The sequence below is a fragment of the Papaver somniferum genome, chromosome 7 (genome assembly GCF_003573695.1).
Source record: "Papaver somniferum cultivar HN1 chromosome 7, ASM357369v1, whole genome shotgun sequence".
NCBI lineage: Eukaryota > Viridiplantae > Streptophyta > Magnoliopsida > Ranunculales > Papaveraceae > Papaver > Papaver somniferum.
Genome location: NC_039364.1, coordinates 241,257,911 through 241,329,999, shown reverse-complemented (window position 1 = coordinate 241,329,999; position 72,089 = coordinate 241,257,911). Strand labels below are relative to the sequence as shown.

General features: G+C 37.7%; 1 protein-coding gene and 1 long non-coding RNA gene across 6 annotated transcripts; one reads left to right on the top strand and one right to left on the bottom strand.

Moving 5' to 3' along the window:
• Window positions 1-29,057: 29,057 nt before the first annotated feature.
• LOC113299991 lies at window positions 29,058-35,480 on the top strand. 5 transcript variants are annotated; one of them, XR_003335349.1, is made up of 9 exons: window positions 29,058-29,310; window positions 30,024-30,221; window positions 30,895-31,105; window positions 31,197-31,254; window positions 31,514-32,978; window positions 33,547-33,795; window positions 33,884-33,982; window positions 34,085-34,872; window positions 34,994-35,480. It is a non-coding gene; the product is annotated as an uncharacterized LOC113299991 (long non-coding RNA). The 5 variants fall into 5 exon arrangements; XR_003335351.1 differs by having other exon boundaries at window positions 33,537-33,795; XR_003335346.1 differs by having other exon boundaries at window positions 33,528-33,795.
• Window positions 35,481-45,494: 10,014 nt separating this feature from the next.
• On the bottom strand, window positions 45,495-46,539 carry LOC113296262 (F-box/LRR-repeat protein At4g14096-like). Its single transcript, XM_026544575.1, has 3 exons — window positions 46,441-46,539; window positions 46,174-46,326; window positions 45,495-46,064 (listed from the first exon to the last, which is right to left on the bottom strand). Exons 1-3 carry the CDS (start codon window positions 46,537-46,539, stop codon window positions 45,738-45,740), a joined length of 579 nt encoding a protein of 192 aa, XP_026400360.1. The 3' UTR covers window positions 45,495-45,737.
• Window positions 46,540-72,089: the final 25,550 nt, after the last annotated feature.

The following is a 72,089-nucleotide window of genomic DNA, read 5'->3' as shown; positions in this document are numbered from 1 at the left end:
GCATTGCAAATTGTTGGTCAGGATCCTTAGAGTTGGAAGAATAACTAAGAATGACACTTATTTAGGTACACCTTTATTTTTTAACAGAGCTAAAAAAAATTCATTATCAGAGTATGTTAGATAAGGTTTACAGTAGGATACAGGTCAGAAGGCTAAATTTTTATTTCAAGCAGGTAGAACTACCCTTATTAGCTCTGTTACTACTGCCACGCCTATGTATCAAATGATGTGTTTTCTTATCACTAAAAAAACTTTAGAAAATATTTATGCTCTTCAAATAGATTTTTGGTGGCAAAAAAATAAGTGCAATCGAGGTATATATCTCAAGGCATGGAGTTCGATGTGTATTAGTAAAGCTAATGGTAGCCTAGGTATTAAAAACCCACACAAATTTATTTTAGCATTATTAACCAGATTGTCTTGGCGTCTCTTAGAAAATCCAGATAAGTTGTGGTGCACTATACTTAAACATAAGTACTTTCCTAAGAATGATCCTTTGTTTATAAATAAAAAAAGTTAAATCTTGGGTTGGACTAGTATATGTAAAGGCCTAGATATAATTATGGAAAATCATTGTTGGTGTTAGAGCATTGCTCGGTCGAACTCGCATGCGTTGATATCTCAAGCATGTTTGTCAATGTTAGTGATCAAAACTACAAGTCTTGATTTCTATCCTATTTATAGATGTCTCAGACTAGGACATAGATTGTGCAGTTGAGCTTAGACTTCACGACGTTCATCATTTGAAGACGAAGAACTACTAAGGGGAGCTTGTGGAACTTCATCGACAAAAGGTATGTGGAGATTAAAACTCATCTATCACTTGGAAAGTCTATTTCTACTATATCTCCTATATTGAGACATAAGTCGTATTACGATATAGTTTTCTATATACACATTTGAGATTTCGAGCTGAGTTTATCTCGCTTACATATTTATCGAAATATGTGTTGCCAAGCTTTCGCTTCGACTAAGTTCATCTTATATTATGAGAAAATTTCCGAGTAACATCTTACATGGTTTGTGTGATACAATAATTTTTTGTAGTGTTGGAATGTTTAGTTATGATTATTTCAATATCTTGAAAATTGCTTTGATGCTAATAGTGTGTGAAAACGGCTATTGTCATCCTCTAAGAAAGTTTTAATGATTGAAATAAAGATTTTAGAATCATGTAACCATGTTTTGATATAAACATAGTGTGTTATCACATTTGTGTGTAAGTCCAAAACCGGGAACCTGAAGTATGCGTACCCATACGCGTACTGGCGGTTGTTGGATTTCTAGGCAAGTACGCGTACCCGTACGCATACTGGCGGAAGTCTCACGTCCGTGAATTTCTGCTGGAGTTTGTAATGTAAATTGGTATGCGCACCCGTACTCGTACTGGCGTAACCAAACTCGGACCGGCTACTCAAGTATGCGTACCCATTTGGATACTTGAGTTGGTTACTTTCCAAAATCGGTTGTACATGAACTTAAACATTTTTAAAATAAGGAGTGCAATATTTGAAAACCGTGGCTATAATGTTCATGTATTTATTCGAGTGAATCAAACCGATTTTTCTTCAATTGTGTTCTTTTATACTTCTATGAGAATATAGCAATTGAACGGCTCTTTAACTAGTTTCATTTGAGTCATTTGAACTAGTCATGGTTAAGATGAATAAGGTTGATATGAGAGTAACCATATGGCTAACTTCGGTTAAATATTGTTGAGCCAACATGGTATACACGTTTGGGTACAGTTACATAAACCTAAATGAGGGTACATTTCATTTGTGTGTAACAAACTAAGTTCTATTTAACGGTTGAAAGATATTAACTTGGTAGAATGAGGTTTTGTTAGAGCACTGCTCGGTCGAACTCGCATGCGTTGCTATCTCAAGCATGTTTGTCAATGTTAGTGATCAAAACTATAAGTCTTGATTTCTAGCCTATTTATAGATGTCTCGGACTAGGACATAGATAGTGTAGTTGAGCTTAGTTTTCACAGAGTTCATCATTTTAAGACGAAGAACTACTAAGGGGAGCTTTTGGAACTTCTTTGGAAAAAGGTATGTGGAGACTTGAACTCATCTATCACTTGGAAAGTCTATTTCTACTATCTCCTATATTGAGACATAAGTCGTGTTACGATATAGTTTTCTCTATGCACATTTGAGATTTCGAGCTGAGTATATATTTCTTACATATTTCTTGAAATATGTGTGTGTAAGCTTTCGCTTCGACCAATTTCATCTTATATCATGAGAAAATTCCCGAGAAACATCTTACATGGTTTGTGTGATACAATCATTTGATGTAGGCTTGGAATGTTTCGATAATGATTATTTCAATATCTTGAAAATTTCTTTGATGCTAATAGTGTGTGAAAACGGCCATTGTCATTGTATAAGAATGTTTCAATGATTCAAATAAAGAGTTTAGAATCTTGTAACCATCTTTGGATATAATCATAGTGTGCTCGCACATTAGTGTATAAGTCCAAAAACCGGGAACCTAAATTATGCATACTTGTGTGTATACAAAAAGGTTGTAGGAGACTGGGAAAGTATGCGTACCAGTACACATACTGGCGGAAGTTCGCGTCCGTAAATTTCTGCTGAGTTTGAAAACCAAAAACCAAACTCATTCGGTTACCTAAAGTGGGCTTACCCGTATGCATACTGGCGGAAAATTCACGTTCGTGAATTTCTGCGGAGTTTGAAAAATAAAAAAAACTCAAATGGTTACTTAAGTGCACATACCCGTACGCATACTTAAGAGTGTTACTTTTCTAAAATCGGTTATACGTGAACCTAAACATTTATCAATAAGGAATGCAATCTTTGCAAACTGTGGCTATAATGTTCATATATTGATTCAGTGAACAACTCTTTAACCAGTTTCGTTTGAGTCATTTGAACTAGTTATGGTTAAGATAAATAAGGTTGATATGAGAGTAATCATATGGCTAACCTCGGTTAACTATTTGTGAACCAACACGGTGTACATGTTTGGGTACGGTTACATAAACCTAAATCAGGGTACATTTCATTTGTGTGTAACAAGTTAAGTTCGATAGATATCTAACGATTGAAAGATATTATCTTGTTTAAATCAGGTTTTTCATCTAACGGAGAATATTGAATGCTTTGTTACCAAGCTAACTTGGATTGCAAACCCTGATTTGAAAACCATATAAAGGAGAACTCTAGCAACTGGGAAACCTAATCCCACACCTCCTGTGTGTTACTAGTTGCATAACTAGAGTCGATTCTCCTTTAACCTTAGGTTTCTTCTCGAGACCCTGTAGGTTAACGACTTGAAGAATCCATTGGGATTGTGAAGCCATACCTAACTATTATCTTTTTAGTTGCGTGATCTGATCTTGATATTTCTATCGTGTTAAGTACAATTGAAATAATTGACTCGAGATTTTATATCTCCGATAGGCAAAATATAATAGTAATCACAAACACCTTCGTCTCATCATTTGTGATTCCACAATATCTTCTTTCGCTAGTCGATTAAGATTATTGTGAGGTGATTGATAATTCTAGGTTGTTCTTCGGGAATATAAGTCCGGGTTATCAATTGGTTCTTGTTCACCTTGATTTATCAAAAGACGGAACAAAAACTCTTGGGTATTTATGTGGGAGACAAATTTATTCAATCCTATAGACTTTTCTTTGTGAGACAGATTTGTCTATCAAGTCTTCGACTTTGGGTCGTAGCAACTCTTGGTTGTGGGTGAGATCAACTAAGGGAATCAAGTGTGTAGTATCCTGCTGGGATCAGAGACGTAAGGAGCGCAACTGTACCTTGAATCAGTGTGAGATTGATTAGGGTTCAAGTAAAGTCCAGTCCAAAGTTAATTGGTACTAGGCTAGAGTCCGTAGCAGCTTAATACAGTGTGGTGTTCAATCTGGACTAGGTCCCGCGGTTTTTCTGCATTTCCGGTTTCCTCGTTAACAAAATTCTGGTGTCTGTGTTATTTCTTTTCCGCATTATATTTTGTTATATAATTGAAATACCACAGGTTGTGCGTTAAGATCAATCAATTAGAATATCCAACATTGGGTTGTTGATTTACATTGATTGGCACTTGAACATTGGTCTTTGGTACCGTTCAAGTTACTCCTCTTATATTCAATCAGGCTCGCAGATTTATATTTGCTGATTGCGGATTGAATTAAGAGTTAGAGATATTAAACTCTTTGATATACTTTACTCTAGATTGAGTCTGTCTGTCTAGTTGATTCTCTAGAAAGTGTATTGGAGTAAGTCCTCTCAGATTTCCAAAAGAATTGTTGGGTTTGGTTGTTAGACCCCCGCATTTTCAATTGGTATCAGAGAAGACAAACAATTTAAAGACCTCATAAATCTGTGTTTGTAGCGATATGATGAAGGACAATATTGTCTCATAAAATGCTTCACCAGAAATGGATAAACTCAACATCGAGTGTGTGCTAGAAACCATCAAAAAGGTTGAGAATCCTGATTTAACGAAACTCATCAAGTTCTTGTGTCTCGATAAATTCTGATGGATAAGGGAAATTGATGAATCTTATTGCGAAGGTTATATCAAAAAACCTAAACCTCGAGATTGCTCTGATGAGGTTGTTGATCTTCAGAAAAAGTTAGACAAACAAATCCAGATCAATTCTGATCTTGCTGCAGAAATTGCAAAGCTTAAGGATTTGAAGTCTGTAAAGTCTTTTTCAAAGATTTTAAATGAAAACTCTAATTCTTCTTTGATGAATTGCCGAATGTTAGGTGATAAGCAAGGTCTAGGCTCTGTGAAACCTGACAATGCTTATAACTCTTCGAATAAGGTTTATGATGTTGGTACATGTGTTGTTTTGTGGTTCTCACAATCACTTTGAACATGTGTGTTTGTCCTTCAAGAGAAGACTAAAGGTCGCTAGTGATTTTCATAAGAAATCTATTCAACTTTTGTCATCTCTAAAAGGACATTCAATACTAACAAGAAATCATAAAGTTGTTATTAGTGCTAGTATGGTAGCTTTTGCTCTAAAGTCAACATCACACTTTCAATGGTTCCTTGATAGTGGGTGTAGCAGGAACATGACTGGAGATCTCTCATGGTTTATCAACTAAAGCGATTTTGATGGTGGACAAATTGTTTTTCACTGCAGCACAACTTGATTGTGTTGTTTTGGTGCATCTTGTCTCATGTGCCTGATTAAAAGAGACAAGATTGTGCACACCTCAGGCTTTAAAAAGAAAAAAAAAACTTCTTGTTTTGTTTTTTTATATTTTCTGTATGATTTGGAATTCTCTCATATCTAATTGGTATCAGGACGAATTTCTCGGTCTTATCAGTGAAAGAGGGTTATTCTCGACAATTCTACCCTATCTAGGGTTGTGAATTGTGCGTGCGTGAACCTGTGCTACTTAATGTTCTATAACCCTACATTCCTTTTTCCTTCTCTGAAACTCTTTTCATCTTAAGACTGCTTGTTGAGTTTAAGTTGTGATTTCCTCTCACAAACCCATACACGTATGGAGACTCCAAGCATCATGTGTTCTGATGGAAAAGATGTTAATATAATTGTTAAGCCATCAATATTAAAGGAAAAAGAAAAATCTTTGTTGCCTCCTACTTTGAAAATAAAAAGAAGGAACGTGAGGAAGCCAAGAGTTGTTCCTTCAAATTCTCAGAAGTTTTCTGATGTTCTTGAAGAGTTGAAGGAAACAAGGAAGGAGATTCAGCTAATAAAGGCTTGTGTTATGATAACTCTCGAAGTTCAGAAGGCCCTGGTTCGACATCATCAGCCTAGAAGGTTTGATGGAATTGACTCCTTTCTTCACGAACCTTATGCTCCCAGGGTTGTCGACGACAAGGAGTCCGGGGATGATAAAGAATTCTTCAGAGGTCTAAATTTCTATTAAATCTTATTTTAGAGAATTTAATTCTTGTGTTTTTAGAAGAATAACTAGGGTACTATGGAATAGCCATTATTGTGAGTACACATAGCTATGTCCAACGATTTTCATCTTCAATATTTTTAGATTTATTTATTTAAATTCTAAGCTTTTTGGAAGATGATTTTCGCAATTTTAATCTTTATGATTTTATATATTTCAAATTGTTACGGGATATGTTGTTTATGTCCGTGAACCTGTGACTGTCCCATACTTGTACAAAAGTTATCTCTATTATGTCGGTATGAATGTATTGATAGAAGATAGAATGAACTTTTGACATTACAAAAGTTAAAGCCTTTTATGTCATTGTTTTGATGGAAAAAAAGGATAAAGCTTTTGTTTACAAGGATTAAGTCTATTATATGTCATTGTGCAAATAGTGATGGAAAATAGAATGAATCCTTGTTTATTCCGCAGTATTGGTCGATCTCCGATCCACATTTTTGTGCATATACTGTGTTGCTCCATAAGGTTTCCTATGTTTGAGCATGACCAACTAAATTGGTCATTTTCTTTTGGTTAATTTAGTTGTTGCTCCGTAAGTTCCTTATGTTTGAGCATAATCAACTGAATTGATCATTCTCTTGTGGTTAATTTAGTTATTGATCCATAAGTTCTCTTATGTCGAGAATGACCAATTGAATTTATCACGTTGTGGTTAATTTGGTTATGTATTCCAATTAAATTATCCGTGCTTGTGATTAATTTGGTTGTATTTTTCGATTGCTTTAATCACGGGTTCTCTTGTACAAATTCATGTTTTTCATGTGATTTGAGTTATCCAAAAGAAATCCTTATTTTCTTGTAAAAGCAAGGTCGCCTTTGTTGTTCTTTCGGGAATGACATTTTTTGGGGGAGAGATCATTTTGAACTATGCGTGATTGCCAAATCTTTTTGAGGAGTGCGACTGTGGAATATTAGGGGTTATCTTGTATCTTTATAAACTCCTTGATGAATGCATTTAGCTCCGGCTTTATGATGGCATCTAAATAAGTTGATATGGTATTGTCTTTTGGTTATGAAGTATCTATGTGAAAATTTCATGAGGATCCCACTAGTTTTTGTACCTTTGCCAATTTATATTGACAAAAAGGGGGAGAATTAATGTGTAGTTTCATACTACAAATACATATGGTTTATGGATCATTATGTAAGGTGGAGTGGTTTTCATGTCGAGATGAAGTATTGACTAAGGGGGGGTGATACATATCACCATAGTATTGTTGTCAAAGGTGTGTACAATTGAACTTTGATGTTGTGTAATAATACTATGAGACTGTATAACAATGATTGAGAGCATTTTGTTTTCTCATTGTTATCTCTACGGATATTCAATAACTATGATGCTGAATTTACAACCTTTAGGATCATGGAGTACTTGGAAGTGACGAAGATTCCGAGTCGCGTTGAAGATGCCAATGAGATCAAGCATTTGGATGAGAAGCTACAATTTTTATCTATTTTATAATCCATAAGTATTGATAGTTTTGTCACTAAAATTGACAAAGGGGGAGATTGTTAGAGCACTGCTCGGTCAAACTCGCATGCGTTGATATCTCAAGCATGTTTGTCAATGTTAGTGATCAAAACTATAAGTCATGATTTCTTGTCTATTTATAAATGTCTCGGACTAGGACATAGATAGTGTAGTTGAGCTTAGTTTTCACGGAGTTCATCATTTGAAGACGAAGAACTACTAAGGGGAGCTTGTGGAACTTCTTCGACAAAAGGTATTGTTTGAGGGTGAAAATGATTTCTGCTGATTTTGGCAATTTCGGGTGTGTGGGTGAGAAACGAGTTTAAACCCTAAACAATGTACTGCAAGGGAGTACTTTAGATTCGACAGATCAATCTATACAAATCCGGCCTAAACCAAGAAATAACCGTTCCAGACTAGCTTCGGTCACAAAGTGAAGGAGAAGGGTTGGTTTTGGGGATGGAAGCGAAGAGAGTGTTGAGATCAGAATAGTTGATTTTGGAAGAGTAGTTGTTTCACGACTTGTATCAGAAAGTGGGAAGCTAATAGATGGAAAGCTAGTAAATATTTTATGAGTGTTGTATGCTCCTGAGCTGAACTTGTTGTTCGGTGGAAATAGGTAAGACTTATTTATACAAGTCGAAATGAAACGTACTCTGGTCTCGTAAGGAATGGAAACGGATGAGTAAATGGGAGGAGGTGGTAACTGGTAACGCATGGAATTGATGTTTCATAATGAAGAAAAGCGGTTCACCATTACTCATTGTATTTACTAACCGCCTCATCCTTATGACACTGTCCTGTAGCGGGCGTAGTATACGCCGAACGCTGTAAACCTCCAAACCAATACCCAATGAGCATCCCCCAGTTTGTGACATGTGTTGATGTCTCGAGTGTTTTCGTGGAAAACATATAGCATGTTCTTGTTGTTTGGCAAGTTGAGCTTGGGAGAATTGCCGGCTCGGTGGTGACCTTCGACGGTCGAGATTTTGCATCTTGAGAGGAAAGGTAGCCGTCGATTATTGCAACCCTACGTTTGGTAGCCAGTGGCATGAAAGCACGGCCGGCATGGATTTAATATGGCATAGTTTAGGCGCGGCCAAAGTTAGGGTTTTGGCATTGTTTGGGCGCGACCAAAACTATGGCTTGGTGTCGGGCCAAAAGTTTCCATGTGTTGGTTGGTAACCTTGGACGGCTAAGATATGCATCTTAGGTGGAAAGGTGGCCATTGATTGTCGCAAGCTTTCGTTTTGGCAGCTGTAAAGGGAAGGCCAGCATGGTATGGTTTAGGCGCGGCAAGGTGGCTGGCATGCCATTGGAACATGTGGCATGGCCGACATGCCTTGGCGCGGCTTAGGCGTGGCCAAAACTATAGTTTTGGCCTTGGGCCAAAGGTTACCATGTGTTGGTTGGTGACCTTGGACGGCTAAGATTTGCATCTTAGATGGAAAGATGGTCGTTGATCGTCGCAAGCTTTTGTTTTGGCATCCGCAAAGGGAAGGCCGGCATGGTATGACGCGGCAAGGTGGCTGGCATGCCATTGGCACATGTCTTGTGGCCGGCATTCCTTGGCGCGGTTTAGGTATGGCCAAAATTAGGGTTTTGGCATTGGGCCAAAGGTTACCATGCGTTGGTTGGTGACCTTGGACGGCTAAGATTTGCATCTAATATGGAAGGGTCGTCGTTGATTTTCGCAGGCCTTCGTTTTAGCAGCCGTAAAGGGAAGGCCGGCATGGCATGGCATAGGCGCGGCAAGGTGGAGGCATGCCATTGGCACATGTGGCATGGTCGGCATTCCTTGGCGCGGTTTAGGCGCGGAAAAACTAGAGTTTTGGCGTTGGGCCAAAGGTTACCTTGTGTTAGTTGGTGACCTTGGACGGCTAAGATTTGCATCTTAGATGGAAAGATGGCTGTTGATTGTCGCACGCCTTCGTTTTAGCAGCCTTGAAGGGAGGGCCGGCATGTGATGTTAGGCGCGACATGCCATTGGCACATGTGGCATGGTCGACATGTCTTGGCGCGGTTTAGGCGCGGCCAAACTCGGGTTTTGAGCCAAAGGTTACCATGCATTGGTTGGTGACCTTGGACGGCTAAGATTTGCATCTAATATGGAAGGGTGGTCGTTGATTGTCGCACGCCTTCGTTTTAGCAGCTGTGAAGGGAAGGTCGTCATGACATGGCTTAGGCGCAGCAAGGTGGCTGGCGCGGCATGCCATTGGCACATGTGGCATGGTCGGCATGCCTTTGGCACAATGGTGCGGCTGGCATAGTTGGCATGCCTTGGCACGGAGACGTGGATGGCATTGCATGCCATTGGCACAGTGGTGCGGCTGGCATGGTTGGCATGCCTTGGTACGGAGACGTGGCTGGCATGCCATTGGTACAGTGGTGCCGCTGGCATGGTATTCCATTGGCACAGTGGTGCCGCTGGCATGGTTGGCATGCCTTGGCGCGGAGACGTGGCTGACATGGAATGACATTGGCACAGTGGCGCGGCTGGCATGGTTGGCATTCCTTGGCGTGGAGACGTGGCTGGAATAGCATGCCATCGGCACATTGGTGCGGCTAGCATGGTTGGCATGCCTTGGCGCGGAGACATGGCTGACATGGAATGCCATTGGCACAGTGGTGCGGATGGCATGCCTTGGCGCGGAGACGTGGCTGACATGGCATTCCATTGGCACAGTGGTGCGGCTGGCATGGTTGGCATGCCTTGGTGCGGAGACGTGGCTGGCATGACATGCCATTGGCACAGTGGTGCGGCTGGAACGGTTGGCATGCCTTGGCGCGGAGACGTGGCTGGCATGGCATGCCATTGGCAGAGTGGTGCGGCTGGCATGGTTGGCATGCCTTGGCGCGGAGACGTGGCTGGCATGGCATGCCATTGGCATAGTGGTGCGGCTGGCATGGTTGGCATGCCTTGGCGCGGTAGCATGAGAATTAGGGTTTGGCATAGATGATGTCAATCAATGTTAAGCGTTGTGCCGTGGAACATGACCCATGTTAAAAAAAAGGTACCTCGGTAATTATTACGTAGGCATGCTGATTGATTCAATAAATGTGTTAATGGTCATAGTGACGTCATGTCAGATGTACAGTTTTACGATTTTAACCCTAAGCTAAAAACTACCATCAACATTATGTCCCCTGCTTAGCTCGGAACAGGAACATTGTTGAGAGGTAAGCATAAGATGGTGACAGGCAAGGAAAAAAATTGAAACGACAAGTCGTGAAAAGATGGCTGGGAAGGTCCGACTAACCTTTTTCGAGAGGTAAGGAGAGTTCATGATCCTCGTGTTTGGCGGCCTTGCATAGATTCTATTTGTGGTGTAGACCGTGAAGTGGTGAGATGAAAATCGTCGGCTTAGTCTGGCCATGCCTCATCTTGGCTGAGTTAGGGAATGCTGAGATGCTGGCTTGGAGAGTTCTTGGTGTTGGTGCAGCTTGGAAGGGGAGCCGCAGGCATTGTGTTGGCTTGGACTTGGTACGACGCGAGTGTGGGAATGGGCTTGGTTGATGGCTTTGCGTGGCAATCATGGCATGGACGGTGGGGCAAGGAATGACGCGGTTTGGCGAGGCAAAGCATGCGCAGATGGCTTGGCATGGTGAGGCCAAGGCATGGCGCGGTTCTGGCAAGGCAAGCATGGCGCGGACGGCTTGGCATGGTGGGGCCAAGGCATGGGGCGGACGGTTTTGCATGGTGGTGCCAAGGAAAGGCGCGGTTCTGGCGAGGCAACGCATGCGCGGACGACTTGACAGGTGGTGATTTGTCTTTGCGGGACCGATTGCCTCTTTTCCTTACTTGACTCAAATAGGAAGTCCTTTCCGTATTCAAGCTCCCAAGTGTTACGCCTATAAAAGGGGTCTGCCTCTCCTTTTATTTCACACCTTTGTTTTTTTTTATTTTTTGTGTGTTCTGGCCGTGTGGTAGTAGTAAAGTGGACGAGCGAATCCTTTGTATGTTTTCCAGCACTTCCTCTTTCACTTGTTTTTCTTGTTTTCTTGTGTTAGTGCAAACCCTAGCCGTAGGCGTACCTTTTCATGAACTTGTAGAGATATCGTTCTTCTGTGTTGGTATGAATCCCAGCTGTAGATATGCTTTGCACGAACTTGTAGTAACATTTAGGCGTGAATACCGTAACAATGTTGGCCGCCTCAATTACTGTGCAAAGTAGGTATGCATGAGCTAGTAACTGCCATTCCATTCCCGTGAAAACATAGCTTCTAGGGTTTCCTCCATTTTCCTGGTGAGGCCGTGTGTATGGTTCCCATGGTGGGGCGCGCCTCCTCGGCCGGGCGCAAACTTCCCGCTGCAGGGTACGGCCTTGGCATGAGGTGGTGATGCAGGGTCTGTCAGTCCCCATTTCTTTGCCAATGCGCATTATGACTTTGCAACAAATTGGCTTGCATCCATGATGGATGTCCTGTGTCTGATAAAATAATTTCTATGCACTTTCCGTAATAATTTCTCTTCGTATTGTTCCATTGTAGTTATTTTGAAGGTGAAAGTAGCGTGAGAGAATTTTCGTTAGGATGTCACTTGAAAAAAGTTTTGTCGTACCGAAAGATGTTGGCAATTCCAAGCCAAACATAAACGGTGATTTCTTTACAACATCCACCACAATTAGGAGAAATCATCCCAAGTATGTGTCGATTCTTCTGACTGGTCCGGAAAGTGAAGGAGAGGCCCGGCCAGTTCGGCCAAGAGGTGTAATAAGGTTTTGTCTTCAGAGGAAAGAGTATTCTGCTTCTCCTATTGACTTCAAAATCTGTGTGAGTCCGTTGTGTCCCTTTAATAAATGGATGCGATTCATGATGAGCCAGGACTGTGTAAAAGTCAGTTTGACCAAGGCGCAGATTATTGATATTGTCGCGGCTTCCGTAGTGCTTCAAATTAGGAAAGATATTTCAGGCTTGGTTGCTTTTATTTCCAGATAGTGTCCGGACACTCACATGGCCATATGCAGGTGGGGGTGAAATGACTATCTCCTTAGAGAGCGTGGCCATCTTGATGAACCTTCCCGTAATAGGAAACCTCGATGTCAAGCTGTCTGCAGATGAAGAAGAAATGTGCACCGCTCTGGTTGCGAAATCAAAAGGATTTGTTTGGAAAGAAAACGAAAAGAGGTGCTTCTATGGATGGTGGGTGTCTCAATGGTTTCCTGATGAGTTGGAGCCAAATCAGAAGAATAGTACGCTTCATGTCGCGACGTTCTTGGCTCTTTGGTTATCCAAAGATATTTTCGATGACGGCTCTGGTAAGAAGGATATAAGACAGGAACTTGTCAAGTTTGCCATAAAATTGGAAAAAGGTGTCGTTATCCCTATTGGCGGCTTGTTTTTTGGTACTCTGTACACACACTTGGATCATGTGGTCGCGGACATGTGCGCTTCAAATGGTTACATGGAAGTGGATTCGTATATTCATGCCGCCTTTCTCCAAGCGTGGCTGTGGGGGACTTTCCGGCACAGTGGTGCGGATGGCATGGTTGGCATGCCTTGGCGCGGAGACGTGGCTGGCATGGCATGCCATTGGCACAGTGGTGCGGCTGGCATGGTTGGCATGCCATTAGCACAGTGGTGTGGCTGGCATGGTTGTCATGCCTTGGCGCGGAGACGTGGCTGGCCTGGCATGCCATTGGAACAGTGGTGCGGCTGGCACGGTTGGCATGCCTTGGCGCAGAGACGTGGCTGGCATGGCATGCCATTGGCACAGTGGTGTGAATGGCATGGTTGGCATACCTTGGCGCGGTAACACGAATTAGGGTTTGGCATAGATGATGTCAATCAATGTTAAGGGTTCTGCCGTGGAACATGACCCATGTAAAAAAAAAAGGTACCGCGGTAATTCTTACGTAGGCATGCTGATTGATTCAATAAATGTGCTAATGGTCATAGTGACGTCATGCCAGATGTACAATTTTACGATTTTAACCCTAAGCTAAAACCACCATCAACAGGTCTGTGGAGACTTGAACTCATCTATCACTTGGAAAGTATATTTCTACAATCTCCTATATTGAGACATAAGTCGTGTTACGATATAGTTTTCTCTATGCACATTTGAGATTTCGAGCTGAATATATGTCGCTTACATATTTCTCGAAATATGTGTTTGTAAGCTTTCGCTTCGAACAAGTTCATCTTATATCATGAGAAAGTTGTCGAGTAACATCTTACATGGTTTGTGTGATACAATCATTTGATGTAGGCTTAGAATGTTTCGATAATGATTATTTCAATATCTTTAAAATTGCTTTGATGCGAATAGTATGTGAAAACGGCTATTGTCATTATAGAAGAATGTTTCAATGATTGAAATAAAGAGTTTAGAATCTTGTAACCATCTTTGGATATATGCATAGTGTGTTCGCACATTAGTGTATAAGTCTAAAGACCGGGAACCTAAAGTATGCATACTTGTGAGTATACAAAAAGGTTGTAGGAGACTGGGTAAGTATGCATACCCGTACGCATATTGGCGGAAGTTCACGTCCGTGAATTTCTGCTGAGTTTGAAAACCAAAAACCAAACTCATCCGGTTACCTAAAGTGCGCGTACCCGTACGCGTACTAGTGGAAAGTTCACGTCCGTGAATTTTTGCTGAGCTTGTCGAATAAAACAAACTCAAATCCGGTTACTTAAGTACGCATACCCGTTTGCATACTTAAGTGTGTTACTATTCTAAAATCGGTTATACGTGAACCTAAAAATTTATCAATAAGGAATGCAATCTTTGCAAACCGTGGCTATAATGTTCATGTATTGATTCGAGTGAATCAAACCGATTTTGCTTCAATTGTGTTCTTGTATAATTCTATGGGAATATAGCAATTGAACAACTCTTTAACTAGTTTCATTTGAGTCATTTGAACTAGTTATGGTTAAGATGAACAAGGTTGATATGAGAGTAATCATATGGCTACCTCCGTTAACTATTTGTGAACCAACATGGTGTACACGTTTGGGTACGGTTACATAAACCTAAATCAGGGTACATTTCATTTGTGTGTAACAACCTAAGTTCGATCTAACGGTTGAAAGATATTAGCTTGGTTAAATCAGGTTTTTCATCTAACGGTGAATATTGAATGCTTTGTTACCAAGGTAACATGGATTGCAAACCATGATTTGAAAACTATATAAAGGAGAACTCTAGCAACTGGGAAACCTAATCCCCACACCTCCTGTGTGTTACTAGTTGTATAACTAGAGTCGATTCTCCTTTAACCTTAGGTTTCTTCTAGAGACACTGTAGGTTAACGACTTGAAAACTTCATTGGGATTGCGAATCCAGACCCAACTATGATCTTTGTAGTTGCGTGATCTGATCTTGTTGCTTCTATCGTGCTGAGTACGATTGGAATAATTGACTCGAGATTTTATATCTCCGATAGGCAAGATAGAAAAGTAATCACAAACACCTTCGTCTCATCGTTTGTGATTCCACAATATCTTCTTTCGCTAGTCGATTAAGATTATTGTGAGGTGATTGATAATTCTAAGTTGTTCTTAGGGAATATAAGTCTGGGTTATCAATTGGTTCCTGGTCACCTTGATTTATCAAAAGACAGAAAAAAAACTCTTGGGTATTTCTGTGGGAGAAAGATTTATTCAATCATATAGACCTTTCTGTGTGAGACAGATTTGTCTATCAAGTCTTCGACTTTGGGTCGTAGCAACTCTTGGTTGTGGGTGAGATCAACTAAGGGAATCAAGTGCGTAGTATCCTGCTGGGATCAGAGACGTAAGGAGCGCAATTGTACCTTGAATCAGTGTGAGATTGATTAGGGTTCAACTAACTTCTAGTCTGAAGTTAATTGGAAGTAGGCTAGAGTCTGTAGGGACTTAATACAATATGGTGTTCAATCTGGACTAGGTCCCGGGATTTTTCTGCATTTTCGGTTTCCTCGTTAACAAAATTCTGGTGTCTGTCTTATTTCTTTTCCGCATTATATTTTGTTATATAATTGAAATATCACAGCTTGTGCATTAAGATCAATCAATTAGAATATCCAACCTTGGGTTGTTGATTTACATTGATTGACACTTGAACATTGGTCTTTGGTACCGTTCAAGTTACTCCTCTTATATTCAATCAGGCTCGCAAATTTCTATTTGCTGATTGCAGATTGAATTAAGAGTTAGAGATATTAAACTCTTTGATATACTTTACTCTAGATTGAGTCTGTATGTCTAGTTGATTCTCTAAAAAGTGTATTGGAGTAAGTCCTCTCAGATTGCCAAACGAATTGTTAGGTGTGGTTCTTAGACCCCCGCATTTCCAGTTGATATCAGAGCAGGCAAACACATTAAAGACCTCATAAGTCTGTGTTTGTAGCGCTCTGATGATGGACAATATTGTGTCTAAAAACGTTTCACCAGAAATGGATAAACTCAACATCGAGTGTGTTCTAGAAACTATCGAAAAGGTTGAGAATCCTGATATAAAAAAACTCATTAAGTTCTTCTGTCTCGATAAATTTCGATGGATAAAGGAAATTCATGAATCTCATTGCGAAGGTCATATCAAAAAACCTAAACTTCGAGATTGCTCTGATGAGGTTGTTGATCTTCAGAAAAAGTTAGACAAACAAATACAGACCAATTCTGATCTTTCTGCAGAAATTGCAAAGCTTAAGGATTTGAAGTCTGTAAAGTCGTTTTCGAAGATTTTAGTGACAACTTTAATTCTTCTTTTATGAATTGTCGAATGTCGGGTGATAAGCAAGGTCTAGGATTTGTGAAACCTGACAATGCTTAGAACTCTTCGAACAAGGTTTATGATGTTGGTACATGTTTGTTTTGTGGTTCTCACAATTCCTTCCAACATGTGTGTTTGTCCTTTAAGAGAAGACTAAAGGTCGCTAGTGATTTTCATAAGAAAGCTATACAACTTTTTTCATCTCTTAAAGGACATTCAATACTAACAAGAAAGCCTAAAGTGGTTAGTAGTGCTAGTATGGGAGCTTTCGCTCTGAAGTCAACATCACCCATTTAATGGTTCCTTGGTAATGGGTGTAGCAGGCACATCAATGGAGATCTCTCATGGTTTATAAACTCAAGTGATTTTGATGGTGGACAAATTTTTGTTCATTGCAGCACAACTTGATTGTGTTGTTTTAGTGCATCTTGTCTCATGTGCCTGATTAAAAGAGACAAGATTGTGCACACCTCAGGCTTTAAAAAGAAAAAAAAAACTTCTTGTTTTGTTTTCTTAGATTTGTTGTATGATTTGTAATTCTCTCATATGTAATTGATATTGGGAGGAACTTCTCGGTCTTATCAATGAAAGAGGGTTATTCTCGACAATTTTACTCTATCTAGGGTTCTGAATTGTGCGTGCGTCAACATGTGCTGCTTAAGGTTCTGTAACCCTACATTCCTTTTTCTTTCTCTGAAACTCTTTTCATATTAAGACTGCCTGTTGAGTTTAAGTTGGAGACTCCAAGCATCATGTGTTCAGACGGAAAAGATGTTAATATGATGGTTAAGCCATCAATCATAAAGGAAAAAGAAAAATCTTTGTTGCCTCCTACTTTGAAAAAAAAATAAGGAATGTGAGGAAGCCAAGAGTTGTTCCTTCAAATTCTCAGAAGTTTCTGATGTTCTTGAAGAGTTGAAGGAAACAAGGAATGAGATTCATCTAATAAAGGCTTGTGTTATGGGAACACTCGAAAATCAGAAGGCCCTGGTTCGACATTATCAGCTTAGAAGGTTTGTTGGAATTGACTCCTTTCTTCACGAACCTTATGTTCCCATGGTTGTTGACGACAAGGAGTTCGGTGATGATAAAGAATTCTTCATAGGTCTGAATGTCTAGTAAATCTTATCTTAGAGAATTTAATCCTTGTGTTTTTAGAAGAATAACTAGGGTTTGGAATAGCCATTATTGTGAGTACACATAGCTATGTCCAACGATTTTCATCTTTAATGTTTTTATATTTATTTATTTAAATTCTATGGTTTTTGGAAGATGATTTTCGCAATTTTAATCTTTATGATTTTATATATTTCAAATTGTTATGGGATATGTTGTTTACGTCCGTGAACCTGTGACTGTCCCATACTTGTACAAAAGTTATCTCTATTATGTCGGTATGAATGTATTGATAGAAGATATAATGAACTTTTGACGTTACAAAAGTTAAAGCCTTTTATGTCATTGTTTTGATGGAAAAAAGGATACAACTATTGTTTACAAGGATTAAGTCTATTATATGTCATTGTGCAAAGTGATGGAAAATAGAATGAATCCTTGTTTATTCCGCATTATTGGTCGATCTCCGATCCACATTTTTGTGCATATATTGTGTTGTTACATAAGGTTTCCTATGTTTGAGCATGACCAACTAAATTGATCATTCTCTTTTGGTTAATTTAGTTGTTGCTCCGTAAGTTCCTTATGTTTGAGCATAATCAACAGAATTGATCATTCTCTTGTGGTTAATTTAGTTGTTGCTCCATAAGTTCTCTTATGTCGAGCATGACCAATTGAATTTATCACATTGTGGTTAATTTTGTTATGTACTCCAATTAAATTAATCGTGGGTTTTCTTGTGATTAATTTGGTTGTATTTTTCGATTGCTTTAATCACGGGTTCTCTTATGGTTAACTCAATTGAATATTTTGGACACAAATTCATGTTTTCATGTGATTTGAGTTATCCAAAAGAAATCCTTCTTTTCTTTTAAAAGCGAGGTCGCCTTTCTTGTTCTTTCGGGAATGACATTTTTTGGGGGAGAGTTCATTTTGAACTTGTGCGTAATTGCCAAATCTTTGTGGGGAGTGCGGCTGTGGAATATTAGGGGTTATCTTGTATCTTTATAAACTCCTTGATGAATGAATTTATCTTCGGCTTTATGATGGCATATAAATAAGTTGATATGGTATTCTATTTTGGTCATGAAGTATCTCTGTGAAAATTTCATGAGGATCCCACTAGTTTCGTACCTTTGACAATTTATATTGACAAAAAGGAGGAGAATTAATATGTTGTTTCATACTACAACTACATATGGTTTATGGATCATTATGTATGTAACACCCCGAGTTCCGGACCAGGGTCAAACCCGTATGGAGATCCGAACTCGAAACGTTATGGGTCCGAAAGAGACTTATGCATATAACTCTTCTAATTTATTTATTACAACAAACGTAATTTAACTTTCCTAACATGAATTTAAACATATGAATTCGATAATCATCTTTAACAACATTTTCAACAAACATATTATTTCAAATTATATTTCAAGCAATACAATAAGACAATACAATGATTAAACTATCTTCTTAGTTTCCACTTCCAACTTCCAAGAAATCTGCAAGGATGTCAATTGGGGTGAGATGACAGCTCAGTAGAATGCATTCCCAATCTCAAGACACGCATAACAATATGAATGAATCAAGTAACATACAACATGGACTATATGACATCATTTCAAGCATTCAATGGTACATATATTCAACCATCAAGATTACCACACAAGTATTATTTTCAATAAATCATTTAACTCGTTTCCTCAATCATCGATTCACAATACCAATAATATTTATAACAGATCATCTAATTAGGATTCCAAAACAAGACTTCACTATATCAATAATATTTCAACAAATAATCCAATTCAATTTTTCAATCAAGAGTTCACAATACCAATATTATTGTCAAAAATTTATTCAATTAGATTTCACACATGAGTTCACAACATTATTCATGTTTCCTACAAATACTTCAATTCGTATTTCAATACTTGAGTTCATAAGCCCAATAAGGTTTCCAAAAACCATTCAATAGAGATTTCAACACACGATTAACAAATTAATATTATCACCAACAAACCATGAGTCCACAATACCCATTATTATTGTCAACTAATCATCGATTTTGGATTTAACACATCAATTCACAATTCATCCATATAAGTTCACATTTGAGTTCAACAATTCATTGAATAATATTTTCCACATGAGTTCATAACACCAATTATGTTTTCCAACAAATCATATAATCTTAATTTCAAAACATGATTCACAAATTAATATTGTCATCACAACAATTAACCATGAGTTCACGGTACGAAAACCTTGTTTCGTATACCCACCTATCGTTTATCGGCACGGACAGCCTCCATCGATGGTCAGGAACAAAATTTCCTATGGAGATCATACCCATATGCTCTCGGGGATCATTACCCGTTTCATTCACAGTACGAAAACCTTGGTTCGTACACCACCTATCGTTTATCGGCACATACAGCCGCCATCGATGGTCTGGAAACACAAGTTCCCATGGGGATCATTACCCATTTAACTCTCGAGGATCATTACCCGCCGTTAAAATGAAACATGTTCCATATAACGTTTAAACATGAACTAATTTACTTTTGTAAATCATTTTCACAAACAACACAAGCAACCATTGGTTAACAACATGAATTTCTTTCAAGCATTTAATCAAACACATTAACTGCAGAAATTTTATATCATGTGTTTCAGGTGATAACTTGGTCAGATCTACCTCAAAAGTTTATTGAACATTACTAACATCATCATGTATAACATACCCAAATTTCACACCAAACCAACGGCTCAAACAAAAGATATTGTTTTTATATGATCATTCTAAAACCTGGGCAGATAACATCATATTATAGTATTATTCACGGGAAATTCATATTAATATCAAATTGATCAATTCCAAATCTAAATAAAAGATACGATGTTTATCTACAACTTTCGTTCAGATCTCAAATCATTTCAACATCATTAAGACTACCTAAGAACCTTAAAACCACAGCAAAGCGAATCTGTCCAGAATTTCAGAAAATATCACTTAAATTCAAACAAACATTCAACGGTGAATTTACATTGGAAAATTATCAACTCTTAACAAGAGATACTTAATCATGTATTATATCAATAATAGAAGCCCGATCATCAATAATATACATCAAATTAAGTAGACAAATTTCAAAACCCTAATGATATAAAAATAAGTAAAATTGAAATCAAAGTATAACAAAGAAACACAAAGAGAAAAGGGATTAAACATTCTACCTCAACTCCATTAATCCTCTACTGATTTTCTTAATTGAATCTCCTCAAGAACCCTAACTCAAATTTATATCCTTCCTCTCCTTAGCTTTATCTCTAAACAAAAACCTATATCTCCATCTCTTTTTCTTTCTCCTAGCATTTTGGTTTCTAACTTCTAAAATTCTTTTTTCTAAACTTTTAGGTATAAAAATCTTGAATAATATTTTCTCCATTTATATATTTGTCTTTTTATTTTTCTCTCATTTTTATTTAATTATTAAAACTAATAAGGTGACTCTATTTTCACCTAGCTTTCTTAGTTTTAATCAACCCAGTTAGGCTAAGTCTAAGGAACAACAACCTAAGCCACAAGGCTAACTAATCCGGGTATAACCCGACCCGAAACAGTAGCTAAAAATTACAGGGTATTACAATGTAAGGGGGAGTGGTTTTCATGTCGAGATGAAGTATTGACTAAGGGGGAGTGATATATATCACCATAGTATTGTTGTCAAAGTTGTGATACAATTGAACTTTGATGTTGTGTAACAATACTATGACACTATATAACAATGATTGTGAGCATTTTATTTTCTCACTGTTATCGCTACGAATCTTCAATAACTATGATGCTGAACTTACAGCCTTTAGGATCATGGAGTACTTGGAAGTGACGAAGATTTCGAGTCGCGTTAAAGATGCCAAGGAGATCAAGCATTTGGATGAGAAGCTATAATTTTTATCTATTTTTTAATCCACTTGTATTGATAGTTTTGTCATTAAAATTGACAAAGGGGGAGATTGTTAGAGCACTTCTCGGTCGAACTCGCATGCGTCGCTATCTCAAGCATGTTTTGTCAATGTTAGTGATCAAAACTATATGTCTTAATTTCTAGCCTACTTATAGATGTCTCGGACTAGGACATAGATATTGTAGATGAACTTAGTTTTCACGGAGTTCATCATTTGAAGACGAAGAACTACTAAGGGGAGCTTGTGGAACTTCTTCGACAAAAGGTATGTGGAGACTTGAACTCATCTATCACTTGGAAAGTCTATTTCTACTATCTCCTATATTGAGACATAAGTCGTGTTACGATATAGTTTTCTCTATGCACATTTGAGATTTCGAGCTGAGTATATCTCGTTTACATGTTTCTCGAAATATGTGTTGGTAAGCTTTCGCTTCGACTAAACTCATCTTATATCATGATAAAGTTTCCGAGTAACATCTTACATGGTTTGTGTGTTACAATAATTTGATGTAGGCATGGAACGTTTCGATGATGATTATTTCAATATCTTGAAAATTGCTTTGATGCTAATAGTGTGTGAAAACGACTATTGTCATTATAGAAGAATGTTTCAATGATTGAAATAAAGAGTTTAGAATCTTGTAACCATCTTTGGATATATGCATAGTGTGCTCTCACGTTAGTGTATAAGTCCAAAAATCGGGAACCTAAAGTATGCATACTTGTGTGTATACAAAAAGGTTGTAGGAGACCGGGTAAGTATGCGTACCCGTACGCATACTGGCGGATGTTCACGTTCGTGAATTTCTGCTGAGTTTGAAAACCAAAAACCAAACTCATCCGGTTACCTAAAGTGCGCATACCCGTACGCGTACTGGAGGAAAGTTCACGTCCGTGAATTTCTGCTGAGTTTGTAAAATAAAACAAACTCAAATCCGGTTACTTAAGTATGCATACCCGTACGCATACTTAAGTGTGTTACTATTCTAAAATCGGTTATATGTGAACCTAAACATTTATCAATAAGGAATGCAATCTTTGCAAACCGTGGATATAATGTTCATGTACTGATTCGAGTGAATCAAACCGATTTTGCTTCAGTTGTGTTCTTGTATAATTCTATGAGAATATAGAAATTGAACAACTCTTTAACTAGTTTCATTTGAGTCATTTGAACTAGTTATGGTTAATATGAATAAGGTTGATATGAGAGTAATCATATGGCTCACCTCCGTTAACTATTTGTGAACCGAAATGGTGTACACGTTTGGGTACGGTTACATAAACCTAAATGAGGGTACATTTCATTTGTGTGTAACAAGATAAGTTCGATCTAACGGTTGAAAGATATTATCTTGGTTAAATCAGGTTTTTCATTTAACGGTGAATCTTGAATGCTTTGTTACCAAGGTAACTTGGATAGCAAACCCTGATTTGAAAACTATATAAAGGAGAACTCTAGCAACTGGAAAACCTAATCCCCACACCTCATGTGTGTTACTAGTTGCATAACTAGAGTCGATTCTCATTTAACCTTAGTTTTCTTCTCGAGACCCTGTAGGTTAACGACTTGAAGACTTCATTGGGATTGTGAAGCCAGACCCAACTATTATCTTTGTAGTTGCGTGATCTGATATTGCTGTTTCCATCGTGTTGAGGACAATTGGAATAATTGACTCGAGATTTCATATCTCCGATAGGAAAGATAGAAAATTAATCACAAACACCTTCGTCTCATCGTTTGTGATTCCAAAATATCTTCTTTCGCTAGTCGATTAAAATTATTGTGAGGTGACTAATAATTCTAGGTTGTTCTTCGGGAATATAAGTCTGGGTTATCAATTGGTTCCTGTTCACTTTGATTTATCAAAAGACGGATCAAAAACTCTTAGGTATTTCTGTGCGAGAAAGATTTAATTCAATCCTGTAGACTTATCTATGTGAGACAGATTTGTCTATCAAGTCTTCAACTTTGGGTCATAGCAACTCTTGGTTGTGGGTGAGATCAATTAAGGGAATCAAGTGCGTAATATTCTACTTTGATCAGAGACGTAAGGAGCGCAGCTGTACCTTGAATCAGTGTGAAATTGATTAGGGTTCAACTACAGTCCAGTCCGAAGTTAATTGGTAGGGGGATAGAGTCTGTAGCGGCTTAATACAGTGTGGGGTTCAATCTGGACTAGGTCCCGAGGTTTTTCTGCATTTGAAATTTCCTCGTTAACAAAATTCTGGTGTCTGTGTTATTTCTTTTCCGCATTATATTTTGTTATATAATTGAAATATCACAGGTTGTGCATTAAGATCAATCAATTAGAATATCCAACCTTTGGTTGTTGATTTAAATTGATTGACACTTGAATATTGGTCTTTGGTACCGTTCAAGTTACTTCTCTTATATTCAATCAGGCTCGTAGATTTCCATTTGCTGATTGCAGATTGAGTTAAGCGTTAGAGATATTAAACTCTTTGATATAATTTTGTCTAGAATGAGTCTGACTGTCTAGTTGATTCTCTAGAAAGTATATTGGAGTAAGTCCTCTCAGATTGCCAAATGAATTGTTAGGTGTGGTTTTTAGACCCCCTCATTTTCAATTGGTATCAGAGAAGGAAAACACATTTAAAAGCTTATAAGTCTGTGTTTGTAGAAATCGGATTATGGACGAGTCTATCTCTAATAATGTACCAGTTCAGAAATTACCAGATGACTCTGAAAGCTTGGATTCACCTGATAGAACTGTCACATCTAAGTTAATATCTAAATATTCTCTTGATGTAAAAATTGTTAATTGGGAAACACTCCTATGAAAGAACAGTTGGATGAACTTTCTGATGAACGTGATTCAGATATTGATAGAAATGTTGATGATGAAGTCTCAGAGTATGTTAAGTTTTTGGATTCGTTGAAAATGAAGAAGATTACAACTTATCATGTCACACCTCTTCTGACTCCTCTCTGTCGAGAAAACAAGAAAATGAAAAGGATTTACGGAGGTCTTTATGGTCAGAATCGCTCTTGCGAATCGTTCCTCAAATATACCGAGGAAAACCTGAGTAGAAAGTCACTTGAATGTGATCGTGTTTGTCAATAATACTTCTTGTTGGAAGAGAAACTTGCAGAAATTGAAGGAAGAATTAACTCTCAGCAAGCAAGTTTTGATGACAGAGAAAGCGCTTTTCTCACTCGAGAAAAACGCCTTGAGGCTGACTTAGCTGCTGCTCTTGATAAAATCAAGATGTTGGAAGATGAATTGAAAAAGTTCAATACTAGTTCAAGAAAATTAACCACTATGCTAGGAGCAAGTAAAAATCATCGTAATACATGAGGATTGGGCTATACGGGAATATATGCTCCAAGTATTAGCAAAGAGGTAAAATTTGTCAAGGCTAGTGATTCTTCTCAACATAAGTTTTCCACTGATGGAAAAAGTGAAATACCTTCACCGGCAGTTAAGGTTCAAAAGAGCAAAGTATATCAACCTCCAAAGTCAGCATACACGGATCGAGGTAAGAACATTCCTTATGTTTGCCACTATTGCGGAAATAAAGCTCACCTGGAAAGGAGATGTTGTTTCCGTATAAGGAATGAGAAACTTCATGATGCTCTTGTTTGGGCATCACAAGAAGTTGTGAAACCAAGATCATATGTTAAGACTAATCCCATTAACGTTACAGGTTGTAACTGTCCAACCTTTAGGCAAAGGAATCAGTGCTGTGATAAACCTAGATTTTCCTATAAACGTCATATGAATCTTTTTCATAATGGTAATGGATATCAAAAGGATAACTTCGTAAAGACGAAGACAAGATCGAATGCTCCCAATTGGAGAAAGACTAACTTGGAAACTCTTCCGAGAATTCTTGAAGAAAGTAATGGGAAGAAGGTTCCAGTTATACCTAAACGCACTCAGAGGTGGATACCAAAGAAAGTCAATGATATTTTGAGTGTGAAAAGGAATGATCTCTCAGAAAATTCCATGACTGTGGAGAAGGCAGTATCCATGATGTTGGAACTTAAAAATTTCTTTGGAAAGATGGATTTGGATGTGAAAGGTTCTAAAAGCGATCTCTTTCATGATAATCCAAAAGTCACTTATGGTGAGCAATATATTGTTCACCTCAACACAACTTGATTGTGTTGCAAGTGCATCCTCACCAAGGAATGCCCTGCTATGTATACGGTGAGGGAAGCACGAGAATTGGGGCACACATATTATGTTCGGTAAGGCTGTAAAATTCGATTGGATTCTTCTAAAAAGGTATATCTATAAACTTGAGCAATATTTGTGTTTTTATTTGCATAGAGTACTTATAATGATCCATGTACCTTGCTTATCATTCATTTCTACCTAACTTGCTATGTGTTTAAGGTTATTAAATGTTTAGGTTTGAAAATAGTAGTTCGGGATGTTTAGACTTCATGGTACACATACCAAATATGCATACCATAATTTAAAATCAAAATCCAAGGACTTTAGTATGCATACCCGTTTGCATACTGCTCCAGGTCACGAAAATTCGTTTGCAAACCCGTATGCATACTGACCTGTAGATGTCGATTTTCGGTAAACTCTTTTTGGCCGCAACGTCTTCGTCCGAACTCGGAATGACTTCATTTGTTTTGCATTCTCTTCCTCTTTGAATTCCCTTTCGAAATGGAGATGAGAATTCTTAAATTTGGATGAGTTAATATTGGTATTTGTCCTGTCTCTTGTTTTTGAGTGTTTTGGTCCGTTTCGTCGCACTTGTTCCACTTCGACTTGGGCACTTGGAATCTTGGAGTAATATTCTTCTAAGCTCATTTGTAGATTTTACAAGAATGTTGTTGGTGAATCAAAAAGAAGGAAGTTCAAGCATGGACAGTAGTACGTATTGCTATGGGATTCTTGAATGTTCACAATCATCTTATGCGAACTATGGTGCATGGTCATTAATGACTTTATATATTCTTATTTGTTAAGAAAATCTCTTTATACGCCTTTGGTACCTATTCTTGGTGTAAATCCGTGCGAAAAAGATTGATTCTACCCTCCAAGGACAAATCATCTTATATATGCATTACGAGTTTGTCTTGATGTCTAGGAAACTTTTTATGAGAATTTTATTCTTGTGTTTTTTAAGAAGGATAACTAGGGTTTGGAATATCCATTATTTTGAGTACACATAGCTATGTTCAACGTTTTCATCTACATGTTTTTAGATTTATTTATTTAAATTCTAAGTTATTTGGAAGATGGTTTTTGCAGTATTAATCTTTATGGTTTTATATATTGCAAATTGTTATGGGATATGTTGTTTACGTCCGTGAACCTGTGACTGTCCCATACTTGTTCAAAAGTTATCTCTATTATGTCGATATGAATGTATTGATAAAAGATAGAATGAACTTTTGAATACAAAAGTTAAAGACTTTTACGTCATTTTTTGGTGGAAGAAAGGATAAAACTTTTGTTTACAAAAGATTAAATCTATTACATATCATTGTGCAAATAGTGATAAAAAATAGAATGGATTTTGTTTATTCCGCAGTATTGGTCTTTCCCTGATCCACATTTTTGTGCATATACTGTGTTGCTCCGTAAGTTCTCTTATGTCGAGCATGGACAATTGAATTGGTCATTTTTATGGCTAATTCAATTGTGATTTTTTGGATACAAATTCATGTTCTCATGTGATTTGATTATTTCTAAAGAAATCCTTCTTTTCTTGTAAAAGTAAGGTCGCTCTTGTTGTTCTTTCGGGAATGACATTTTATGGGAGAGAGTTCTTTTTGAACTTGTGCTTAATTGCCATATCTTTATGGAGAGTGCGACTATGGAATATTATAGGGGTTATCTTGTATTTTTATAAACTCCTTGATGAATGCATCTAGCTTCGGCTTTACAATTGCATCTAAACAAGTTGGTATATTATTCTCTTTTGTTCATGAAGTATCTCTATGAAAATTTCATGAGAATCCCACTAGTTTTTGTACCTTTGCCAATTTATATTGACAAAAGGGGGGGGGGGGGGAGAATTAATGTGTAGTTTCATACTTCAAATACATATGGTTTACGGATCATTATGTAAGGGGGAGTGGTTTTCATGTCGAGATGAAGTATTGACTAAGGGGGAGTGATACATATCACCATGGTATTGTTGTCAAAGTTGTGATACAATTTAACTTTGATGCTGTGTAATAATACTATATAACAATCATCAAGAGCACTTGTTTTCTCATTGTTATCGCTACGGATCTTCAACCACTATGATGCTGAGTTGAACACGTTTAGAATCATGGAGTACTTGGAAGTGACGAAGATTTCAAGTCGTGTTGAAGATGCCAAAGGAGATCAAACATTTGGATGAGAAGCTACAAAGTTTTATTTATTTTGTAATCCATATGTATTGATAGTTTTGTCAAACATTAACTAAATTTAACTAGTACTGTCTTAATTAATCATCACTAATGAATAAGGGCATATTACACGTTAACATAAATAGGAAGGCAAGGGGTTCCTAGAGATTACTTCTTAATGATCCTTTTTGTCTTTTAGTAACATGCCTCAAATAAACACCCTAGGCCGCAAACTAGGAAGGAAAAATCAATGGATTTTTAACGGCTCATATTTAAAGTCACAGAGAGTGGTGTTGTACGTCTCGGTAAGTATGTAGAGCTTTGCAAGAGGAACGTATCCCCAAAATATTAGTTTTAAAACCGATACCGTTTGATTCGTGTTCATAAAAAAGGCGAAACGTGTGAGATAGTGTGAAAACAAAAGTGTAAAGGGATCTTTCTCTTAAACTTCAAGGGTCTGTTTGGCACACAAAATTGTTGCATTACAAGTAGTTCCCAGTGCAGGTAATTGCACTATGCGACATTGTAATCACATGTAATGGGATTTTTTTTGTTTGGCACGTTTATGAGAATAAGTCTAACACATCCATGTGTACATCTTCATCTTCATCCACTAATAGTATCAAAATAAATCTTAATGTCCATGATCATCTTGATTTGAATGACTAATGAAAACTATTTATGAAATTAGAATCCATAGTCTCAAAAGATCAAACCCGATTTATTCAAATATCAAAATACAAATAAAATCAACTTCTTACGATAGATCATGAATTCCAAATCTTTCAAAGTACAAACGAATCAATTCCTAAACCTTTATATATGCATTCAAGTTCAACTGTTCAAATATAACTTGTACTGTATAAAGAATCGGGAGAGACACAGAAAGAGGTGGAGAGATCAGAAGTAGGTGTTGATGAAACCCTGACATGATAGTCTCCTTTTTAATGTTGAGAAACGATAATAATTAGATTTATTATTATTATTATTATTATTATGTTATTGGTTAACGATTGTTACATGAAACTAGTTGAAAGCCTAACAAGCTAAGCTCCAACGACTAACTATTATTATTATTATTATACTATTTATTTCTTTCAAAATAATACTTATACACATCGATAGAATTTGGGTAGAATTTTTGTTTATCTTCAAAGGTGAAAAAGGAAATCGGAGATAATGGAAAACAACGATGAGAAAGATGGTCAAAATTAGTCTTTGAATACCCATGTATATAGGTCTGCACTGAATGCAGCCGATTAGAGGTAATTCGACTTCTGGGGTAGTTCCTATGTCGTGTGTTTATGTCATGCCAAACAATGAACTTGCTAACATGCCCCCCTAATACGCCATTTGACTGCACTCCATCCTCCAACTACACCGTGCCAAACGGACCCTTAAGTCTGACCGACGATGGACATATTTAACCCTCGAGTGCGATTAATTTTCTCCTACGGTATTATGTTACTGCAGACAGGCACCCTCTCTGACCTTGTTCGAGGCAAAAAGAAAGACCTTGTTTGTATCATTTCCGTAGAGAGAGAAATCAGGACAGCAGTGTATCCTGAAAAAACTATAATGAATCTCTGACTCAGCTAATCGTAAGAACTCAGGCATTCTAATCATCATTTCAAGGTTCTTCTTTTTGTCTGATTAATAAAAGTCAAAAGAACAAATTGACATGAGAATCTAAGAAACAGCTCATATGCGGTGCCCAGTTCCAACTTGAGTTTTCTACGTTTCGATGACTCGTTTCGATCACAAACGGGTAACCACCTCCTCATCTCTTTTCAGCTCCTTTCATTGTTGACCTAATTTGATGATCCTGGTATTGCATTCTTCAGCATTACTTAAAATCAGTGGTTTTGTTTGTGTATTATTCACATTTTAGACTAACTTAGTGTTTTAATCATTCAAGATGAAATAGACAAGCCTAATCAAACTTGTATAGAGACAACGGGATTTTTATAGGGGCTAATTTGCCCAATTGTTATTAGCTTAATAGTCTCTCTTTTGCGTCTTTGATTTAAGCTGTATCCTAATCAAATGGGTAGTAGTAGAAATCTTGAATTCAAGGACTTGATTTGAAACTTGGGTTTTGAAATAGACAAAGACTAGAGTAGCCCTTTTCAAATGGAGTTAAGTCGTAATATTCATAGATATATGTTGTTTGATTTGTAAGCAATTTATAATGGAAAATGCACCGTGTAACTCAAGCCTTTCTATGAATACTGTGTAACTTTTATTCCATTTGTAAATGAATTAGGACATATGTTGTGCAAAAAACCACTTTATTCTTCTCTAATCTCTCTATGTCCCATTAGATGGCTTGAACTGGTAATCTTTGTGTAAACCAAAGTAGGCTTTTACAGTTCAAAATCTCTATTGAAGCTAGAACTGGGATCGTTCTGGATTCTTGGTTATTAGTGGTACATTTTTTCTTTGCTAATATGTACGAAAATGTCTTTCTCTCTGGTGCAGCGTGCAGGTACTTTTAAATATTAAAGAACACTACACCAATTCTCCTCTGTCAGCCACTAGAGCTACCTAATGGGGCCTTTAAGTGCTTGAGCATACCAAGCTTCAAACTGATGGGGTGGTGGTTGGGTAATGAAGTAGAAGAACCAATAATGAAGCTAGTAAAAGCTTAAGTTGAACGCACTGCACAAGGCAAAACAGGTTAGTAAAAGCTTAAGTTGACCAAATTGACCTTTTAATGCAAGGAAGTGATCAAATGTAATTAATCTGTTATTTGGAAAGAAAAAAAAATCACTTCTCATTCACATCAAATCACATAGAAAAGTCTTTGTCCAACTACTGGGACACAATAAAATGTCAGACTAAGTGTTCACCGTACACTTTTTGAAATTAAAGGACAAAATAAAAGATTTCCTCCTTCAGGAAGTGTTGCTGCTTTAGATAATTGGAAATGTGGTTTATGCAGTGCAGGGTATGCTAATTCATTTATGACCTACTTTGATTTCTTGATAATATCCTGCATTCTTCAGCAGAAACCAGTGGTTTTGTTTGTGTATTGTTGACATTTAGGGTTCAACTAAGATTGTTTTAATCAGTCAAGATGAAATCACAAGCCTAATCAAAGTTGTTTAGAGAGAAAAGGCTTTTTATAGATTAATTTATGACTTAGATCCAGGGTACCAAAGATATAATAGACGCTAGAGTGAACTAGTGTAAAAAAAAAGAATCGTGTGAAATATTTCATATAGTGTGTATAATCTGCTGTTACGTATTAGGTTTGTTATAATGTTTTATATGACTTCATCTATGTAACATTTTGTATGTGCTTATACGTTGTCACCTCACCAAGCTGATCTTGTTCAGCATGTTTCAGTTGGTATTGTTCTTGCACCTCAAGGAATCAATGGGAGTATATATGGGATAAGGGAATTAGTGGAAGCAGTTCTTTGTTTCAGATACATACAAGCTGATGAGCGGTTAAAAGGTCTAAGACAGATCGAATCTCCAGCGAGTCCTGAGGAAGAAGACATCCATCATGGACAAACTATAGCAGTTCCCCTGTGCGGGTCAATGTGGAGAAAGAGGTACTGACATACAACCCATGTACCCCTTCTTGCTTTTCATAATAGTTTTATTTGGTTGACATCTTATCATCTGGTATATCGCTTTGGCCAGATAGTCTCTCTTGGAATGCCATCAACCCATGAATGTTTGCTTATAATTGAATTACAAGGTATCTTTTGATTTCTATTTGATTAAATTTTCTTAGGTTTTGAATGCTGATACTGACATTTCCGCAGCTTTTTGAGAAGTGTTAGTGAATTTAGTGTTAGTTTTATCAGATGATTCAGATCTAAATGTTTAATTTGTAGAAAAGAAATGGATATTTTTTGTTGTAAGTGGAGTCGTTTTTGTTAGGTATGAAGAAAGATTTTGTAAAATTTGGGGTTACTATGATTGAGATCTGATCAGAGAAATTTTATTTTTTGTAGAGGAGAGATCTTGTAGTTTGTTGATTCATTTCGACAAGGGAACACCGCCACTAGCTAATGTAATCAAAGAAGCCTTTGAAGGAAGTGATGTTGTTGCAAAGGTTGAAGCAACGAAAAAAGCAGTAATATGAGTGTGCCTGAACCCTTGTTTCACTTCCATCTGCACCATTGGCTATTAGGGATGCTGCCAACACCGAAACCTCAGACTGATAACAGTGTCTAGCTTATTGTGCTTGATCGACTGAATGAGCTCAAAACTTCTCACAGAGAGATTATGGTTGATATGATCATGGATGTGTGTAGGGTACTTGCAAGCCCAAATTTTGATATTCAAAAGAAGGCAGTTGACATTGCTCTTGAGCTGATAACTCCATGTAACATTGATGATGTTTTTCAAGCACTGAAAAAGGAAGTTGCGAAGACTCAGAGCACTGAGCTTGAGAAGAATGGGGAATACTGTCTAATGCTTGTTCAAGCTATGCATTGTTGTGCAATAAAACTCCTGAAGTGGCAGCACTATGTTTCATTTGTTGACGGATTTCTTGGGTAATAGCAATCTGGCCTCAGCTATTGATGTGGTTTTTCGCGTACGCGATATTATTGATGTGGTTTTCAAATTACATCTAGGTTCTTGGGCACATTTACCAGATATGTGCTGCATGTTTATGTTCTTGTGCTCACTGGATCATTGGAGAGTACTGTCTCTTGCTCACTTGCAAGCCCAATTTTTGATATTCGAAGGAAGACAATTGACATTGCTCTTGAGCTGATAACTCCATCTAACATTGATGAAGTGGTTCTAGCACTGAAGAAGGAAGTTGTAAAGACTCAGAGCACCGAGCTTGAGAAGAATGGGGAATACCATCAAATGCTTGTTCAAGCTATACATTCTTGTGCAATAAAATTCCTGAAGTGGCAGCACTGTGGTTCATTTGTTGGTGGATTTCTTGGGTAATAGCAATGTGGCCTCAACTATTGATGTGGTTGTTCGCGTATGCTAGATTATTGATGTGGCTTTCAGTTATAACTAGGTTCTTGGGCACATTTACGAGATATGTGCTGCATGTTTTTGTTCTTGTGCTCACTGGATCACTGGAGAGTACTGTCTCTTACTCACTGAAGTTGAGTGTGGGCTTGCTACCATTAAGCAATGTCTTAGGGACCTGCCTTTTTTCACAGTAAGAAGATGGCACAGATACTTCAAGGATACTATGCTACTAGGATACCCAGAATTCTTGCTGGGGGTACCTATGCTACTCAGAGTGCTGCCTCGGAAACTGCCATATCTCCTCCTACTCTTGACCAAATAAAAAATTAATAGAACATTTTGAAATGAGAATCAAGAGTCAAGTTCAGGTTATACAAGAAGTATTACCACAAGTATTTTTGGTTGAAGAGACAGTGTATGTTTGGAGCCCAGTCTCAACTCCAGTTTTCTTTTGAGACTCCTCTGGATCTCAAATGGGTAATCCTCTTATCTGTTTTCGGCTCCATTCATTTATGACCTAATTAGATTTCTTGTTATTGTTCTGCATCTTCAGCTTTACTTAAATCAGTGGGTTTTGTTTGTGTATTATTGACATTTTAGGGTTCATCGAAGATAGTTTTAAACTGTCAAGATGAAATAGGGCTGGTAATCAAATGGACCGTCCCTAATTCATCCAGTTATTCTTAGCTTAGAGTCTCTATCGCCTCTTGGTTTAAGCTGTAATTCTCTCACTGGAACCGTTCCTAATCAAATGGGTAATCATAGAAATCCTGCATTGAATGACTTGATTAGAAACTTGGGTGTTGAAATAGAGAAGACTGAAGTGTTATAAATTCATGTGTACGGTTAAATCTGACTCAATAACGCAAAATGAACAAGTGTAAAAGAAAGAATCATGTGAAATATTTTGTATACATTGCTGTAGCGTTTAGTGTGTATAATCTGCTGTTAATTTAAGGCATGTTTAAAGATTTTGTATGAGTTCATCTATGTAACAGTTTGTGTGTGCTTATACCTTGTCTTCAGCGTCTTCAGCGTGTTTCAGGTGGTAATGTTCTTGCACCCGAATTAATCAAGGGGAATCATTGTAGTACTTGTGAGATATGAGAATCGGTGGATACAGTTCTTGGTTTCACAAGCTGATGACTGGTTGAAAGGTCTTAGACAGATCAAATCTCCAGCGACTCCCGGGGAAGAGGCCGTCCATCCTGGGCACACTAGCAGTTTCCCTCTTAGAGCAGGGGAAGATGCATCTTTCCAGCAGGATTAGGTGTGAGTCAAGGTGAAGAAAGAGGTAGCATATAACATTATAAGCCATTTACCCCTTCTTTCTTTTCAATATTTGGTTGACATCTTATTATCTGGCGTATCTGTTTGGCCAGATAATCTCTCTTGGAATGCCATCAGTGTCACCCAATGAACGAGTTGGAAAGCACTTGGACCCATAGGAATCGAATGAATTGATTAGTGACCCAGTAACTGTGAGTGATTGTTTTATATCTAGTCATGTAATTCATTTATTGAGCATTTTCCCTAAGAAACCTGTATGTTAACTCAAATTTGCTGCCATTTGACTCCTGCAGATAGTAATTGATGTTCAAAGTTCTAGGAAGTTTAAAAGGAGCTGTAGATCCATGTATGATGGCCTTCCAGAAATTACCATCTTGGGTGGATGATAATCTGTTACCAGCTGAATCTAATTGCGACAACAGCAGATTGAGGCTGACGGGTTGGGTAAAAGTAAAACCATCCACTGACCAGGAAAGAAAAATTCCACCGCAGGTTGCAAGTAGCACCGTCAGGTGTTGCGTGAAAGTACTAGACCTTCAAAGACGAGGAGCTTCAAAAAGTTTCATGGCTGAATGTGGAGCAATGAGATGCATTCAGCATCGAAATCTAGTGAAGATGCCGACTTGTTGCTCTAGTATTGATTTTAAAGGAAATGAATTTAAAGCTCTAGTCTCCGAGTTCATGCCAAATGGAAATATTGAGAATTGGTTGCACTAAATGTATCCATTGACTACTTTATCCAAACAGCTAATGAAGAGCAACTTCAAGGGTCAGTGAGGAGATCACTGGGTTTTATGGAGCTACTAAATGTATCCATTGATGTTGCTTCTGCACTAGATTATCTTCATCAAGATTGTCAGACTCCAATTGCTCATTGTGATCTAAAGCCAGATACTACTTTACTTGACGATGACATGAAGGGTCATGTTTGTGATTTCGGATCAGGAAAGTTTCTTGGTGGGGTCATCATCAGTATTGAATCTGAACCCGATACAAACAGTACTTTGGTTGGGATAAAGGGGCTCGATTGGTTATGCTACTCCAGGTAGAAGTTTTGGCTCAATTGGTTATGCTGCTCCAGGTAGACAATTTTCTCACTTTAGTATTTAATTTCGTAGATTGAAGTGTTCACTTCGTAAATTCTTACTGATACGAAGAGCATGGAATGGGTTGCGAGGTCTGACTTATGTTGACGTCTACAGTTATGGGAACATGGTGCTAGTCTGCTAGAGTTGTTTCCCCAACGAGACCTACAGGTTGCATGATAACGGATGGTTTAAGACTCATACATTTGTTAAGACAGCTCCACTTAGAGATCGTGAATGCAGATCGTTGACCTATAGCACTACTTGTTCCTGTCCATCCCGAAGACAATGATGATACCAACAATGAAATTCTAGTCAAGAGCATGCCGGATGCCAAGGTAAAGGATGGAAATACAGGTATTGAAAGAGTTGCAGTCGTAAGATCACATATCTCTCCATATTGGGACCCAATTAAGGTATAGTGCTGGCAACCAATACTCATTCCTATACAGGAAAAGCTATTCCCTTTGGTATGAGAGAAACTTGCATTCAAGTCCTTTAATGAGCAACATGGTAAAATTGTTGTAATAAATGTCTGTAGCTGGAGTTGTTTCAAGGGATGCTAGTCAATTAGAAAGCAAAATGATATATTTACGTTTTATAAGTATATTTGCATCATACATGGCCATTCTCCTAAAACGTTGGGAAAGAGAAAATTTCTGCTAATGCAGCCAGATTTCAAATCTGGTAAAATCCGGAGAAAAGTTGCTTAATAAAGAGGGGTTTCCCTATTTCCTACCCCTACTTTTCCTATTTCCGATCTCATTCACAATTTCTAAAACTAATTTACTTTTCAATTCTGTTTTTTCTTGTGTACCACCTAAAAAGTCAAATTAAGTATGACCTTTACTATTACCATTTTTATTTATCCTTCTTCTCCGCTAGTCTCCCATTTTTATTAAATAAAACCATTAAAATCCATCAGTTAGAAACCTTTGGTCAGATTTCTATTCAATTATTATAATACATCAATATCTACTCTGTTGTTATTTAATTCCTCAAGACTATGCGAACTAGTCCTTGATTAATAGGTAAATCAAGATCATGGAAGATTCCATTAATGAAAATCTAGGGGAAAAAATCCAAACCCTAGATGAATCAAACATACAAAAAGATTATGCTAGTTATGTTGAAAACCCGTTAGGTGAAGAAGAGGTTAGTTAATTAGTTACATGATCGGTAAGCATTGTTCAATCAGTAATTTTTTATTTTATCTTTTTCAGTATTTTTTTTTTAAATTTCTTATGAACTGGTGGGTCATTTTTATTTTTCTTGTACATTTATTCTCCGATCATCTAGAATCGACCAAAGAAACTATTGGTGTTGAAGAGAAAGAGGATGAAGTCGTTTTAGATGTCGTCCAATGTAGTTCCGAGGAACCAATTAATGTTGTTGGTTTTGACTCCACTGAGTACTTCACCACAAATAAGGTACTGTATGTTATTTCTTCACTCTTCAGAGTGATACGTCAAAAAGAATCATTTTGTATTGGTATTGGTATCGATATTGATATATGTTTCGTTTGTTGTGTAGACATTTAGTTCAAAAGAAAATGTTACAGAGTGGTGTCGCGAGATTGGTAGTCAATACAACATAGTTGTTGTGATTAAAAAAGGGGTGAATAAGAATGAGAATCATGGTGGAAAGGGTTCCGCCATTGTACTTGGATGCGAGAGAGGTGACAAATACAGAAAACGTAACTGTACAATGAGTCCTTCTAAATGTAGGAAAGGAACTGCAACAAAAAAATGTGGATGTCCTTTTAAGTTGCGGTCGACTTGTGTAGATGCTTCGAAATGGAATTTGATTGTCAAAGATGGACACCATAACCATGCTCCAGCAGATACACTTTTGGGGCATTCGTTCGCCGGTAGACTCTCAGACGAAGAAAAACAATTTGTTATAAAATTCCACGAACACGGTATGCCACCAAGACAGATTCTCATTGCTTTAAGGGAAAATTTTAAAAAGAACGCTTCAACTTTGAAGACCATTGACAACTGCATACAAAAACATAGGGTATCCGAAAGAGCGGGTAGAACAAGAATGCAACTGATTCATAAGTACCTGGATGATTCCCATTATGTAACATGGAATAGGCAAAATTCTGATACATGTGAGGTGACTGATATCTTCTGGGAACATCCAGAGTCAACATTATGTGCTCAATGTTTTCCTTCGCAGTACGCCTTAGATTTCATCATCTCTGAAATAAAAAGATTGGAAAAGTCGAGAAGTATTGCCGAAAACTTGTGTGGATGCATTCTACACAAGACGCATGGCCTACCTTGTGCCCACATGATATCTGAATATCGGAATCACGGTAAACCCATCCCACTTTCTTCTATCGATTCGCAATGGAGGCAGATTAATTTAGTTCCACATGTTTCTCGTTCAAATGTGGTGTATGATTATGTGCCACAGTTAGAGATTTTAAGAAGAAAGTGGGAAAATTCTACTGACCCAGAGAAGAGTCGCATTAATGAATTGGTGACAGTTTTTGTAACCAAAATTGTTCAACCCGATAAGAATAATTTTCAAGAACCACCAGCTCCTGTTCGAACCAAAGGAAGGAAAACAATAGCCGAAAAGAAAAAAGAAATCGAAGAAAATTCTTGTAATCGAGATCTCTCTAGGCATGAACCTGCTGATTCACAAAAAAAGGTATCGTCTTAACTGTATTTTATGTTTATAATATTTTGCTTACATACATTCTTTTATTTTTTTCTTAGTTAACTAAATCCTAGTTTTTGTTTGCATTTGTTGGGCATTCATAAGGTACCTCCAGTATTACATGAGAGCACCAAAACTCAAGAACAACCAGGAAAGACTGAAGAAACCCACGGTTCCAAACAAAAAAGAAAATATACAAAAAAAAATACTGAATATTGGGGGAAAAAGAAGACAAGAACAGAAACTTCAGAGGTTACGTTTGAGACTAAAAATGACGAAATGGAAATGGTAATCCAGGAAGGTATGGTCAGAATTGAAAAACTTGATGATGCCGATAACGTAGTGGAAGATAGGGTGAACGACCTTGTGGTTGTGACTGAAGAGGAAGTTACAAGCAGTACTGAAAAACTAGATGTGGAGAGAAAAATTATAGATTTTACGTTGGAGTGTTTGGATGAGGAAACAGACCATGATGTGCCTATTTACGATGTTGAATCAATAATGAACAACCCAGAAGAAGAAGAAGAAGAAGACTTTTTTGCTGAAGACAAACTTGTGGATGATAAAGATGCGTGGCAACTACAGAGGTGGGGTGAACCTCGACCAGAAGAGTGGAATTTACCAAATCCAAGTTATGTATCACAACTGCCAAAAGCTATGCAATTTTACATAGAAGGAACTCATTATGTGATTTCAGATGGTCATTGTGGCTTCCATAGCATTGCTTTCCAACTAGGCCTTGCCTGTAAAGATGATTTCCGACATATTTGTAACAATATGCATACGGAAGTTTTTAATCACAAGACGTTTTATGAGAAAGTCTTGTACTCTGAGGAAAGGTTGAACAACATGCTCAAAAGATTAAGGTTTGAAGATGGAGATGAAATGGATGTCAGTAAATGGTTTAAAATGCCGGAAGATGGTCTTGTAGCGGCTCAAACATTCCGTGCTGTTCTTGTTTGACTTTCAAAAGAAATGTGTGCAACCTTCTTCCCTTCGAGGCATGGGCCAATCAAAGGTAAGAAACATAGAGTTATAGTGATGGCTTTTGTGGGAGGGAACCATTTTGTCCCAATGAAGTTAAAGTCAGGGGCTCCTATACCACCTCCCTGCAACATGTGGATTCAGAACGCGTACGAAGATGCCAAGGTCTGGCCAAAAAAATATGAGGAAAAGATGAAGACATTCAAAAAAAGGATGAACTTTAGAGATACACAACCTGAAAAACCAGTAATCATTCACTAAATTTTGGTGTAGTTTTCCTTGCATTTTAGGTTTTGTTTTGATTCTCCTGGAAACATTTTAGGTTTGGTGTAAGAACTCGTTTATTGAAGAACAAATGCTTTTTATTGAATGTCTGCACTTTTGTTACAAGAACTCGTTTTTGTTACACATTTCGGTGACAGGTACATTGAATTGCACATTTGCACTTATAAAACAAGAACACGAGCAGACAATTTTAGAGATTTCATCCGTAAACGAGGTTATAAGAAACATCTATTGTCCCTGCTAACCGGATCGCAGACATAAATTTTATCCACAAGCCTAGCACAAAGTTCTGTAATATTCTAGGCATGACCAGCTCCAAAATATCTTTTGCATTAGCATGATCTTTGGTTCCCGACACAACAGAGTCAAGAACATAAGTATCTGCTTCTTCCGGCCTTTCAAAGTCCATAATCTCACAGAAAATCCATGGCCTCAAATTTTTTTGCAATCTCGATAGCGAAATCCAGAAGTCAGCAATGTAAAATGTCATCAAATACTTTCAAGTATTATATATACTAGAAAGACTGAAAGAAACAGAAAAATTTTCTTTAGAGTATGGTTATGGATGCACAGACAAGAAAAAATCAAAAACAAAGTGCTACTCAAGTTTCATTATTGCTTCCATAATACTAAGCAGATAAAGAGTAAGCCGCCAAGATACACCATCAGTCATACCTCTAACACGATCATTGTTCGCCACTCCTTTGCAAACTATGATAGACACTTATAAATTTCTCAAATATGAACGACTAGTTATCTGAATCTTTCTTTAAAAAAAATTCGTCGAAAAGCAAGTTGATCCAAAGTGAACGATAGTGTGTCGTGCAGTATTACTGTGTGTGCATGGTGTGGCGTAGCCAGGATTTTTAAGATGCATGCATAACATGATTTTCAATAAATGTACATACTGTATCCATATAACATGGCATGTACACGCTTTTTAATTTTGATTTAACTCTTAACACCTAACTACCACTATCAGATGAGGGTTGATGTCACCAGTCAGTTTAATTTGGACCATCTGACCATGTTGATATCTTGGACGAATGTGGGACTTGAACTCAGGTCTCAAGATGGTGATGCATTTATGTATGTATAGGCTAAACATACTAACATATGATGATAATGTTAATATACAGTATAGAGAACCCTAGTAATTGACCAGAACCTAATAAGCAAACTGAAAACAACAACTTTTACCAAACCCAAGATATCTCTTGTTATATACTCTAGAGAGGGATGTGATTACAATGGTATCAACAAAATCGATTTGTAATTCCATGAATTTGTACATACAATACAAAACATTACGATTAGGTTTAGTTTTTACCTCTTTTGGGTTTTGATTTTGCTATAACATTCCTTACTTTGTTTGGTCGATCGCGGAGGCATTAATTTGTTGATACAGAACCTGCAAAAATAAAAGAAAATGTGACTGAAGGTGGTGATGGACTGTGGACGTGGAGAAGAAGACGTAGTGGTTGGTGGTGGAGACAGAGAAGTTATTTGCAAGTTGGATTTGTTTTTTAGTCGTTGGTTGATTTTAGCGGTGGGTGTATATAAAAAGTCAAAGAGATGGGAGTTAGGATATATGAAAATCTTTGTGGGTGGTACATAGGATTATTGGGGATAGGATTTTATGTGGATAGGAAATAGGAGAAATGGGTAGGAAATAGGGAAAATCGTAAAGAGAAATATGCATTCTACAGATTTCATACAAGCATCCAGATTACTAATCCGCAGAGTAATAACTCTGAGAATCACATTCACACAATGGACAAATGATAATCCTAGTTTAATTGGGGGCCATAAGTTCCAATTGGGGGCCATGCACTACGGGACAAGAAAGGTCACCCAATCCTAATTTGGGTCACCCCTTAAAAAATATTTTCTAAATGGCAAAATTGCCCTTATATGACTAGTATTAGGAATTAATTAGTTTGATTAGTGTGGTAAGTGTATTTAGATTAAAATCTGATTTTAGGAAAAAAATTATGGAAAACGTGTTTTATGTGTTGAGAAGAAGAGGAGGAGTTTTGAGAGGAAAACCTAGGGTTTTTACAAATGGGTGATTCAAGTGGAGGGAATGAGATTGGTGAAGCTTCAAATAACAACAATGATTGTGTTGATGGTAAGATTGTCTCAACTAATGATATGGGTTGGATGTTTGATGAGGAGATGTTGATAGAGGAAGGCATGAACAATGGCTGGAATGAAGATCCCATTGCTCAAGATGAAGGAACCAACACTCAAAATGAGGAACCCCAAGGCCAAAACAATCAGGTAAACTTCCTATACTCTTCAAATTGTCGGAATGGTGCTCCAAGTGGTCGAATCATCCACACTATGGAACAACTCAGAGAAAGGGTCGTCATAGTCGGGGGGTGTATACCCAAACGACTCTCTGAGGTCGTCAGTATATTGACACTACCAATAACGACTCAAACCTGCAACTTTTCCAGGTTATGAAAAATCGTTAGGATAGTGTGCTAAACATTGACGACCCTTTTTAACTAGGTCACTTAGAGTCGTTTTGTTGTTTTGTTTACACATTGACGACTCTAAAACCAAAACTCTCTGTAAAAAGTAACACTTAGGGTCGTCATACATGTAGTCATATGAAATGACGATCCTAGCTATCAATTACTAATTTCTTCTAGAGTCGTTAGTTTGATTAGTTATATAAAATAACGACCCTTGCAATAGATTCTCATAATTTTTGATTTCATAGAATAATTTCATTGAATCATAAAAGGCATACATCTCGCATAGCGTTGCATTAAAGGAAATTAAATACAATAGATAATAAAGGTGCACTTATACACTTAATCATATATGCGTAGTTATATCTAGTGCCTTCCAAGATAAAGTAGCAATCGTGGAGCTCAAACCTTTCCCCACGAGGCTCCTCATAATAGCGATACGCCTTCCCCAACTGAAAATGCAAATATACTTAGTTAGTATCGATCAAAGCTTTTTATAAGTTTTACCTCTTGTTCAAATACTTACTCTTACAACACTCAGCATATCCGGAAAGGCTTCCCTAACAGCCTTAAGTTCTCTTTTCAAAACATCACACTCGAATTGTATCTTCTGGAAGCGTTCCTTGACTTGTTTCAAATACCTTGAGTTGCAATTTCCGTCCAACGCCACAAAAACGATGAATACGCGGTTCCACCAAGCATCCAATGTTTTATCAATGTCTTTGTCTAGACTTTCAAAGTGGTTAGTGACTGTTTTCCAAGCTCTTGTAATGGCACAATTCTCTTCATTAGTGAATGGAGTCATGATGTTTCTCTTTTTTTTGCTCTTAAATGGTAATTAAATGAGAAGGAGAAGAGGAGGTTGATAATTAGGGTTTTGATATGGAATAGGTGAGATATGGGCCTCTATATATATAATGGAGCGACCAAACTGCCTCAACCACATTTGGTTGAGTTAAATTCAAAAATAAATGCAACCACTAACATGAATCGTTAATCCGTAAAGATTAAAACCAAACGACTCTTCATATGTACCAGAGAACGACCCGTAGAGTCGCTATTTTATATGTATACAAGGTGACGATTCAAGGTGAAAACTGGGCAGAGTTGGTTATATCTATCAATGTAGAGTCGTCACTTTATAAAAAAGAGTCGTCATACATCGAGAAAAGGGTCGTTGGTCTCCAGAAAATCTTGGTGACGACTTAAAGAGTCGTTCAGCTGTAAATTATGCTGACGACTGTCTGGGTCGTCATATTAACATCTTACATAGTGACGACCCTATACTGATTTTGTTGTTCTTTTTTTGTAGTTGGTTGTACGGGTGAGCTCTCAACCTGAACCCCTCGACACTGTCGGCTCGGATACCTCCCAAGCATATATGACCGATTTGGTACGTTTTTTATTGTTTGAGTCAATGTATATCCATACGAAAATTGTTTAATTAGTGTTTTATAATGAACGTGTTATTTGTTTAATGTAGACGTGGAAAACAAAGGCTGAGGTCAAGGAATGGATTATTTCCAAGGCAAAAGAGAATATGTGCATAATTGTTCAAAGCAAACACGTTGATTGTAAGCAAATGGAGATGGTATGCGAGAGAGCGGGGGATAAGGAAGAAAGTCACAAAGGAAAGAACTACAAGTATGTGAAGAAGACGACGAGGGTCTACAAAACTTCGTCGAAGAAGATAAAATGCCCCTTCAGGATTGTTTTCAAAAGGCATCCAGAAACTCTACTATGGTGGATGTATAGTATTCCGGAAGGTCGTCACAACCATCCTCCACCTAGATCTCTATTTGAGGATATTAACGACTCTGTGTGTTGAAGTGGTAAATACAATTAGGGTCGTCAAAGTACTATGAAAAACCAAATCTCTAACTCTTGCACATTCACCTTCTAGCGTCCACAACTCCATTTTCTTGAAAGAAGATTGGTGCCGGAAAAGACGTGCGACATCCTTATGATCCTACAAAACATAAACAAACACGTATTTAAAAAACAAAACATAAACAAGTTAACACCAACTAATCAAATAGCAAGCAAATTTGGGATTCTTACGATTGTCTCACTAATGCAATGAGCCCACGATCCAGGATATCCAAATAGAACTTTGCCCCCATCTCTAGGTTCTCCTCTAAGTTTACCACCTCGAAGAGGAGGCAACATCAAATGAGTAGCGGGAACGTGTCTCGCACTGGGTGCAATATCTGTTCCATCCTTCTTAACCATCTTTACCGACTTTTTCGCCTTTGCATTCTCTTCCTCATCCTCAACAGTGGTTTTACGATCATCACCACCTTCATCCTTTTCATCATCATTACCTTCATTCTCTTCCTCCTCCTCATCATTATCATCACCGCCATTATTACCTTTATGTTGTTCCTCCTCATTACCGTCATCCTCATCATCACCACTACCATTACCTTCACCCTCTTCCTCCTCTTCTTGCTCTTCTTCTTGTTCCTCTTCTTCTTCTTGAATCTCTTCTTCTTGTATCTCATGTTCTACACCTTGTTCCTCCTCTACTTTCTCTTCTTCTTGTTCATCTTCTTCTTCAGCACTAGTGTTAGCTGAAACAACAGGAGTGTCTGATTCTGACGAATCAGACCACTCATTACCTTTGTCTCTTGGTTCGGTGATAGAAAATGATACCTCACTCGGCCTTCTTCTGCGCAATGGACCGGAAAGTAAGTATTTATCGTTGCGGGGAGGTTTCGAAGGATGAGTTATCGTGATTTCAACCTTGTCTTTCGTTTTCTTGTCACTACATTCCAAACACGAATTTTTTTTTATAAGACATCAACTTTATCTCTATCAGTTAAAGAGTCGTCAATGATATGCTCTAACAAACTAACGACTCTTCATTACAAAGTAACGACTGTAATTTATAAGGTAACGACTCTTTGCAAAAATTGGACAGTGAGGATGATTTTGGTCTTTAAAGGGTCGTTAAAGATTAAACTTGGGTCGTCAAACAAGTAACTGCCGACCCTTTAAAAGAGATGACGACTCTAGGGATTATAGATTACTAACGACTCTAGTCTAGGGATTATATACTACTGACGACTCTATCGTTTTCTCCAACAAAAGGCAGTTCAAGTTCAACCCAGAGTCGTTACGCACTAATTTGGGGTCGTCAAACTACAGTCGTCATCTTCAACCTAATATGACGACTACTCTATTCTAGGGCACAAATGGTCGAAGTAGCAGAACAAGGGTCGTCATATTTACACTAACAAGTTAACGATTTTTCATAGAAAAAGCATGCAATGTAAGAGTCGTTAGGGTATTATTTCTTCGATGCTAACGACTCTCACTCTGTAACTTATATTTTTCAGTTACCAATCTCGATTACACAATCAAAAAACAACCAAAACATCGAATAGGAGGTGGGTTTAAGTTCACGTACCCTCTAATTGGAGCCATTCCCTTTTTGGGTTTCGATTTGCTTGCTTCAGGAGCTCTTCGCACGTACACCTTTGCATTCACCGTATCTACAAGGTTAGAAATTTGAAGTGCTTTGCGAGCGGTTTGCTTTGTTTTAGCCATATTTGTAGAAGAAGTTAATCGTCGATTAAAGTTTTATCATCGACGATTACGCGATGAATCGATTCGAAGAATTTTCCTCGGTGGAGGTGGAGTCGTTAATGGTGGAGGTGGAGAAGAGAAAGGGAGGAGAGGAAGATGAAGATAAAAGAGAAACTGATTTTCTCTTTGATTTAATTAGGGTATATAGATTAGGGGCCTTAATTAAGGTAGTTAATTAGTGAAACTGATTTTCAATTAGTGAAGAATAAAATAGTATATTCATGTTGCGATATTTACACCCCTGAAAATTTTGGGGACAAACAAAATTCCATGGCTCCCAATCGGAAGTTATGGCCCCCAATTAAACTAGGATGATAATTTATGTGCATTCTTTGTGAGATGACTGTAAACACAGAAAACAAGATAGGGGTTCCATTTTATAAAGACTGATACAGATAAAGGTTCAGGATAACAAAGACAAACAAATGCATGAATGACAATTGTAAAATGAACCCTGGGGAGATCAATGAGTGTCTAAGAGCAGATGCAGAAGAAAACATCTCCCAAAATTGGGATCTAATTAAAGTACAAAATGATATATTCCCATTGCACTAGTAAGCTAGGAAAGGGAAAAAATTCTACTGATAGCCTAATATGGCAGCACACAAAAGTCTTGACATAATTTTTCGAATGAACATAAAAATTAGGTAAAATCTAGAGAAAAGTTGCTGAATACAGAGAAATAAGCATTCTACAGATTCCAGATGAGCAAGTAAGCATCCAGATATCTAAAATTTAACCAAGTTAGACCACACTAAACCGCAGTGAAATAACTTTGAAAACCATTTAAAGCCTAATCTCTCTACCTGATTACATTCACACACAATGGACCGTAGCGCATACACTTATACTGGTGAGCTTGATAACTTAATCACACAATCTGTTGAAGCCCATTTATACTTCAATAACTGCTCCATAATCTTCATATTTAAATCTTCTACATCCTTTGCGGAATGTTTCTTCTTATCCGAGCTTACGAAATGATCTGATGAAATTTCAATAATCACCGTCTGAAGAACCCTTGCATTCTGCAAAAATAGTTGAACCAAATCCAACTCCTTCAGTTGCCCTTCAAAGTATTGAAATTTGATAGACTTGAGGTTCATCAACAAACAATGAGGCACTACGTCCAATGTAAAAGCGTCCTCATTAACTTCATCACCGTAACAAACCTACATAATAGTACATATCAAAGAAATTTCATCTACATGTCACATATTAACGGCACGACAAAACAAACAAACAAACAAAAAAGATGTTAAAAAGTTAGTGTATTCTTACCCGACCGAAGACAAGTGACTCCAAATTTGGTGAGAACCGTAGAAAACTGAATAATGATTTAACTTGCTGAGTCTTGATAAAAGACACTTCCAAAGTGATCAAATTAATGAAGGTAGGAAAACTTATAGATAGAACACCTGCCAGCTCCAGACTCTAATAAGCATACAAAGTAAATCAAGTATCAAGATACATAGAAACAACTTAAGCTAACTTGCTGGAAAAAAAAAATCAGGCAATAAAGGTAACTTCCGAAGTTAGCAACCATACCTCAGAGATGTTACCCGATAACTTCAAGTGCTTTACATCACAGAGCTTCTTTACAAAATTTGGAATAACATCAAACGGGACACTTGGCTCAGCATACATGCTGTGTATATCTGGCATCCACTAGTGATGGAAAGTTCCCCACCACTAAATGTTGTGGTATACCATCATGGATTGTGATGGACAACAGATTTGGTGCATCAATCTTGATTTTGACATTCGACATACAAATTCTCAAAGAACTAACGAAGGTTAATGATTTCAGTGTAGACGATATGATATTCAAATAATTCAGCAAACTATATTTTAAACACAATTCTTCAAGAACAGGACAACCAGAAAAGAGTTGTTGAACATTTGGCTTCCTGAAAACCGAAATTTCCGATAGCTGGAGTATTTTAAGTCTTGGAAAAGATATTAATTGAGGAAGATTAAGATGCTTGCAACCATAAAGATCAATGTGTAACAAAGTCAGTGATTCACAAGTGTAAAGGTCGACAGGGATAATATCCACTCTTCCCTTGGCATCCCTACTGACAATGAGCTCTTCAACTCTACACTGAATTACTGTAGTAATCCAAGCCTTTATCCGCTGGTCATCAAAGTACTTACCGTTACAAGTGAGACAGAATTTCTTAATATCTGACATATTACGAAGAAGTAATACCCTGTCCATGAAATCCATGAAGCTATTGGTAGAAGATAGTGTTTCTTGGGTATTAGGAGATTTCCATTCGCGAAAATCAAGAACAGGAAGAGATATCCAGAGATTATTCCATCCTCTAGACAAAATTGTTGTTGCAACAGCACATTTGGTGGGAAGCAAAGAGAGAATGTGATGAATTAGGGATTCAGGTAACCTTCTGATCCTATCCTCCTCCTCCATGTTGTTTCTAAAAAGTAACCAAGATTGGTTCGTTTAAAGTCAAAATACAGCTAATTAATCATGTTCAGACACATTTACACATGCTCCGTAAACATTAGAGAAATTAATAGAATTATAATGATATAAGGGTTTGTTTATCCCCCGGCAATCACGGTGGTTATGTCCTCGTCCTATGAAGCATCCAAGAACAGTTTTGTAGTAAAAAGGGATTTGTTGAACAAGTGTTTCTGGTAAACTAGTGAAGCACTAAGCAAATATACTAAAAGGGCATTTCCAGTGAGCTCCAACTGCTAAATCCAGACAGACACAAGAAATTAAAATTCCTGGCATTGAATCCCATATAATTTTAATCCCATATAATTTTAACCATAGAAACCAAGTTAATTATGAGCTCTTTAGTATAGTTTGATTGAAGTGCAAAGCAGTTTTAACTAATATTCAGCTCTGAAACCCCAAAGATGATATGATTATCGATCCGTCATTTTCAACAACACACGCATTTATTAACATAAAATCAAGGCAAACCCTATAATACCAACAGCAAAAACTAGATTAAAATCTAAAATTTAACCCTAACAGGGGGTTAATCGTGGGAGAGTTCGAGAGATTTTAATGTATTTGGGTTTTCTCCTGTTAGTCCTGAGGGAGTTTGAGGGAGTCTCTCCAAATCCCCGTTAGTCGTGGGGGAGTTTAGAGGAGTCTCCTAAACTCCCTAGAAAACACCTGTTAGTCGCTGGAGAGTTTAAAAAAAGCTCTTGAACTCCCTGTTAGTCATAAAACCCTACAATACTAGGGAGTTGGTTGCTTTGGGGAGTTCGAAGGAGTTTTTAGTGTATTTTGGTCTCACAACAAATCTCTCAAAAGAGTAGAGATTTTAGTGTATTTTGGTCTCACAACCAAATTTGGTTCAAAATTTTTCTTTTCAAATCATACGGATTTCTCAAATCTCACCAACAAAAATGTTGTTCCCAACATGATGAAATGATTGTCAGATGATGGCCATTATGATACGGTGAAACATTTCTAGGAAAATATTAGGATAGTGATCTAGAGTCCATGAAAACGTGTGGATATATAGATTTGTTTAGATCTACATATCCCGTAAGATGCACCAGCAAAAAAAAAATGTAGAAGTCTTCACAATTAGCGCTTCCCTGAGTTGAATTACATTACCACTTCTGCAACCACCGTCAAAACTATTTTCTCACCACTACCATCACCACCTATAACCAACCACTACTCCCTTAACCACCCCAAATAAGAACCCTAATTTTAGAAATAAATAAGATTCAATAAATGCTATAGCTCGGAGAAAATATTTGAACCAAATTTTAATTCCATCACAATACGTGACACATTTGGTCGCTCTCGGTGGACAGTTAGTAAAAACTTCAACAGGAAAATGTGGAAAAATGTTCGTGAACAAAGGAAGTTAGAATTGTATGGAGACCGTTAAATTGAAGGGAAAAAAAATTATCTCGTTGCACAAAATAACATACTATTGATACAGAGATATGATCATTTTCATTTATTTTTTTTCTTTTGATTAAAGATCAATGTTATTTGCAAATGAGGGTTTATTGTTTCTTAAAAGAGAATGAGTTAGGAGTGAACTCTCTCAAACTCCCCCAAACTCCCTCTAATAAACTCTCTCAAACTCCCTACACTCCCCCAAACTCCCCGAACTCAAAAACACCAAACTCTCTCAAACTCCCTACACTCTCTCAAAATCTCTCAAAATTCCTGAGATTTAAAATACACTCAACTCCCCAGAAATCACTCGAGGACTAACCCCTTATAAAAGAAATCAAATTAGGGAAAGAAATGAAAGGTTGAATGCCTAGTTCCCTGTATATCTATAATATATAGAATTAAATTGAAATTTATCTCTTCTTCAGACAGTGGAATCAAATTAGGGCAGGGAGAAAACTGAACTGAAGCTTCAATCCACAAAGAGGCTCTTCTCAGGGTTTTAAGTTTTAACAAGTCTGACGATGAAGCCGAGAGAGTGTGCATTTGGGTTTTGGAAAGACCCTATTTGGTTGAAAGACATATTTACCCTCCAGTGCGATGAATTTTCTCCTACGACATTATGTTACATCGGACAGGCACCGTAGAGGGAGAAATCAGGAGTAGGTCCGATTTCTTCAAACAGTCAGTGCAAGTCTTATGGCGTGTAAACAAAAAAATTATTTGGCGTACCATGCACAAGGTTGACAAAAAAATTGTTTGACATACCAGATGGCAATGATAAATGAGTTGCGCTACTAAAAAAAGCACAGAGCGACAAAATTTCTAGCGATTGAAATTATCTATATCGTCAACGATAGAGTCTTTATCAACGTTACTATGAGTATCGCACGATATCGAGTCTAGCGCCAAGGGCTAGTTCTTTATCGCCTATAAATAGGTGATTTCCAAACTCAAAACTTACACCAAAATTTTTATACAAATTTTTTCTCTCTTTATCAATCTAATTTATATTTTCAATTTTTCCCAAATGGCACAATTTTAAACCCAACTTGATTCGTCAATGCAACTTGATTTTTCTGGAATAGTGTTTGAAGGTGCTGTTAATAAGATATGTGATAGTTATAAAGAAATAGGTAAAAAGCAAAGAAGTCTTCAAAATTTGGATATTAATCAAGTAAAAAATGCAACTAAGAAAAAGTCAAAGAAAAGTTCGCAAGGAAAAACAAAGTGAAAAGACGAGGGTACCCAAATATACCTCAATCTAAAACTTTTCCACCTATAAGTCATTTCTCCGAAAGTGATTGTCTATGGACTGAGTGGAGACAATACGACAACAAGATAACTTGTGTGATTGACTATGGGTACAAGATCGAGACAATACAACAACGAAGTATGATTACTTGATAATAGGTTCGGACTTAACCATACACAATAGGATTGCTATCAAGTAATTGGGAATTAACGTTTGTGTATTTTACTTCTAATTATAATAAAAACAATTTTAATTGCGTAAATAGAAAAGTAAAAGACATAGCAAGATTTTGTTGACGAGGAAACCGCAAATGCAGAAAACCCCCGGGACCTTATCCAGAATTGAATACTCTCAGGATTAAGCCGCTATACAAAATCTAAACCAACTTCGTATAGTTGAGACCAAGCAACTAAACCTATAGTTCACCTAGTTCCGTCTGTATCCTTGCGCCTCCAACTTGCAATAAGTCATGCACTTGGAACAATTCCTTTGGTTCGTATTCCAAACAGTAAAGGAACAATTAAACACCTGCACACAATCAACCAAGTGAAAAGGAACAATTAAGTCATGCACTTGTTCGGTAACAACTCTTTTCAAACAAGTGATATGAGTTTGAAAAAAGGCTCTTCCGTTTATCCAAATAAAATCCTTTGTCAGGTTCTTAGATCAATCTATCAATAATTACTAAAGTAATTGTTTAGATTATGCAATCAATACTCTTAATCACAAAGAAACGTCGATGCCGATCTACTCAACTAATCAATCAAGGTTATCACAAAGATAAACCGATTATAGTTGGATCCCCAGCCGATCAAGTTTTGTGCACACCAAATATTATGAACTCAAATAAGAAATCTTCTTTGTCTTCAAATCTTCTTAGATCTTCAATAAACACCTGCACACAATCAACTTGAATCTCTTGTGATCAATCACACACAGAACGGAGTCTGTTAACAATGGATTATCACAAGACGTCTTTGGATCTACAAACAGTCTAAAGATCTTCGTCGATACTTCGATCTAGTTTGAATGAATCTTATATCAGAAGAGAAGATTCTCAAGCATAAACAAACTAGGTGCAATCAAAGTTCAACAACCTTTAGTCAATCAAATCAATCGAAAACTAATAATAAACTGCAATTATCTAATTTCCCACTAGCGGTACTCGTAGAGATTCCCAATCCCAAATAAGTCTTTAAAAACGAGCGGTCGTAAGAGATTTCGCCTAATTAGGGTACTTTCATCTCCGAATAGACGTCTCCACCAGTAACAATATAACTAGGTAGTTTTGCTGGCTTTGAGGAATAGTTTGCTCGAAATGCAAACTTCAATATTTATAGACCAAGGAAGTTTGGACACCAAGGAATTTCCAAAACCGAAAATATTCTCAAGATATGCAATATATTTCCAAATTAGGTTTCCATAATTCCTGGAAATGCTCTGTCCAAATATTGACCGAAATCTCAGCAGAAAATCTTCAATTAGTAAATGCACATTACCAATTTTTATTTTCTAGATATGCATTTTAATTGCTGGAAATTAAAAGCATATGAAACTAAAAACCCTAATTGAAAGATTCTCAATTTATTTCGATCCGGGATTTTCCTTTAGTTATTAAGGAATATCTTTGAGCAATAATAGATAAGAATTACTGCACATGTTCAAAGTATGTCGACATCTTTACTTTGTAAATCCTTTTTCATATTTACAATATTGGAACCGATTTGCCACACTTCCAAACGAGTTTAGAATTGGTTCATCTGACTTCCAAGAACTATGTGATTGATTATCCTATCAAATCACCATTAATGGGTTTCACAGTTCTACCAAAACACAAAGCTTCGGTTCTACCTCCATATGGGTACTAGGATCGGTCACACTAGCTTCCCAAAAATTGGTTGACTAGGTACTAGGATCGGTTACCACATAATTAGGGTATTTACTTGCAATCGGTTGCACAAGTCATATGATCGGTTACTAATTACTAAGACTTGGTGTACCTCTTACAAGGATCGATTCCACATACTTGTGATCGGTTGCACCTCTTACTAGGATCGGTTCCCCAATGTCTAGAGTTGGTCATACCAATTACAAAATATCGATCATACCATCTCAGGTGATTACTTAAGATCGGTTTCACTAATAAAAGTCATACCAATACAAAAGTCAGGCATTGTGAATAGTTTTACTAAGATACATAAACAAGTTATGAGCGGTTATACTAATCAAATAAATTACGGGGAGGGAGAAACGGAACTGAAGCTTCAATTCACAAAGAGGCTCTTCTCAGGGTTTTAAGTTTTAACAAGTCTGACAATGAAGCCGAGAGAGTGTGCATTTGGGTTTTGAAAGACATATTTAACCCTCCAGTGCGATGAATTTTCTCCTATGGCATTATGTTACAGCGGACAGGCATCGTAGAGAAAGAAATCAGCAGTATGTACGATTTCTTAAAACCATGTACATGCAGTTAGTGCAAGTTTTATGGCGTGTTAGCCATATTCCTATGCAGAAGGTTAAAAAAAAAATTGTTTGACGAACCAGGTGGCATGATAAATAAATTGCGCTACTATAAAAAGCGCAGAGCGACAGAGTTTCTAGCGAAAAAAATTATTTATATCGCCAACGATAGAGTCTTTATTGTCAGCGCCAAGGGCTGGTTCTTTATCGCTTATAAATAGGTGATTTTCAAACTCAAAACTTACACCAAAATTTTTACACAATTTTTTTCTCTCTTTCTCAATCTAATTTATTTTTCAATTTTTCCTAAATGGCACAATTTGAAACCCAACTTGATTCGGCAACGCAACTTGATTTTTTTGGAGTAGTGTTTGAATGTGTCGTTATAAGATATGTGATAGTTATAAAGAAATAGGTAAAAAGCAAAGAAGTCTTCAAAATTTGGATATTAATCAAGTAAAAAATGCAACTAAGAAAAAGGCAAAGAAAAGTTCAAGGCAAGGAAAAACAAAGCAAAGCAAACTTGAAGACTAAGAAAAAGATAAACAAAGGAAACTCCATTCATGAGCGCATTGATTAAAAGTTTTGTGAAATGAAGAAGATAAACAAGATGAAGAACATTGTCCCAAACTTTTATTTTTAAAGTCTAGTTATTTTTATTTTCCAAATTATTATTGTCTAGTTTTATGTCTTGTAAAATGACTATTAATTACTAATTTGAAGTTCAATGAATTTGAAAATTTGACTTGTATTGTTGAAAATTAAGCTTAATTCTTCTATTCTTAATCCAATCTTACATTTTAATTTAAACCAAAGTAGGAAAAATATTAAAACTTAATACATAAATATTAAAACTTAAGTTAACAATTAAGAAATTGAAACATAAATACGTATTGGATTATATTTTGGAAACCCTCTTAAAATCTCCAAACAACTTCCAAATTGGAAGTCTTTTCCGGAGATCGATGATATTCCACACGACACCTTTGTTCAAGTTCGATCATGGTTTCACCATCCCTCAAGTTTTGACCTTCTTGCTGAAGTTAAACAAGATGCTTACTAATTTCCTTAGTCATTACAGTGAAGCTATGAGACAACACTGAAACATCACAATTGTTGGGGTTCATTGTTTGTTCATGAAATTTTCTAAATATCCTTTCCTAAAAAAATTTGGTGACGGGATTCTTCTTCGAATATAGTCTCAGTACAAAAAAAATAATTCCTGCAAATACATTCATCTTCCTCAACAATAAATTTTGGCAATACCCTCGTAATTCGACTTTGCACATTGGCACGATTACCAACTCCTTGATTTTCGACAACATGCTGGTTTGCTATAAACTCAGACATGTTCATATTATCAGCTATGGTCTTTGAAGAATTGGAAGAGTGATGAAAAAATTGGACATTAAGAAATTCTAGAGAGATTTAGAAATTCTGGTGTGAGTTGAAATGAGTTTGAACTTCGGTATTTGTAGAGGGGGAAATTATAGCCGCTGGATGAGGAATTGATGAGTGATGACCAAGCCAGCGAGCGACATGGTGACTGTCGCTGGCGCTGGAATGACCAACTAGTGATGGACCATCCAACGAAGGATACCCTATCGCTCGCTGGAAAATCTGTCGTGTATGCCTAGATGTTTTATTTGACATATATGCATATATGTTTGGCACATTGGCATACCCATAATGGGTGCTAAAATGGAAACATCAGATGTTTGACATGTCCATAGGAATATGCCTTAGAGCATCTACAACGGTGGGTGCTAAAATCCTATGTACGTGGAGTTTTTATTTAGAGCATCTTCAATGGATTTTGGTGTGTATCCTACATGATTGGTGTAGATAGACATCCTTGGCTATCCGATGGAAGATGTTTTGTAATCCATTAAGATTTATCTAATTGGTTGAAATATATTTTTTACTTTATTTTTTGTTGATTTTATTTTATTTTGGTTGGTTAAAAAGTATGACTAGGATTTATCACATCCTCTGGAAGAACCTCTGAAACCAGATGATGGATTAGAGGATGTCTTAATAACTAACCAACCACGTCATCCTCACACTTTCTTTCACATTTCCGTTGGAGAATTTTCTTTTATAAAAAGTGTAAAAATCCTAGGTGGCCTAGAATTTAGGAATTTGGGGAGCTCCTATTGGAGATGCTCTTATGGAGTGTTATATATGTTGCAAAAATAACAATATTTTTCTCATAAACCATCTCCAATGATGGGGGTCTTATTTTTAGGATTTCTTTTTTGGATAAAGAATAAAATTGATTTCTTTTTTCTTATTATTTTAAAAAAACTATTTAGAAATAATAATTACAAAAATAGCTAAAATGATGACATGGAGGTAATTCCAAGGTCTAGATAAGACTTTATATAAGACCTTTGTATTTATTTTCACACCCCTTCTACTTTCTAGGACCTACTGTTGGAGATGGATTTGATTTAAAGGAGGTTTAAAATCGAATTTGAAATTGGGGGATAAAAAAACTAATTGGGGGATAGAGGAAAAAGACAAAAACTGGATCCAATTATCAAATCAAGGTCACCCCTTATCTAAGTATTTTTTTAAATCCTAATCTACCCCTCACTAATCAGGTTTACTGGTTAATAGTAATTAGTAAAAATCTTAAGTATTTGTTAATGATTAGTGTGTATTTTTATTAGAATTTGTGTGAGTGAGGTGAGAGTATAAGGAGAAAAAAATATTTGAGAGGGAATTTTTTTGTGAAAATGGAGGATGATTGTGAAGAGAGAATTGCTGCTAAGAGGTTGATGATTTTTTTTTTTTTTGAATCCACCATTGTTGCAGCTGAAAAAGCTCGGTGCCGGCATGGTATTCAGCCAAAAAAACCATGCCGGCATTTGCTGGAAATTTTCATAAATTGTTTGCCACTATTCGGGGGGGGGGGGGGGGGGGGGTTCGGTTTTGATAAATTTTCATAAATTGTTTTCTGGTTTTGATCTTCAAAACCTCTTTTTTTTTTGTTCTAATCAGTCCACTTCCGGCACAGTTATCTATTTTTCGAGAATGCCGGCACCACTTCCGGCATAGTATGTTGCTTAAATTTCTATGCCGGCACATGATGAAAAGTATCCAGAAAATTGATTTTTTTTTCGCTTGACTACCGGCATTGATAGGATGTTCTCGAGTATGCCGGCACCATTTTCCGGCATGGTCTTCATCAATTCCGACATGGTCTTCATCACTTCCGGTATTGTAAAAAAAAATTCATGTTTTGAATTTTTTCTGGTTTTAATCAGTCCACTGCCGGCACAGTTAGTCAATTCTCGAGCATGCCGGCACCGGTTTCCGGCATAGTATGTTGCATTAATTTCTATGCCGGCACATGATGTAAAGTATCCATAAAGATGATTTTTTTTTTCACTTGACTACCGGCATTGATAGATTTCTATCGAGCATGCTGGTATTTAGTTACGGAATTGAATGTTAGTTACTAAGCATGTCGGCACCGTTTTCCGGCATGGTGTTCATCAATTACGGCATGGTCTTCATCACTTTCAGCATGATCTTCATCACTTCCGAATTAAAAAATAAAAAAAAATTATTTCTAAAGTGAGGAGCCGGCAGAGAAGGAGAAGAGAAGATAGGGCGTGGGGAGAGTTTAGAATTTGAAAGGGAATGGGGAATGTTTGGGTTTCAAAGATCTAACCCTAAAAGAGATTAATAAGAAGTGGAGATAGAAATGGGGATATGATTTTGTTTTTTGATTTTAAGTTTTTTGATTTTTATTTTGAAGGGAGGATATTTTAGTATTTTCATACCCCAAAAACACCCCTTAACAGACAACATGGGTTGGGGAAAGTATCAATATCCCCCAATTCCTTTTTATATCCCCCAATTTCGCGTTCTTAAAATCCCATGTGTTAAAAGAAAATAAAATTTTCACCTTATATTGGAGATGCTCTTATGGGATCAGATTGTAACAAATGGGAGTGCCCATATTTCCATAGGTGCTTTATGTATGAGTCTCTTTCAGTAGAAGTGTAGAAATGCATAAAAGTCCTGCCACCAGACTTTGAGAAAACATTAATTCTTCGTGGATAATGTTTGAATTCGTGATCTCCATCTCCACGTATAGTGCTCGCGGTATTAACATCTTGCTTCTTCAATAGAGCTATTAAATTATAGACATTGGTAATTCATATGGCACGGTCTAGGTGAAGATGCACGGGGATATTTTGACCGCCCACGGATACATATCTCTTTCTCACACAATCAGAAAGTTCTAGAAAGGAAGTCTGTGAACTTGATTTAACTGTGGGAGTACTTGGATGATTCCAAAGATCAATATCCATGCTCAATCGAATCATATCCAAATAAATGGATTGGAACCACAGTTAAGATGGACGCATATACTACGATTGATTAGATAATACTTGTGATAATCCTATTATATATAATATGGAAAAGTAAAAAATAATACACCATAAAAAAATTAAAACGAGGAAATCACAACTGCATAAAAACCCTGGGACCTCGTCCAAATTTGAACACCAAACTGTATTAAGTCGCTACAGACACTAGCCCACTATCAGAACTTGGGCCTGGAATGTAGTTGAGACCGAACCCACCCTCTATGCGATTCAGTAACAGTCGCACTCCTTACGTATCTTGAACCTAGCAAGGTTCCACGCAATTGATTCCCTTACCTGGCGTCCTTTACATACTAAGAGGTTCTTCAACCTAAGTGAATACTTTTCATACCAATATGCCTCTAACATGTAATCCTATTTGGTTTACGTTTAGATCATGATATCAAGGTGAGGAAATCTATTTGCAATATATAAGGTCCGAGAAACCTCAAAATAAGGTACTTATGACTTCCAAAGAGATGCCTAGATTATTTTTCATCTCACAAGAATAATCTTATAGGAGTTTAATTAAGAATCATTACAGATATCTATCTTGCAGAATCACAAAGTATGAGACCAAGAGAACTTTGTGATTACTACCTATCTCGCCTGAAAGAGATTACGAAAACCTCGATAACAGAAAAACAAAATCAGGATACACGAACTAAATAAATTCAAAATATCATAATCAAGATACACGAACGGAAACCTCATAATCAAACTCTAATTACTTAATTCAAAATAAAAATTGGGTATAATTGCTACCAATAAATAAATTCTCATGATTCCAGTAAACTAAATAAACACTAAATTCCTTTTAGTCACCTACTTCACAAACAAAAAACCCTGAATTTCTAGTTTAATCGAAGTTATCATATATCATACCCTAAAGAGTTATTGCAAGCAAAATAATTAAGATTTGGAATCACTTAACTGCATGAGCAAGGCTTGAATTTAACAGAAATTTAACTAAAAAACTTCCCCATCTCAATTGTTGACAATGATGTGAGATTTTAGTAACTTCTCACACAATGGAAAATCTATGGAATCTCATAGTTTTTCAAAAGATGCAAAATCGAATTGTTCTTTGTTGAGGATTCTCACTAAGATGTTATCTGATTGATTTGTAACCAAGTGGTTACTAACAAGATATTATGATTTTGTGTTCTATTTAAGAAGAAATTATATGATTAAATATGGGTTTTGGTTACCTACTTAATCTGAGTTTACAAATATTTACACTTTTATTTTTGGATTGTATTTAAACTAACCGTGGTTTGTATTTAGCCACGGGAAATAAAAACTTTACTAGATAGTTTAAAAACCGATTTATAACATCCAAATCATCCTAAGATATATATCCATATGGCAGTTCCTATGCCTAGTTTTCTAGTTTTGCGCCCACTGTGGACTCAACAAACATGAAAAACGAACGGGCAAAGGCTCACATTTGATGGTTTTCCCACTGCGTTAGAAGAATACCACGTCTCTACTTAAGCCGCACAGTTCAAGTTCAACCGCCAACAACATAACTTGATTCGCGTGGTTGATGTGAAAACACTAGGGACATAACCTCAGCGGTTGATGTGCGGGTTAGGTAGTTCACCGAACGACTATATCCAACGGCTGTATTTGATTTCCCTATACTCCATATTTTATCGAATTCAAATCACATGCCTTCTCCAAAACTTCTCTAATCTCTTCCAAAACTTTACTAAAATTCTAATTTCTTGGAGAAATGGAAAGTAGTTTGCAACCGAAATACACTAAAGTTCGATGTGAAGTTTAGAACAAATGAAAATGAATCTATTTATATGAATTATGTATATTTTACAAAAGATGTTATCGATGGTTTCCAGCAAATGTGGTCTACATTTTATCATTTTCTTTGTACAAATTTAGAGAAGAAGTCGCTAATATCCATAATCGTGGTAGTGACGGGTTGTCTCATTAATTATTTTTATTCTATGAGCAAAGAGGTTAGTGAATGAGTAGCTTTGATCACGCAAATGCACCGATGCAAAAGAAGCGTCTATGGGGAACCATATGTGGTTAAAAATAAATTTATATTTCACTTTAGTAATTTTTTTAGTTTTCGTACTCTTTTAATTAAATTACTTTTCCCATATTGCAAATTGCAGGAAGGAAAATATCGAGAAGAGTGGCAAAGAACCCACAAAAGTGGATTCAAATATGAAAGTGGTTTCAACATTCTGAGGATGCTTAACAAATTTAACACATACGTGTTGGAAGGTGATCGAGTGCCAACAATATCCCCATATTCGCAGGAATTTAAGATGAGCATGGAAAAAATATGCAAAAGTAGCAAGAGATGAAGCCCAAAAAATAGTATCTTGTTTGTAATGACTTGACTCTCCGCCGATACTGTCCCATCTTAACCACTATGATTATCCGGTATTATGGGGTTTTGAACGGGAACCATAGCTTTCATACAACAACACCTTCCGGGGAGGTCACCCATCCCTAGCTAGATCACCCTCGCTTGAGCATACTTAATTGCAGAGTTTTCTGTCAACTCTGGAACCAATTGTGCTTAAAAGGCCTCGGTATTTGTAAAGAACAAACCATTACATATTGAAAAAGTGGGGTTACAACCACCACACCCAATATTTCGTTCGGCAATCTGTATGGACAAGCTCCAATATAATTCCAAGAGAATCAACTAGACAGTCGGACTCAATCAAGGAACGATATCCAAGAGTGATATCTCTTTCTCAAATCAAACAGCAAATCAACAGGAATAAATCAGTGAACTGATTTGTGAGAGAATAACTTGAACGATACCAAAGACCAATATTCAAGTATCAATCAATTTATATCAACAACCAAAGGTTGGATTTACCAATTGATTGAACTACGCACAACCTGTGATATTTCAATTATATAAACAAATATAATACGGAAAAGAAATAATAGATATACCAGAAATTTTGTTAACGCGGAAAATGCAAACGCAGAAAAACCTCGGGACCTAGTCCAAATTTGAACCACATTGTATTATGCCGCTACAGACACTAACCTACTACAAGTTAACTTCAGACTGAATGTAGTTGAGCCCTAACCAAGTCTCACACCGATTAAGGTACAGTCGCGTTCCTTACGCCTCTGAATCCCAGCAAGACTCTATGTACTTGATTCCCTTAGCGGATTTCACCCACAACAAAGAGTTTCTACGATTCAAAGTCGAAGACTTATAAACAAATCTGTCTCCATAGAAAAGTCTATTCTGATAGATAAATCTGGCTCCCACAGAAGTACCTATGAATTTTTTGTTCCGTATTTTCATAAATCAAGGTGAACAGGAACCAATTGATAATCCGGTCTTGTATTCCCGAAGAATATCCTAGAAATATCAATCACCTCATAATAACTTAACTATATGGTTGTAGAAGAAGTTATTGTGGAATCACAAAGAATGAGAAGAAGAGCTTTGTGATTACTTTTATATCTTACCTATCGGAGATAAATCTCGAGAAAATCTTAGAGAAGATATAATACTCAATACGATAGAACAAGTAAGATTAGAATATGCAACTATAGAGAAAATAATTTGGTATGGCTTCAGGAATCCCAAATGAAGTCTTCAAGTCATTAACCTATAATGGTTTTGGAAAAACCTAGGTTCAAGGAGAATCAACTCTAGTCGCAACTAAGACACAAGAAAGTGTCGGGATTAGGTCTTCCAGTTGTTAGAGTTCTCCCTTATATAATATTTCAAATTAGGGTTTGCTTACAATCAAAGTTAAGATAGATTACTAACAAAGCATTCAATATTCACCGTTAGATGAAAACATGATTTAAGATTAAGCTAAGTTTGCTTAAAACCAAAGCAATATCTCTTCACCGTTAGATGGTCTTAGCTTGTTACACACAAATGAAATATACCTTCATTTAGATATGGGTAACCGTACCTAAACGTGTGTATTGAGTTAGCTCAATAATAGGCATATGAACACTTTTGTATTAACCACATTCATCTAACACTTATAGATCAAATATGATGATCAATAAAAAATGAAAGATAATCAAATGAATATAATTGTGTTACTCATAGAGTTGTTCAATTTTACACATCTCATAGAAGTATATAGAAATAATTGAAGCAAAATCGGATTTCATGAGAATCAATTCATGAATATTAAGCCACGGTTTGCAAAGATTGCATTCCTTAATTTATTAATGTATTTGTTCATGAGTATGGAAAACATACTTAACCGATTTTAGAACTTAACCAAGTTTGCAAACGGGTACACAAACTATAGTTCCGGACTTTGGTCTTGTCCAGCAGTTTGCAAATCAGTAAGCATACTGTCGTCCTGTAACTTAACTCAGATAGAACCGTACACATAATGGTATGCAAACTTGGTTCCCGGACTTTAATAGTTAAAAATGTTCTTTTAGAGCATAACTCGGTTGAACCTACCAAGTGTTGGTATGTCAAGTTTGGTTGTCATATTTTAGTGAATCAAAACTCATTTAAAGAGTCGCTTGATTATGCATTAGAGTCAACTTCGTATATGTTATCTTGAAATTATTGGGATATGAGACATTACAAGTATTGCGAAGACTTGAAGAAGTGAAGAAGTAAGAAGCTTCAACGACAACATCATCCTTCCACTTGAGGTTAGTGATATTTGACTTGAACTGTTTCATTCCCTAACGTATCTTTCAAGTCGTGCATATTGAAAATAAAACTGCGAAGCATGAACACTCTAGATAGACATAGTATTAAGAAATAAAATACGAGGTTTACTGCTTAACCATTAAACTTTATATATAAGACATCGACATAATCGTTTGAATGTTATTATGATTATGTATGGATATGAGGTGAGGATTTCATCCTAGGAAACAATGTTTTTACATGTGTTTTAAGGAAGTAAATTCGTGAACTTGTTTTGTGAATCTAAAAGGAAATTGCCAGGCGTTATTGGTATTGTTCATTGCATATCTTGTGAACAACCAATATGTGTGATTAGTGTAACCACTCGTGACTTATTTGTGTTCTTGGTAAAACTATTCACAAAGGCCTGACTTATGTATTGGTATGACTTTTATTAGTGAAACCGATCTTAAGTAATCACCTGAGATGGTATGATCGAGTTTGTGATTTTGTGTATGACCGACTCTTGGTAAAGGGGAACCGATCCTAGTAAGAGGTGCAACACATCACAAATGGGAATCAATCCTTGGATGAGGTGCAACAATTTTTTAGCAGAAAGGGGAACCGATCTTATGGACATGTGCAACACGTTTTTAGGCAAAGGGGAACCGATCCTATGGACATGTGCAACACATACAAGTCAGATACCATATATATATGTGGGAAACCGATCCTAGTACCTAGTCAATCGAATTTTGGAAAGCTAGTGTGACTATGCACATTACTCACATGGAGGTAGAACCGAAACTTGTTTTGGTAGAACCGTTAAACCCATAATTTGTGATTGAGTGTTGTTGATCAATCACATAGTTCTTGAAAGTCAGATGAACCAATTCTAAATTGTAGAAGTGTGGCAAATCGGTTTCAAGGTTGTAAGTATGAAAGAGAACTTACAAAGTAAGGATGTCGACATACTTTGAACACGTACAATAATGTTTATTTTTTATTGTTCAAAGTTATTCCTTAATAGCTAAAGGAAGAAAATCCCAGGATCGAAAGATAAATAAGTTAAGAATCTTTTATTTAAGGTTTTTAATTTTATTTTAGGAAAATGAGAATTAGTAATGTGCATTTACTAGTTGAATATTTTCCAAAGAGATTTTCGGTCATTATTTTGGTCAGAGCATTTTCAGGAATTATGGAAACCGAATTTGGAATATATTGCATATCTTGAGAATATTTTCGGTTTTGGAAATTCCTTGGTGTCCAAACTTCCTTGTCTATAAATACTCGAAGTTTGCATTTCCGGCAACCTAATCCTTCGTGACAACAAACTTCCTCGGTTGTGTTGTTACTGGTGAAGCCGCCTATTCGTAGAGGAGAGTGACCTAATTAGGCGAAATCACTTATGGACGCTCAGTTTAAAGTATTCTTTGGGATTGAGAACCTCTATTAGTACCGATGGTGGGAAACTAGATAATTGCGGTTTATCTTTTGTTTTCGATTGATTTGATTGACTAACGGTGGTTGAACTTTTATTGCACCTAGTTTCTTTATGCTTGAGAATATTCTCTTATGATATAATATTCACTCAAACTAGATCGAAGTTTCGACATGGATCTTTAGACTGTTTGTAGATCTAAAGACGTCTTGTTATAATCCATTGTTAACAGACTCCGTTATGTGCATGATTGATCAAAAGAGATTCACGTTGTTGTGTGTAGGTGTTTATTGAAGATCTAAGAAGATTTGAAGACAAAGAAGAGATTGAAGATTTCTGGGTTCATAATCTTTGGTGTGCACAATACTTGTTTCGGTATAGAGAATCCAACTATAATCGATTTACCCTTGCGGTAGATTAGATTGATTAGTTGTGTAGATCAGAATCAATACATTTCTTTGTGATTAAAAGTATTGATTGCGAAATCGTAACAATTACTTCGGTAGTTGAGAATAAGATAGATCTAAGAACCTGACGAAGGAGTTTATTGAGATAAACAGAAGATCCTTTGTTGAACTTATATCACTTGGTTGAAGAGAGTTGCTACCAAACAGATTTGTTGTTCCTTTACAGTTTGGAATACGAACCAAAGGAATTGTTCCAAGTACGTGACTTATTCATAAGTTGGAGGCGTGGGTATACAGACAAAACTAGGTGAACTATAGGTTTAGTTGCTTGGTCTCAACTATACTAAGTTGGTTTAATTTTTTGTAGCGGCTTAATCCTAAGAGTATTTAATTCTGGACAAGGACCGGGGGTTTTTCTACATTTGCGTTTTCCTCGTTAACAAAATCTTGTTATGTCATTTAATTTTATTTTCCGCAATTATAATTGTTGTTATTATAATTTAAAGTAAATTACACAAACGTTAGTTCCTATTTACTTGATAGCAATCGTATTGTGTTTGGTTAAGTCCGAACCTTTTATCAAGTAAACATACTTCGTTGTTGTATTGTCTCGATCTCGTATCCATAGACGATCACACGAAGTGTGAACCGATTTGTTTCATTGTCTCGACTCAGTCCATAGGAAATCATTTTCGGAGAAAGGACTTATAGGTAGGAAAAGTTTTAGCTTGAGGTATATTTAGGTACCCTCGCCTTTTCAATTTGTATCAGAGTAGAAAACACGAAAATATCTAAAAATCTGTGTTTGGTACGATCCAACCTATAAGAATGAAATCGAGTTCTCATGAATCGACTTCGATTAACGTACCGTCAAGATTTGACGGAACAAACTTTCTATGGTAGAAATCTGCTATGAGATCTTTTTTTCAATCACGAGACTATAATACATGGCTATTAGTCGTCGATGGTTATATTCGACCAAAGATAGAAAATTCGAAAACTGAGTTTAAATGCTTAGTAGATTTTTCAAACGAAGAAAAGGCACTTGCAAAGCAGAATTCAAATGGTTTGAATGCTATAATACATGTTGTAAGCCGTGATCTACAACATCATGTATCAACTTGTCAAACTTCAAAAGAAGCTTGGGATAATCTTCATATCATATTCGAAGGAAACACTTCAGAGAAAGAAGCTAGATTTCAAACTCTTACGTCCGATTGGGAAAACCTTCGAATGGATGACAACGACACTTTTGAGGAGTTTCATCTTAAACTCTCTGAGATAATTAATGCCTCTTTCTCTCTTGGAAAGACTATCTCTGAAAAATATATAATGTGTAAAATTCTCAGATCGTTGCCACCAAGATACGATTCTAAGAAGCATGCAATCATAAAAGAAAATGATCTCTCAACTCTCTCACGAAGCATACTCGTTGGAAAGTTAAAGATCTTTGATCATGAATCACAGTCTATTAAAAATAAAGGAATTGCTTTTAAAGCTGCAAAAATTCTGAAAGCTCCGATGGAGAGGAATAGACAGATGGATGATTCAGATGAACAAATTGCAGAAAACTCTGATGATGAAATTGAACAATCATTATCATTGATTAATAGACAGTTTCCAGATCTCTTAAAGAAAAGGAATAAGAGATTCATAAAGGATACTCATTGGTCTTCTCGTCCACATGATCGAGTTCCTGTCAAAAAGGATTATGAAGAAGATGATGAATATCAGCCGCAATGCTTTAAGTGTAAAGGGTTTGGTAATATTGCTAAAGACTGTCCCAATCTTAATAAATACACTGGAAGCAAGGCGTTGGCTGTAACTCTAGATGAGACCTCTGATTCATACGATTCTGAAGAAGAGGAAACAACTAATATTGCATTAGTTGTCAATATTATTTCTTCCTCCTTCATTAATGATTTACCCATTTTAAAGATGTACATGTCTTCCGATGTTATTAAATCATCTAATGGTAAATGGAAAAATAAGACAAGATACAAAAACTGTCTCAAAAACAGAATTTCTAAAAGTTGCATAGGCAACTGTTTGAGGGTGAAAATGGTTTCTGCTGATTTTGGTAATTTCGGGTGTGTGGGTGAGAAATGAATTTAAACCCTAAACAATGTACTGCAAGGGAGTACTTTAGATTCGAGAGATCAATCTGTACAAGTCCGGCCTAAACCAAGAAATGGCCGTTCCAGACTTGCTTCGGTCACAAAGTGAAGGAGAATGGGTTGGTTTTGGGGAGGGAAGCAAGGAAAGTGTTGAGACCAGAATAGTTGGTTCTGGAAGAGTAGTTGTTTCACGACTTGTATCAGAAAGTAGGAAGCTAACAGATGGAAAGATAGCAAATGTTTTCTTAGTGTTGTATTGCTCCTGACTGAACTTTTTGTTCGGTGGAAATAAGTAAGACCTATTTATACAAGTCGAAGTGAAACGTACTCTGGTCTCATTAAGGAATGGAAAAATGGGTGAGTAAATGGGAGGAGGTGGTAACCGTTAACACATGGAATTGATGTTCCATAAAAAAGAGAGTTTCACAATTACTCCCTGTATTTACTAACCGCCTCATCCTTATGACACTTTCTTATGACGGGCGTAGTGTACGCCGCACGCTGTAAACCGCCAAAACAATACCCAAAGAGGATCCCCCAGTTTGTGATATGTGTTGATGTCTCGAATGTTTTCGTGTAAAACATGTAGTATATTGTTGTTGACTGGAAAGTCGAGCTTGGGAGACTTGCTGGCTTGTTGAACTTCGACGGTCGAGATTTTGCGTCTTAAGAGGAAAGGTAGCCGTTGATAGTTTCACGCTTTCAGTTTTGGTGGCCGCATAGGGAAGGTCAGCATGGTGGCGCGGCTAGGTTGGCATGCCATTGGCATAGCACGCCTTGGCGCGGTTTGGCGTGGCCAAACTAGGGTTTCGAGTCAAAGGTTACCATGTGTTGTCTGGTAACCTTGGACGACTAGGATTTTATCCTGGGATTGAAGGGCGACTGTTGATTGTCGCACGCCTTCGTTTTGGTAGCCGTATAGGGAAGGCCAGCATGGTGGCGCGGCTAGGTTGGCATGCCATTGGCATGGCATGCCTTGGTACGGTTTGGCGTGGCCAAACTAGGGTTTCAGGCCAAAGGTTACCATGCGTTGTCTGGTAACCTTGGATGGATAGGATTTGCTCCTAGGATTGAAGGGCGACCGTTGATTGTCGCACTCCTTCGTTTTGGTAGCCGTATAGGGAAGGCCAGCATGGTGGCGCGGCTAGGTTGGCATGGCATTCCTTGGCGCGGTTTGGAGTGGCCAAACTAGGGTTTCGGGCCAAAGGTTACCATGAATTGTCTGGTAACCTTGGATGGATAGGATTTTCTCCTGGGATTGATGGGCGACCGTTGATCGTAGCACTCCTTCGTTTTGGTAGCCACATAGGAAAGGCCAGCATGGTGGCTCGGCTAGGTTGACATGCCTTGGCGCGGTTTGGCGTGGCCAAACTAGGGTTTCGGGCCAAAGGTTACCATGCGTTGTCTGGTAACCTTGGATGGCTAGGATTTTCTCCTAGGATTGAAGGGCGACCGTTGATTGTCGCACGCCTTCGTTTTTGTAGCCGCATACGGAAGGCCAGCATGGTATAGTGGCACCGCGGATTTGGAATACCATGAGCGCATGGTGTGGATAACATTGCTAGGGCCAAGGAAAGGTGAGTTTGGCTTTCCATGGTGGGTCCAAGGGCTTGGCATGCCGTTGGCACATGGTGCGGCTAGCATGGCTAGGACCATGGCAAGGTGGGGCCAAGGGCTTGGCATGCCGTTGGCAGATGGCGCGGATAGCATGGCTAGGGCCATGGCAAGGTGCGGTTGGCATGACACGGTGGGGCAAAGGGTTTGGCATGCCGCTGGCACATGGTGCGGCTGGCATGGTTGGCATGCCTTGGCACAAAGATGTGGTTGACATGGTTTTCCATTGGCACAGTGGTGCGGCTGGCATGGTTGGCATGCCTTGGCGCGGATATGTGTGGTTTGCCATTGGCAGAGTGGTGCGGCTGGCATGCCTTGGCGCAGAGATGTGGCTGACATGGTTTGGCATTGGCACAATGGTGCGGCAGGCATGGTTGGCATTCCTTGGCGCAGTAGATGTGGCTGGCATGGTTTGACATTGGCACAGTGGTGTGGTTGGCATGGTTGGCATGCCTTGGTGCGGTAGATGTGGTTGGCATGGTTTGTCATGGGTACAGTGGTGCGGATGGAATGGTTGGCATGCCTTGGCGCGGTAGATGTGGCTGGCATGGTTTGGCATTGGCACAGTCGTGCGGCGGGCATGGTTTTCCATTGGTACAGTGGTCCGGCTGGCATGGTTGGAATGCCTTGGCGCGGAGATGTGGCTGGCATGGTTTTCCATTGGCAGAGTAGTGCGGATGGCATGGTTGGCATGCCTTGGCGCGGTAGATGTGGCTGACATGGTTTTCCATTGGCATAGTGGTGCGGCTGGCATGGTTGGCATGCCTTGGCGCGGTAGAATGAGAATAATGGTTTAGGTGATGTTGGTCAATGTTAAGGGTTCTGCCGTGGAACATGACCCGTGTAGAAAAAAGGTACCCTGGTAGTTCTTACGTAAGCGTGCTGATTGATTCAATAAATTTACTAATGGTCATAGTGACGTCATGTCGGATGTACAATTTTACGATTTTAACTCTAAGCTAAAAACCACCATCAACATTAAGTCCCCTGCTTAGCTCGGAACAGGAGTGTTGTTACAAGGTAAGCATAAGATGGTGACGGGCAAGGACAAAAATCGAAACGACAAGTCGTGAAAAGATGGTCAAGAAGGTCCGACTAACCTTTTTCGAGAGGTAAGGAGAGATTGTGATTCGTGTGTTGGCGGCCTTGCATGAATTGTACTGGTGGTGCAGACCGTGGAGCGGTGAGATGAAAATCGCCGGCTTAGTCTGGTTATGCGTCACCTTGGCTAGGTTAGGGAACATCCTGACGCTGGCTTGGCGAGTTTTTGGTGTTGGCGCGGACGGCTTGGCATGGTACGACCATGGCAAGGCGCGATTTGGTGAGGCAAAGCATGCGCGGACGGCTTGGCGTGGTGGGTCCAAGGCATGATGCGGACGGCTTGGCATGGTGATTTGTCTTCGCGGGCCCGATTGCCTATTTTCCTTGCTTGACTCAAATAGGAATGTAGCCGTCAGCATCCGTCGACTTGGAATGGAGCCGCCAGCATCGGTCGGCTTGGAATTGATCCGTCAACATCGGTCGACTTGGAATGGAGCCGTCAGCATCGGTCGGCTTGGAATACATCCGTCAGCATCGGTTGGCTTGGAATGGAGCCGTCAGCATCGGTCGGCTTGGAATAGAGCCGTCAGCATCGGTCGGCTTGGAATGGAGCCGCTAGCATTGGTAGGCTTGGAATGGAGCCGCTAGCATGATGATGTTAGAACTTCGTCTATCAAATGGTGGTGATGGCGCCTGACAACTTTGTTATTTAGGGTTTGGCATGCCGAAACCCTAATTAGCGCTCCTTCGTAGAATCGTTGTAAAATTCTCGTACGAACTCAGATTTCGACGGTACGCCCATCCATCTGACCGGAAAAGAATTTCCTATCTCCTTTCGTGGGAATATTTTGGTTTTGAGCTCTTTCAGAAGGTGAAAACGGCCCGACAGTGAAACTCAGAAACAATTCAGGAGGGAAGTTGCGGGCCCGAGGTGGTATAGTCGCTCCCAGTCATCTATTCCCATTCATGGAGAAAGAATGAATCTTCATTCTGTTCGAACTCTAGAAACTCCGTTAGCATAAAAAGAGGTATCGACCCTCTTTTGTTGCTCGTCTGGATCCGTGCTTTCATCTGCAGTGTCTCCCCAGTGGATTCCAAAGTTTACCAAAACTCCACTGCATTCTTGGGATGAATAGACGAAATATATGTTCGGAAACGATCATGTCAGGGCTAATCTTGGGTATTGTTGTTGCGTTGTCGACCATCCTTGACTTTAGGTTGTTCAGTGTCTAGATCCTCTGATCTCGATGATGATATGTTGTGGATGATCGTATGGTAGAAATCTTTCGAAGACAAAATTTGAAACAGATGAGTTGGCAGACATTCTGTCGCCGTGAGTTTGTATATGTGAGTGAATAAGAGAGTTTTTGTAAGACTAAGGCTTGGTTCAAAGGTGAACAAGTCTGTGTAAGTCCCCAAGTGGGCAAGTTTTGTATTTCTTCCCTTTGATGCAATAAAATGAAGTGATTATGTCATATTCTAAGTGTTCTTGGTTGGATGATTGTTGTTAGCAAAGTATGGAATGCATTGAATGTATTATGGGGTGCATTTGATGAGTTTAAGTGAAGAGAAAGAAGGCTAAAGACTTCCGCTGGTAAACCTGAAGAGTTAGTTGTTTGTATTGGTACAAACTTATAAGGCTGAAGTGCAATTGGGTGAAGCTATTCACAGAACCACTTGTACTGCCAGGTTACACTTTTGCAGAAAATTGTTGGGGCATTTGGAGGTGTGACAGTACGGGTATCAGAGCTGTGTTTGGTACACAGTTCGAGTGTATTTGTTGGATAATACACTAGCAATTCTTTATCTCTTAAACTAATTTCCGTGAGCAAGTAAGTGGCGTGTTATTTTCAGAGTATTGCATTAAAAATGAGTTCTAATGGCATGATGATCGAAGAAGAACTACTGGGTACGTTCGATCAGCTTGAGGAATATGGTGATCTTGGTGATATAACCATTGATTTCAGTGCAGATGACATTGAATTCCATCTTGTTTCTGAAGATAAGGGCAGGCTAGACATACTTGGAGGAAGAATATCAGATTGGTTCAAAGAATTTGACGAAAGGGTAGGGGCAGTCGAGGACAAAGTGTCCGATGCAACCTTGTTAAATTGCGAAACCAATGCTGAAGTGACTTAATTGAAGGTGCAATTCAGTGACATAAAGACCATAGTAACAAGCCATGCGAAGCAAATTTCAGAGAAAGTGGCAGGCATTCGCGGGTTAATCAGTAACGGCATGTTTGTAGGGGCAAATGTGCATGGAGAAAGCTCAAGTCGAGACTCCGAGCCAAGAATTTACGCAGGTTCCAGAAATGCTATAGAAATTGAGAATTTCTTGTATGACGTTGAGGCATACTTTGAGGCGAATGGAACTGGGGAAGGACAAAAAGTAACTCTCGCAGGCAATTACCTTGGTGGTGATGCAAAGGTTTGGTGGAAAACTATGCTGCAAGAAGATGAAGCTGCTGGTTATGCCAATCCTATGTCTTGGAATGACATGAAAGATGGACTGATATGTCAGTTCTGGCCGAGCAATGATTCTTGGTATGCAAGAGAAAGTTTACGTAGGCTACAAATGACGGGTACACCATAGGCCTATGCTGAAAACTTATTTGCATTAGTGAAAGAGACGCGTGGTATGAGTGAAGAAGATCAGATGTTCCAATTTCTGGCTGGCTTAAGTTCAAGAGTGGTTGCTGAAATTAAGAAACGCAAAGTGCAGAGTATCCAGATGGCTATGCAGACGGTAAGAGAGCTTTCCAATAACACAATGACCGAAGATGTAAAAATATGCGAAGGAAAATCCAAAGGAAAGGAAAAATCTGTTGGCAGTAAGCGTAAGCATGAACCTAAGGAAGAGGAACTACTCCCTTCAACCCGGAAGTATAGGGGATGTTTCATTTGCAAAGGTTTGCATTTCGCTAGAAGCTGTCCACTCAAGGCGCAACTTAAGGAATCAGTTGGGGATGATTATGGGGATCATTCCATCAAGACTCGTGAAGGAAGGAGTGAAGGTTCAAGGAAGAGACCTCGTAGAGAGATTGTCGCTCACTTCGACAAAATAAACTAAGCTAAAACCAAGCAAGTGTTGTTGTCTCCATTGGAAGCACTTTGATGCCAAAACATGAGTGTTTTTGGCCTTGTTTTATGTAACTTGAGTTGTTGGTTGTTGGTTGTTGCAAACTCTGTGTGTAAGAGTTTAGTTGTAAAGACTTTTATTTGAGTCTTCAAGTTTGTATGTACTTTGCTTTGGTATAAGCAAGTTGCTTTGTGAATGAAGTTTTAGCTTTCCAAAAGTGATCAAGTGGATCAATCATGTAAGGGTACATGGTATTGTCATGTAAGAGAAGTAATGAATGAAGGTGTTTTCATTTATAAAGTCTTGCCTCTTTATTTACATTGTAAAGCTAGTTCATTGCGGAGATGCTGCAAGTAGCATACTAAGCCTAACGTATGAAATGACAAGACAAGTTGAAAGCTCATAAGCAAATCATATGACAAGGGCCCTAGTTGATGTAGAAGTGATGTTGCTATTTGGGGATTGCAAAATGGCACAACGGCAGATGGGCGGCGACAGTGCAAGCAATACAGCAAGTTGGAAAATCACATCATCAGCAAGCATGAGTTGGGTGGAACTCATGGACTTAGAGAAAGATACACACTTTCCAGGAAAGTAGCAATGCAGTTCAAAGAAGTATTTGGAGACATATTGGCTTTGAAGGCATGACATATGGACGGCTAAAGGGTTAGCTAATGATATGTCCGAGAGATAGTTAGTCACAGTTTTAAATGGGCTGTGCGACTCAATAATTTTTCCGCATGGAAGTTGAGCAAAGAAAACTTGTCATTCAAGTACCGATATGCAACACGGCATAAGTATAAAGAGTTTATACTTGATGGCCACATTCAGAGAAACGAGTTCTTGAATGAAATTTGCATAATCAGAGTTT

What these genes read in the sequence shown, in the direction of transcription:
- LOC113296262 (XM_026544575.1), bottom strand. Translation starts at nt 46,539, where the DNA reads ATGTATGCTGAGCCAAGTGTCCCGTTTGATGTTATTCCAAATTTTGTA. An exon ending in TATCGGGTAACATCTCTGAG is followed by an intron (nt 46,327 to 46,440) that starts GTATGGTTGCTA and finishes TATGCTTATTAG; the next exon opens with AGTCTGGAGCTGGCAGGTGT. An exon ending in AGTCACTTGTCTTCGGTCGG is followed by an intron (nt 46,065 to 46,173) that starts GTAAGAATACAC and finishes ACTATTATGTAG; the next exon opens with GTTTGTTACGGTGATGAAGT.